A 72089-nucleotide genomic window follows, 5' to 3' on the forward strand; every position below is an offset into this window, starting at 1 on the left:
ATATAGTGTATCAATAAATAATAACAGAGACTGAGATATGATATGCAATGAAGGAATATGATTGAGTATGCAATTTCAATTTAAACACATAAACCAACAGCAATATGACCTTTGTGGGTCTCAATAATACTAGCATATAGCCTCAGCATGATTTTTTTAACATGATTCTCAGCTCAATTTCTTTAACACATAAAACTACATGTATAATGCCAAGATTATTTGACTACAAAATTCGACAGAACCAATAATGTCATAATTTCTATGGTGCACGCCCACATGCCTGCCACCGTTGTGCGTCTATGATGACCCAAAAGGTCATCTTATATTTTAGAACTCAAATCTGCACTCTTAAGCCTTAAATATCTCATTTTTATCTCATTTCCGGAAAGCTTTTACGTTGAAAACTAATGAAAATAAGAATTTTTGCCTTAAAAGTTAATTTTAGTTGACTTCGGTCAATATTTTTGGTAAACGGACCCGGATCCGTACTTTGATGGTCTCGGTAGCTCCATATTGAATTTTGGGACCTGGGTGTATGCCCGGAATCGAATTTGGAGGTCCCTAGCTTGAGTTATGAATTTTTGATGAAAATTAAAACTATGGAAATTATTTATTTATAAGAATTGATTAATATTTGGCATTGTTAGTATCGGGTCTGTATTTTGGTTTCGAAGCCCGGTACAGGTTCATTATGATTTTTAAGACATGTTTGTGGAATTTGGTGAGAAATGGAGTTGATTTGACGTGATTCGGACATCCAGTTGAGAAATTAGAAGTTTTTAAGTGATCTTGAGAATTTCATTTGAATTGGTCCTAAATTTAGAGTTCTAGGTGTTATTTTGGTAATTTGATCGCGCAAGCAAGTCTGTATGATATTTTTGGACTTATGTTCATGTTTGGTTTGGAGGCCCCAGGGCTCGGGTGAGTTTCGGAAAGGCCACGGGATGTTTTGGACTTTGGAAAATCTGGTTTTCTGCAGATTCTGGTGTCTGGCATAACCTTCTTCGCGTTCGCGAAGGTCCTCTCGCGAACGCGAAGAGTAAACTGGGCAGCTGAGGATTTCTTCTTCGTGAACGCGAAGGCTTGGTCGCGAACGCGAAGCGATGGGGGCGTTACTCTTTGCGAACGCGAGAAGCCCATCGCGAAAGCATAGTGTTAGGCACTGGGGAGGGGGAGTCAGCCTTTTCTTCATCGCGAACGCGAGCAATATCTCGTGAATGCGAAGGCCAAGGAAGGGTAGCCTATGCGAACGCGAGCACTGCCTCGCGAATGCGAAGGCTTGGCAGCCCATACACTTCGCGAACGCGATGAACACTGTCGCCCAGCACTTAACAGAACCCAAAAACAGGATTTTAGCCAAAAACTCATTTTTCTCAAAAACCAAACGGTGAGATGCGATTCTTCAAGAGTCATTCCTTTCCCAAATTGTTGGCAAGTGATTCTAAACCATTTTCTTTCAATTACCCATTACATTTCTTGAATTTGCAACCTAAAATCTAGAGTTTTCATGGTAGAATTGGGGGTTAGGGTAGAAAATAGGGATTTCGGGAATTTGGGGATTTAGACCTCAATTTGAGGTAGGATTCCAAAACTAATTACATATTCGGGCTCGGGGGTGAATGGGTAAAAAGATTTGGTTCGAACCTCGGGTTTTGACCAAGCGGGCCCGAGGTCGAATTTTTCGACTTTTTGGAGGAAAAACTGTAAAAGTTAATTTATGCAATATAATTGATTCCTTTAGCAATATTTGATATTATTTAGTCATTTTTGAATAGATATGAGTGGTTTGGAGGTGAATTCCAAAGGAAAAGCTGTGATTGAGAATTAAGTGGCCTTCGAAGCGAGGTAAGTGTTGTGTCTAACCCTGACTCGAGGGAATTAGGAACCTTAGATTATTTGTTAAGTGAAATTCATGTGAGCGGCATATATGTGAGGTGACGAGTACTTATGCTCCGCCAATTTATCTGTTTTTCCATGTTTTCTCTATTTTCTTATATTGTCTCTTCCTATGCCTAATTGCTACATGTTTATATTTGTGTTGTTAAATTGATCGTCATTATCATGTTTCTGGATTTTCTGTTGGTAATCGAATATTTAGTTAAAAGTTGAGATTTATATTGTGGAACCAAATGTGGACGTAAGGTTTGTACTTGTTATTCTATCTCCCTGTTGTTATTTATGCATTGCATTATGGTAAGGGAGAGTGTTAATGCATGAAGGGTGATGTCGTGCCTTGATATGAGAGTTAATGCACAAAGGGTGATGTCGTGCCATGTTGTGAGTGTTAATGCACTAAGGGTGATGCCGTGCCACATTGTGAGTGTAAAAGCACGAAGGGTGATGCCATGCCATATTGTGAGTGTTAATGCACGAAGGGTGATGTCGTGCCATGATATGAGAGTAAAAGCACGAAGGATGATGCCGTGCCATTTATATTAATTTTATGGTGAGATTGAGAGTAAAGGTATGAAGGGTGATTCCGTGCATTTTTCTTTACTATATTCACTATTCCTGTTGATTCATGGTATATTGACTGCTCCGGTGATCATTCTGTTGTAGTTCTTTATCTTGTATTCCCCCCAGTATGTCTCCCCTCCCGACATTTCCTGTTTAGTTCTTCATTCCTGTTATTTGCGTATACACTGTTAAATTGTACAGGTTGCTTGTAGGTGACTTGCCTTAGCCTCGTCACTACTTCGTCGAGGTTAGGCTCGACACTTTCCAGTACATGGGGTCGGTTGTACTGATGCTGCACTCTGCACTTTCTGTGCAGATTTTGATACCGGCTCAGGTTGATCGAGATTTGCTATTGGTCCGCTGTCCGGAGACTCAAGGTAGATATGTCGGCGTTCACAGACCTTGAAGTTCCCGTCTATCTTTTATGTCCTACTATTTTCTTTCATTCAGACAATTGTATTTCTTTCAGACTATTACTTGTAGTAAATTCTAGAATATTCGTGAATTGTGACTCCAGATCTGGGTGGTAGTAATTAATATCGTTTTATGATATTCCGCACTTATTATATTTCATTTAAGTTAATTATTGATATTTACTGAATTGAAATAAGGAAATGGTTTAATGATTCTCTAACGTTGGCTTGCTTGGCAAGTGAAATGTTAGGTGCCATCACGATCCCGTCGGGGGGAAATTTTGGGTCGTGACAGTTGGTATTAGAGCACTAGGTTACATAGGTCTCACGATTCACGAGAAAGCTTAGTAGAGTATGGAGGATCGATACGGAGATAGTTGTGCTTACCTTCCTGAGGCTGTGAAGTTTAGGAACAAGTTTCACTTCTATTCTTCCTTATCGTGCGATTTTGCTTTCTCAATACTGATTGAACTCTTCTACTCTTATTCTCTCGCAGATGGCGAGAACACGTACCGCTTCCTCATATGAGCAGCAGCCAGAGCCTCCAATGACAATTCCTACGTGGGGCAGAGGTCGAGGCCGAGGCCGTGCTAGAGGTCGAGGCAGGGGTAGGGCTCAGCCTAGGGCCTGAGCAGCAGCCCCAATAGTGGAGCCTCAGATAGAGATTGATGAGGAGGTTCCAGCCCAGACTATTCCTATTGGACCAGCTCAGGTTCCGGAGGGGTTCATTACTACCCCAGTACTTCAGGACGCTTTGGTCCGTTTGGTGGGCCTTATGGAGAGTGTGGCCCAGACTGGCGCATTTCCCATGGCACCAGCAGTCTCTCGGGCTGGAGAAGGAGCCCAAACTCCTACCACTCCCACTTCGGAGCAGATAGCTCCCCAGTATCAGGCTCCAGCAGCTCAGCCAATCGGATTAGTTCAGCGGGTTATTACGGTGCAAGTTGGAGATGGGTCAGCTATGCCTTCTGAGGTCTTATGGAGATTGGACAGGTTTACCAAGCTCTTTACTATTCACTTCAGTGGTGGTCCTTCAGAGGACCCCCATGAGTATCTTGACAGATGTCACGAGGTTCTACGGAACATGGGTATAGTAAAGACCAATGGGGTCAATTTTGCTGCATTTTAGATGACTGGTTCCGCCAAGAAATGGTGGAGAGATTACTTGTTGACCAGACCAGCTGGGTCGCCTGCTCTTACTTGGGACCAGTTCTCTCTGCTCTTCATAGAGAAGTTTCTTCCTATCATATTGAGAGAGCAGCATCGCCGTCAGTTTGAGCGTCTCCAACAGGGCGGTATGATGGTTACTCAGTATGAGACCCGTTTTGTAGATTCGGCCCGTCATGCTATTCTTCTGCTTCCCACCGAGAGAGAGAGGGTAAGGAGGTTTATTGATGGACTTGCTCAGCCTATCAGATTGCAAATGGCTAAGGAGACTGGGAGTGAGATTTCTTTTCAGGCGGCTGCTAATGTCGCCAGACGAGTCGAGATGTTTCTTACTTAGGGAGGTCAGGGGTCTGATAAGAGACCTCGTCAGTCTGGTGAGTTCAGCGGTGCCTAACCTAGAGGCAGGAGTACTTTTGGTAGAGGCCATCCTCCCAGGCCGTTTCATTCAGCACTCTAGACATCCCATGGTGCCTCTAGTGGTCGTGGGCCTCAGATGCATTATTCCGACCAGCTAGCCTACAGTGCACCACCAGCTCCTATTAGTGCACCTCCACTCCAGAGTTATCAGGGTAGTTATTCAGGTCGATAGGGTTAGTTTCAGGGTCAGCAGTCACAGCAGCTGAGGTTATGTTATACTTGTGGTGATCCGAGGCACATTGCTAGATTTTGCCCTCGGGCAACGGGCAGCTCACAACATCAGAGTTTTCGTGCCATGGTTCCGGCACCAGTTGCTGCACCACCTGCTCAGCCAGCCAGAGGCAGGGGTCAGGCAGCCAGAAGTAGAGGCTAGACTATTAGAGGTGGAGGTCAGGCCATTAGAGGTGGAGACCAGCCAGCTAGAGGTCGTCCTAGGGGCGTAGTTCATGGTGGTGAGGCCCAGCCCCAGTGTTATGCTTTTCCAGCCAGGCCTAAGGCTGAGTTATCTGTCGTTGATATCACAGGTACTGTTTCAGTTTGCAGTAGAGATGCTTCAGTCCTATTTGATCCAGTATCTACTTACTCTTATGTGTCATCCTATTTTGCTTCCTATTTGGTTGTGCCCCGTGATTCTTTGAGTGCTCTTGTGTATGTGTCCACACCAGTGGGAGATACTATTGTTGTAGATCGTGTTTATCATTCGTGTGTGGTCACCATTGAGAGTCTTGAGACTCGTGTAGATCTTCTACTTCTCGATATAATTGATTTTGATGTCATACTGGGTATGGATTGGCTGTCACCTTATCATGCTATATTAGATTGTCACGCTAAGACAGTGACCTTAGCCTTGCAGGGGTTGCCTCGATTAGAGTGGAGAGGGAATCTTGGCCATTCTGCCAGCAGGGTTATCTCTTATGTGAAGGCTCGGCATATGGTCGAGAAGGGGTGTCTAGCTTATTTGGCTTATATCCGCAATTCTAGTGCGGAGGTTCCTTCCATAGATTCAGTGCTGGTTGTTCGTGAGTTTCCAGAGGTGTTTCCTGTAGACCTGTCGGGGATGCCATCCAACAGGGATATTGATTTCTACATTGATTTGGTTCTGGGCACTCAGCCTATTTCCATTCTGCCATATCGCATGGCCCCGCCAGAGTTGAAAGAATTGAAGGAGCAGTTGCAAGATTTGCTTGATAAGGGCTTCATTAGACCTAGTGTCTCGCCCTGGGGTGCACCTGTGTTGTTTATGAAGAAGAAATATGGATCGATGAAGATGTGTATAGATTATCGGCAGTTGAATAAAGTCACCATCAAGAATAAATATCCATTGCCAAGGATTGATGATTTATTTGATCAGCTTCAGGGTGCCAAGGTGTTTTCAAAGATTGATTTGACATCTGGCTACCATCAGTTGAGGATTAGGGCATCCGATATTCCTAAGATAGCTTTTCGGACTCGGTTTGGGCATTATGAGTTTCTAGTGATGTCATTTGGGCTGACAAATGCCCCAGCAGCATTCATGGATTTGATGAATCGGGTGTTCAAACCCCACTTAGATTCCTTTGTGGTTGTGTTTATTGATAATATCTTGATCTACTCCCACAGTCGAGAGGAGCATGAGCAACATCTTCGGATCGTTCTTCAGACTCTGAAAGACAGCCAGTTATATGCTAAGTTCTCAAAATGCGAGTTTTGGTTGAGTTCAGTTACTTTCTTGGGTCATGTTGTATCAGCAGAGGGTATTCAGGTGGATCCTAAGAAGATTGAGGGAGTCCAGAATTGGCCTAGACCCACATCAGCTACAGAGAACCGTAGTTTCCTGGGTTTGGTGGGCTATTACCGTCGATTTGTGGAGGGGTTTTCATCCATAGCAGCCTCGTTGACCAGATTGACTGCCCCGTTTAGGTGGTCAGATGAGTGTGAAGCGAGCTTTCAGAAGCTCAAGACTGCTTTAACCACGGCACCGGTATTGGTGCTACCCACAGGTTCAGGATCTTATACAGTATATTGTGACACATCTCGTATTGGTCTGGGTGCAGTATTGATGCAGGGTGGCAAGGTTATTACATATGCTTCACGGCAGCTGAAGGTTCACGAGAAAAATTACCATGTTCATGATCTAGAGCTGGCAGCCATTGTTCACGCACTGAAGATTTGGAGGCACTATCTTTACGACGTGCCATGTGAGATATTCACTGATCATCGGAGCTTGCAGTATTTGTTCAAGCAGAAGGAACTCAATTTGAGGCAGAGGAGGTGGCTGGAACTATTGAAAGACTATGATATCACCATATTGTATCATCCCGGGAAGACCAATGTGGTGGCCGATGCTTTGAGTAGAAAATCAGTCAGTATGGGTAGCCTTGCATATATCCCAGTTGGTGAGAGACCTCTTGCATTGGATGTTTAGGCCTTGGCCAACCAGTTCGTGAGGTTAGATGTTTCTGAGTCCAGCCGTGTTCTAGCTTGTACAATTGCTCGGTCTTCTTTATTTGACGATCCTCATTTACTTGTCCTTAGAGACACATTTACTTGTCCTTAGAGACACAGTGCGACACAGTGGTGCCAAGCAGGTTACTGTTGGAGATGATGGAGTTTTGAGGATGCAGGGTCGTATTTGTGTGCCTAATATGGATGGACTTCGTGAGTTGATCCTTGATGAGTCCCACAGTTCCTGGTATTCTATTTATCCGGGCGCCGCCAAGATGTATCATGATTCGAGGCAGTATTATTGGTGGAGGCGAATAAAGAAGGACATAGTTTCCTATGTAGCTCGGTGCCTAAATTACCAGCAGGTAAAGTGTGAGCATCAGAGACCTGGTGGTTTACTTCAGATGTTAGATATTCCTGAGTGAAAGTGGGAGCATATCACTATGGACTTTGTTGTTGGACTCCCACGGACATAGAGGAAGTTCGATGCAGTTTGGGTCATTGTGGACAAGCTGACTAAGTCAGCGAATTTCATTCCTGTGGCAGTTGCCTATTCCTCAGATGAGAGTGGGGGAGGTAGCTTATCAACTTGCGTTGCCTCCAGGGTTATCCTCAGTTCATCCGGTATTCCATGTGTCTATGCTCCGGAAATATCATGGTGACCCGTCCCACATGTTAGATTTCAACTCTGTCCAGTTGGATAAGGAGTTGACTTACGAGGAGGAGCCGGTGGCCATTCTAGACCGGCAGGTTTGTCAGTTGAGGTCAAAGAGTTACCCTTTAGTTCGAGTGCAGTGGAGAGGTCAGCCTATTGAGGCAGCTACTTGGGAGTCCGAGTCCGATATGCGGAGAAGATATCCCCACTTTTTCACCAGCCCAGCTATATTTCTATGTCCGTTCGAGGACGAACGGTTGTTTTAGAGGTGGAGAATATGATGACCCAAAAGGTCATCTTATGTTTTAGAACTCGAATCTGCTCTCTTAAGCCTTAATAATCTCATTTTTACCCTCCTCGATTTGCGTACGCAGTCCGGGCAGGTTTCCAGAAAGCTTTTACGTTGAAAACTAATGAAAATAAGAATTTTTGCCTTAAAAGTTAATTTTAGTTGACTTGGGTCAATATATTTGGTAAACGGGCCCGGATCCATGCTTTGACGGACCCGGTAGGTTCGTATTGAATTATGGGACCTGGGCGTATGCCCAGACTCGAATTTGGAGGTCCCTAGCTTGAGTTATGAATTTTTGAAGAAAATTAAAAGTTTGGAAATTATTTGTTTTTAAGAATTGATTAATATTTGGCATTGTTAGTATCGGGTTTGTATTTTGGTTTCGGAGCCCGGTACAGGTTCATTATGATATTTAAGACATGTTTGTGGAATTTGGTGAAAAATGGAGTTGATTTGACGTGATTCGGACGTCCAGTTGAGAAATTAGAAGTTTTTAAGTGATCTTGAGAATATCATTTGAATTGGTGCTAAATTTAGAGTTCTAGGTGTTATTTTGGTGATTTGATCGTGCGAGCAAGTCTGTATGATATTTTTGGACTTGTGTGCATGTTTGGTTTGGAGGCCCGAGGACTCAGGTGAGTTTCGGATAGGCCATGGGATGTTTTGGAATTTGGAAAATCTGGTTTTCTACAGATTCTGGTGTCTGGCATAACCTTCTTCGCGTTCGCGAAGGTCCTCTCGCGAACGCGAAGAGTAAACTGGGCAGCTGAGGATTTTTTCTTCACGATCGCGAAGGCTTGGTCGCGAACGCAAAGCGATGGGGGCGTTACTCTTCGCGAATGCGACAAGTCCATCGCGAACGTGTAGTGTTAGGCACTGGGGAGGGGGAGTCAGCCTTTTCTTCATCGCGAACGCGAGCAATGTCTCGTGAACGCGAAGGCCAGTGAAGGGTAGCCTATACAAACGCGAGCACTTCCTAGCGAACGCGAAGTCTTGGAAGCCCATACACTTCGCGAACGTGACAGTGCTCTCGCGAACGCGATGAACACTGTCGCCCAGCACTTAACAGAACCCAAAAACGGGCTTTTAGCCAAAAACTCATTTTTCTCAAAAACCAAATGGTGAGAGGCAATTCTTCAAGAGTCATTCCTTCTCCAAATTGTTGGTAAGTGATTCTAAACCATTTTCTTTCAATTACCCATTACATTTTTTGATTTTTCAACCTAAAATCTAGAGTTTTCATGGTAGAATTAGGGGTTAGGGTAGAAAATAGGGATTTCGGGAATTTGGGGATTTAGACCTCAATTTGAGGTAGGATTCCAAAACTAATTACATATTCGGGCTCGGGAGTGAATGGGTAAAAAGATTTTGGTCCGAACCTCGGATTTTGACCATGCGGTCCCGGGGTCGATTTTTTCGACTTTTTGGAGAAAAAATTGGGAAATTTAATTTATGCAATATAATTGATTCCTTTAGCAATATTTGATATTATTAAGTCATTTTTGAATAGATACGAGTGGTTTGGAGATGAATTCCAAAGGAAAAGCTGTGATTGAGAATTAAGTGGCCTTCGGAGCGAGGTAAGTGTTGTGTCTAACCCTAACTTGAGGGAATTAGGAACCTTAGATTATTTGTTAAGTGAAATTCATGTGGGCGGCATATATGTGAGGTGAAGAGTACATATGTGCCGCCAATTTACCGATTTTTTCATGTTTCTTCCGTTTTCTTATATTGTCTCTTCCTATGCCTAATTGCTACATGTTTATATTAGTGTTGTTAAATTGATCGTCATTATCATGTTTATGGATTTTCTATTGGTAATCGAATATTTATTTAAAAGTTGAGATTTATATTGTGGAACCAAATGTTGACGTAAGGTTTGTACTTGTTATTCTATCTTCGTGTTGTTATTTATGCATTGCATTATGGTAAGGGAGAGTGTTAATGCACGAAGGGTGATGTCGTTCCTTGATATGAGAGTTAATGCACGAAGGGTGATGCCGTGTCATGTTGTGAGTGTTAATGCACGAAGGGTGATGCCTTGCCACATTGTGAGTGTAAAAGCACTAAGGGTGATGCCGTACGATATTGTGAGTGTTAATGCACGAAGGGTGATGCCATGCCATGATATGAGAGTAAAAGCACGAAGGGTGATGACGTGCCATTTATATTAATTTGATGGTGAGATTGAGAGTAAAAGTACGAAGGGTGATGCCGTGCATTTTTCTTTACTATATTCACTATTCCTGTTGATTCATGGTATATTGACTGCTCCGATGATCATTCTGTTGTAGTTCTTTATCTTGTATTCCCCTCAGTATGTCTCCCCTCCCAACATTTCCTATTTAGTTCTTCATTCCTGTTATTTGCGAATACACTGTTAAATTGTACAGGTTGATTGTTGGTGCCTTGCCTTAGCCTCGTCACTACTTCGTCGTGGTTAGGCTCGACACTTACCAGTATATGGGGTCGGTTATACTGATGCTGCACTCTGCACTTTCTGTGTAGATTTTGATACAGGCTCAGGTTGATCGAGATTTGCTATTAGTCCGTTGTCCGGAGACTCAAGGTAGATCTGTCGGCATTCACAAACCTTGAAGTCCCCGTCTATCTTTTATGTTCTACTATTTTCTTTCATTCAGACAGTTGTATTTCTTTAGACTATTACTTGTAGTAAATTCTAGAATGTTCGTGAATAGTGACTCCAGATCCGGGTGGTAGTAATTAATATCGTTTTATGATATTCTGCACTTATTATATTTTATTTGAGTTAATTATTGATATTTACTGAATCGAAATAAGGAAATGGTTTAATGATTCTCTAACGTTGGTTTGCCTGGCAAGTGAAATGTTAGGCGCCATCACGATCCCGTCGGGGGAATATTTCGGGTCGTGACAGTGTCACCTCCAAACAATTCACATAATACGTATAATCAGGGTTCATACCCTCAGCTCCAAGATTAGAGATGTTACTTACCTCGAACAAGCCAAATCCAATATCGAGCAAGCTGTACAATACTCCGTAAATTCCATTCCGTGCGTATCAACCTCCATATGCCTTCCTATCTCTTCAATTCAAGCCAAATGATTCGTATCTATTCAAACAACATGCAAATTAATCACAATTTACTCTAATGCTAACAATTTAACAATTAACAAAATTTCCCAATTTCGCTCGAAAAATCGACAGTGGGGCCCACATCTCAGAATCTGACGAAACACACAAAATCTGATAACCCATTAAATTACGAGTCCAACCATATAAAAATTATCGAATTCCGACATCGGAATGACATTCAAATCTTCATTTTACATTTTTGGAAGATTTTATAAAAATCTGATTTTTCTTCCATAAATTTACGGATTCATGATGTAAATGAATATGGAATCATAAAATATAATCAATATAGGATAAGGAACACTTACCCCAATGTTTACCCATAAAGATCGTCCAAAATCGCCTAAACTGAGCTCCCCAACTCTATTTTTGTCAAAAATGGTAGAAAACCTCCGTTTATAGGGCCTCAGCTGTTTCGGGCGCCACATGTGGCGTGGGGCGCTGCCTGTGGTACTGTTTCCAGTACCTTTAAACATCCCAGCACCAGGACTAACGCCCCACGCTACCCTGGGCATTAACAGCGACGGAAAATCATCTCCAACAAGGAAATGGACATAACTCTCTCATACGATGTCCGATTTCGACGATTATTTTTGCTATGGCTCCGTAATTTCAATATGGATCTAATGCTTCAATCATAACTGAGATCGGAGTTCATTTTCTTAATGTGATACCAAGTATTCCTGAAGAATCGACGTCGAACATTTTAGGAATATCCAACTTAAATTCCGTTAACCATCCGAAATCCACCCGAGGCCCTCAGGACCTCAACCAAATATACCAACAAGTCCTAAAATATTATAAGAACTTAATCGATGCCTTAAATCACATCAAATAATAATAAATCCACGAATTATACCCCAATTCAAGCTTAATGAACTTTAAATCTTTCAACTTTCAAACCTCGCGCCAAAACATATCAAATCAATCCGGAATGAAATTAAATTTTCCGTACAAGTCATAAATGACATAACAAAGCTATTCCAATTTTCAGAATATGATTCCGACCTCAATATCAGAAAGTCAACTCCCCGGTCAAACTTTCAAACTTTAAATTTTCTATTTTCGCCATTTCAAGCCAAATTTAAATATGGACTTCCAAATAATTATCCGGATACACACCTAAGTCCAAAATCACCATACTGAGTTATTGGAACCATCAAAACTCTATTTCGGAGTCGTTTGCACAAAAGTCAAACTCCAATCAACCTTTTTTGTTTTTCATTTAAGCATCCAGCATGAAATTCATTCTTTCGAATTAATCGCGAAATACCTAAAAATTAAAACCGACGATTCACACACGTCATAATTCATCATATGAACCTATTCAAGACTTCAAATAGTAGAAAGGGGAGTAATTACTCAAAACGACAAGTCGACTCATTACAGTAGCAAACAATGGCAATTAGTAGGGAAAATTCTCTCAACAAAGTTAGGCAAAATATTTATCTCAAACAAGCCGTATCCAATGCCGAGCAAGCTAAACAATACTCCAAAAATTTTATTCCGCACGTATCAACCTCCGAACGCCTTCCTATCTTCTCAATTCCAAGTCAAACAAACTGAAACTAATCAAACAACGTGCAAATTAATCAAAATACACTCCAATGCTTACAATTTAATAATTTATAAAAATTTCCAACTTCGCTTGAAAAGTCAACCAAACATCAACAACGGGGCCCACAGCTTGAAATCCGACAAAAATTATAAAATTCGAACCCCCATTCTACCACGAGTCCAACCATACCAAAATTAATCAAATCCGACTACAACTCGGCCTTCAAATCCTCAATTAAAATGTATGAAAATTTCTATCATTTTTAACCCAAACACACTAATTTATTGATAAAAATAATAATAGATTCATATAATTTAACCAAAACCGAGTTAGAATACCCACAAGGTGGAAGAAATACCAATAACAATAACAATAAAGTGGAAAATACAAAGGTAGCAATAACGAACAAGACAATATATATGGACAACGGTAAAAGACTAGGTGGAAGGCAGAGAAATCATGACAACAATTAGGAAAGAAGAATATAAATTTTACTAACTAGCATGGTAGAAGGCATAAATTCAAATATAACAAAGAAGAAGAAAATCATAATATTTGCAAGTTAAACAGAAAGAAGGCATGGATAGCACAACAACAATTGGGGTAGAGGACACAGACAAAACCACTATAAGTCACATAGAAAATATAGGTGCACAATAACAGCTCAAGATAAAGGCATGAATGTATATACAACGAAAAGATATCACAATATATTGTATGTCTCTCATCCTCGCCTGCACGAAAACACCCTTCGTGCCATGAACATATATAATATAAAACATGATAATGTAACTGAAATGACACGGCATCACCCTTTGTGCTTTTACTCTCATCCTCACATGATAATGTGCATGATGGCATAATAATATAATTGAAATGGCACGACATCACCCTTCATGCTTTACACTCTTTCTCACATAATAATGTATATACAAAATGGCACGGCATCACCCTTCGTGCTTTTACTCTCATCCTCACATGATAATATAAATGAAATGGAACGGTATTATCCTTCGTGCATAATAATATATATGAATGGCACGGTACCACCCTTCATGTTTTTACTCTTTTTCTCACATGATAATGTAAATGAAATGGCACGGTATTATCCTTCGTGCATAATAATATATATGAATGGCACGATATCACCCTTCATGCTTTTACTCCCATCCTCACATGATAATATAAATGAAATGGCACGGTATTATCCTTCGTGCATAATAATATATATAAATGGCACGATATCACCCTTCATGCTTTTACTCTCATCCTCACATGATAATATAAATGAAATGGCACGGTATTATCCTTCGTGCATAATAATATATCTGAATGGCACGGCATCACCCTTGGTGTTTTACACTCTTCCTTACCAAGTACATGTATATCATTAACAAGCAAGGTAGGAAGCATAAATTATATCAAGGAGAGTGTTTAAGCTAATGTTCCAATTGAGCATCAATCACGGCTTTCAAGCCAATAACAATTCAATAAACCGCAAGTACTTTATTATTCAAGTATTTTAACAAGTCTCAAAAATGATCTTCAACTAAAGTATAAAATTCAAAATCTCAAGAATAACGGGCGTAGCGATGTATTTGTGATTAAGTATAATAACGACCGGATTTAGCACATCAATAATTTCATAAAAAGTCTATTAATATTTTAATCAAATTATAATAATCCAAATCATGATTTCTAGCATTTAATTTCGTATCCATAGAAATCTAGAAGTCAAAAAAGACATGAAACAAGAATATCACATAATTCTACAAAGCACAATTAATCGTATAATTTACCCCCGAACATGTTTAGTCCTAGCACATGCATATATGCTCGTCACCTCATATATGTATCACCCCCGTATGTAGCAAACAATGGAAATTAGTAGGAAAATTCCTTCAATAAAGTTAGTCAAAACAAGCCGTATCCAATGCCGAGCAAGCTAAACAATACTCCGAAAATTCTATTCCGCGTGTATCGACCTCCGAACGCTTTCCTATCTTCTCAATTCCAAGCCAAACGATCTGAAACTAGTCAAACAATATGCAAATTAATCAAAATATACTTCAGTGCTTACAATTTAACAATTTATAAGAATTCTCAACTCCACTCGAAAAGTCAACCAAATGTCAACGGTGGGGCTCACAACTCGGAATCCGACAAAAATTATAAAATTCGAACTCTCATTCTACCACGAGTCCAACCATACCAAAATTACTCAAATACGACAACAACTCGTCCTTCAAATACTTAATTAAAGTCTATGAAATTTTCTACCATTTTCAACCCAAAACACTAATTTGTTGATTGCTTCAATCAGAACTCCATAGCTCGAAATGTGTTAAAAATAGCCCAGAAAAATAACAATCTTTTCCGACACAGAAATGGGCATAACTCTCTCATACGATGTCGGAATTTGACGATTTATTTTTATATGGCTCCATAATTTCAATAAGGATGTAATGTTTCAATCAAAATTGAATTTGGAGCTCATTTGCCTAATGTGGTACCACTTGTACTTGAACAAACGACGCCGAAACCTATCAAATAAATTGTGATTAATCTCAAATTTTGTACACAAGTCATAAATGACATAAAAAAGCTACTCAACACTTCAAATAGTTAAACGGAAGTGTAACTGCTCAAAACGAACGGTCGAATCGTTACATATATATTGAACAAGACATTTTAATTTCAGTACAAGCACTTGAAGTACAGTACAAAGCTTGCGATATTCTTTATTTAAAGTTCTTTCCATTACATATTTGGAAAGAACACACACTCAAAACATTATGATGGTATAATTATGTATCTCGTGAAATTAACCGAGCTGGACGCAAACTGACTCGGACACCATTTAGGCATAGACGGTAGGATTGGCAAGAAGGTAGTCTTCAACAGCCTTGAAAAGTTCCATGGCTTTATCTTTGCCTTCATTGTGTTCTTCTTCCTTAAATACATAATCACCCTTTGTGTGGTACTCAGTCGATGTCTTGCAAATACAACCTCCATTTGCAGAAGTTTCGAATTTGACATCATAGGTAATGGATTCCAATTTGTCTCCTAGAACATCTCCTTCGATTAGTGAATATTTGGTTACCAAGTTCTTGTCGTCAATCACATGAAGCTTGTGCTTCAAATACTTTATTGGACCATCTGTCATTTCACAAAATAAAGCAAATTTAGTTTGGACATAACAATTGTGAAATTCCAGAAAAAAGTGTAAAAAGGTTTCAAGTGATAATACAACAACCCAGTGAAATTTCACAAGTGGGGTATGTGGAGGATAGTATATACGCAGACCTTATCCTTATCCCGGAGGAGTAAAGAAACTATTTTCGATAGACCCTCGGCTCATGAAGACTAAGTGGAAATTAAAAATGTAATTTTTGAAACAACTAAAATGATTCTTCCCATAGTTTCCAAGTATCTAAATTTAAATTTTAAAGAATAAATTAATCTAGTTCGATTTAGCCCCTTAACTTAGTCGGATAATAAAAATTGCCAAATAAACAGAGACGGTTGAAAAAACAGTACCCTTTAAAGCAGAGTGCTGAATTCCCCCTTCGTCATCATTATCATCCATTGAGAGTTTGCCCGTAGAAGAAAGCCTAATTCCTATTTAATAGAAAATACCCACAAAATATAAAGACATAAAGATTGTATTTCAAGTGATAATAGTATTTAAAAATTAGAATTGTGTTTGGATATAAATACAATTTGCATATATTTTTGAATTTTTATGAGTGAGTTGGAGTAAAAATTTTGAAAACAGTTTTTTTGAGTTTTTTCAAAATTTCGAAATTCAACTTTAAGTGAAATTGAAATTTTCATGGTCAAACAATATTCCGAAAAAAGTATTAAAAAAAATCCAAAAAGGTGAAAAACTTCTTATGGAAAAATGGGCCCTTATTTTCTTGACAAATCTAAGAACAAGCTTTTGCCCAAAAAAAAAAAAGAATGCTTAATTATTAGTATTTCTTTGAAAATTTCATAGTCTTTCTGAGAGGATTTAAGTAATTTTCTTAAAGAGAGAAAGAATTGCACCAAAAGAACTTAATTAGCCGAACAAGTCAAACCAGTGTAAATTTCCTATGTTTCGCCATTCAAAAATGTATATAATGCACATTTTTGTAGGAAACAAAAATCTTTTTAGCTCTCGTCGTCGTCGTCCTCCTCCTCCTCCTTCTCCTTCTCCTCCTTCTTATTCTTTTTTCTTTTTAAGGTTTTACCAATTTTACTTCCTATATTTAGTTAACAGTTTATCTATTTAATTATTGTAATAAGGCAACTATTCTAATTTAAAATTTTACTTTAATTCCGGAACCATGCATGTTAGGCATAAAAATATACTGTAATGACCCAACCGGTCATTTTAACTTATAAAATACCGTTTCCTAAAATAAAACTTTTCGTAGGTGCTTGTAATGATTTATGACTTGCGGGGATGGTTGGTTCGGGATTTGGAAGTGTTTGAGGTGAAACGGGAATACTTGGTTCCTTAAGTTGGCCTTAAAGTGCTAAGTTTGACTTCAGTCAACATTTTGAGAAAACGACCCCGTAATAGAATTTTGATGATTTCAACAGCTCTGTATGGTGATTTTGGACTTAGGAGCGTGTTCGAAATTTTATTTGGAAGTCCGTAGTTAAATTTGGCTTGAAATGGCTAAAAACAAGAATTTAAGTTTGGAAGTTTGATCGATGAGTTGACTTTTTGATACCGGAGTCGGAATCCAGTTCCGAAAATTTTTATAGCTCCGTTATATAATTTATGACTTGTGTGTAAAATTTGAGGTCAATCGGAGTTGATTTGATAGGTTCCGACATCGAATGTAGAAGTTGAAAACTCTTAGTTTCATTAATCTTGAATTGGGGTATGATTCATGGTTTTAGCGTTGTTTGATGTGATTTAGAGATTCGACTAAGTTCGATATGATATTTTAGGACTTGTTGGTATATTTGGTTGAGGTCCCGAGGGCCTCGGGTGAGTTTCGGATGGTTAACGGATCAAAAATTGGACTTAAAAAGCTGCTGCAATTTTCTCTTCTGTTGGACATTCTGGGATTGTGATCGAGCCCAGATATCAAGCCAGATATCGAGCCCACGATCGAGCCCTGAGTCGAAGCCAAGGACGAGGCTCAGTATCGAAGCCTCGATCGAAGGCAAGGCTCGAGTGCGTGATCGAAGGTAAGGCTCGAGGGCTAGGATCGAGACCCAAACTCGATGCCCTGATCGAAGGCCCAACCTCGATGCCCTGATCGAGGCAATGACCGAGGTCCCGACTCGAGCCTGAGATCCAAGTTACGATCGAGGCCCAGTTCGAGGACCAGTTCCGAAGGCTGCTGGGCAGTTTTATAAAAAGAGGACATTCGTCCCATTTGCCCTTTTTGGCGAACTTGAGCTTGAGCAGAGGCGACTTTTGACAGATTTTCAAGGAAAAAACATTGGGGTAAGTGATTCTAACTCGGATTTGGTCTACATATACAAGTATATCATTGATTTTCCCAATTTAATTAGTGTTTTGAGATTTGAGATTTGGAAAAGTTTAGAAATCTCATAGAAAAGAAATTTTGAGATTTCGGTATCGATTCGGAGTCGGATTTGAGTGAAACTGGTATGGTTGGACTCGTAATTGAATGGGTTGTCAGATTTTATAACTTTCATCGGATTCCGAGATGTGGGCTCCATGGAAAATGTTTTAATTAATTTCGGGATTTTTATTAAAAATGCAGTATTTCCTTATAGAATTTATTTGCTATAAGTTTTAGTGATTGTATCGAATTATTTTGGTTAGATTCGAGCCAGACAGAGTTGGATACTCCTGGAAAAGGCAAAATTATGAATTAAATTGGAGCAAGACGAGGTAAGTCTCTTGTCTAACCTTGTGAGGGGGAAATTACCTCATAGGTGATTAAAATTAAATAATTGTTGCTAATTGTGGGGGGCTACGTATGCACGTGGTGACGAGAGTCCGTGCGTAGCTACTATTAATGCTAAAGTCCGGGTAGTTTAGGACTCAAATCATGCCTTACTTGTGTAAATTGTATTTTTGATTTATTTATATTTATTGATATATATATATGAATATAGTGTGAATAGTTAGATAAAGATATTAAAGGATGGAAATCTCATAGGCTTGATTGTCTGTTCAATCAATTAATTGTTAAAAGAAATTGTTCTCCTCCCAAATTTATCTTATAAGAAATATACTCACATTCCGGAGGCACATAAGAAAATCTCCTCCTTTCTTGTGGAGCGGGCCGAACGCCTCAGCAGGATAGATGCATCTATGGATCGCGCCGCACGTCCCTCGGCAGTGTACACGATACTCTGGATCGGGCCGTACGTCCTCGGCAGAAATTGTGCTTAATAATAATAATTACACGATACTTTAATAATTTATTTCAGCTTGAGAAGCTAATTAATTATTTGGAAAATTCTTGAAATTTAATGAATTATTATTCTTGCTTGTTTATGGAATTAATTGTTTCTCATGTAAATGAGATTTAATTGATAAATTGGAATTTATTTGAATTGAAGGAATTTAATTAATATATTGAGAATTGTTACATTTGAAGGAATTTGATTATTTTCGCTGATTAAATAAATTATTTGTAAATTCTGTAAATCATGCTGATTTGAATATCCTAATTTTATTTCAATTATTATTGACCCATAGTGAGTGTCAAAGTCAGCCATCTCGTCTCTACCACTTCGAGATTAGGCTTGATACTTACAGGGTACACGTTGTTTACGTACTCATACTACACTTGCTGTACTTTCTGTGCAGGATCTGAGACATGTACTAGTGGAGGACCTATCATCACATACCCACGTCATCCCGAGACATAGTGGTGAGCTGCCTTTCTGAGCCGTTCTGCAGCTACCAGTGTCTCTTCTTATATTTATATTCTGTCTATTTCATTTCAGACAGTATTTGGAGTTTTGTATAATCTACTAGATGCTCATGCACTTGTGACACCGGGTCTTGGCACACACATTGGTAGAAGTTGGTATTTTATTATTTTCTTGGAATAAAAGTTTAACCAATGTACGATTGACTTATTAGTTGGCTTGCCTAGCTGTAGTGTTGGGCGCCATCACGACCTATAGGTGAAATTGGGTCGTGAAAACATGGTATCAGAGCACTAGGTTCACGTAGGTCTCACAAGTTATGAGCAGACCTAATAGAGTCTTGCGGATCGGTACGGAGACGTCTATACTTATCTTCGAGAGGCTATATGGTGTTAGGAAACTACCTTTCTTCATATTCCATCGTGCAATTGATGTAGTACTAAATATCCTTCTCTTATCCTCTCACAGATGGTGAGAACATGCTCTAATAAGATTCCAGACCAGGGAAGAGCTACTCCCCCAGTTGCTAGAGGACGAGGCAGAGGCCGGGGGAGGGCTCCAGGCCGTGGTAGAGGGCGAGGACGTCCCAGGACTGTTCCAGTTATGCCGCCAGTGGATCCAGCAGAGAATCCCATTATTGAGGAGCAGGGTGAGGTGCCTGTGGCAGAGCCAGCTCCAGTGGACTTCACATCTGCACCGGGATTTCAGGATGTCATGGGTCGTATGCTGTGATTCATGGACAATATGACTCAAGCCGGTTTATTTTCGGCAGACCCATCCACATCTCAGGCGGGCGGGGGAGCATAGACCCCTACCGTGCAGGCTCATGGATAGGCAGTTGCTGTATATCAGACCCATGGTGCACTACCCATGGGTGGAGTCCAGCCAGTGGCAGCAGCTACACCTGAGCCCAGGCCAGCTGTAGCCGCCGATCCTCAGAAACTATTGGACAGATGGACTAGACTACATCCTCCTGTCTTCGGGGGTGAGCGACATGAGGATCCACAGGATTTCATTGATCGTTGTAAGGATAGACTATACAACATGAGGATATTAGAATCCCATGGGGTTGATTTCGCTACTTTTCAGCTAGAGGGTAGAGCCCGTAGATGGTGGCAGTCTTATGGTCTTGGCAGACCAGCAGATTCTCCTACCATGACTTGGGACAGGTTCACCCATATCTTCTTGGACAGGTATGTTCCACCCTCCCAGAGGGAAGAGTTGCGGTTTCAGTTTGAGCAGCTCCATCAGGGTCAGATGTCAGTGACTGATTATGAGGCGAGATTTTCTGAATTATCTCGCCATGCACTAGTGATACTCCCTACTGAGGCAGAGAGAGTGCAAAGGTTTGTAGCCGGTTTACATACTGGTATTCAGGCCACTAAGGCTCAGTATCGAAGCCTCGATCGAAGGCAAGGCTCGAGTGCATGATCGAAGGTAAGGCTCGAGGGCTAGGATTGAGACCCAACCTCGATGCCCTGATCGAAGGCCCAACTTTGATGTTTTGATCGAGGCCATGACCGAGGTCCAGGCTCGAGCCTGAGATCGAAGCCGCGATCGAGGCCCAGTTCGAGGACCAGTTCCGAAGGCTGCTGGGCAATTTTATAAAAAGAGGACATTCGTCTCGTTTGCCATTTTTGGCGAACTTGAGCTTGAGCAAAGGCGACTTTTGACAGATTTTCAAGGGAAAAACATTGGGGTAAGTGATTCTAACACGGATTTGGTCTACATATACAAGTGTATCATTATTTTTCACAATTTAATTAGTGTTTTGAGATTTGAGATTTGGAAAAATTTAGAAATCTCATAGAAATGAAATTTTGAGATTTCGGTATCGATTCGGAGTCGAATTTGAGTGAAACTGGTATGGTTGGACTCGTAATTGAATGGGTTGTCAGATTTCATAACTTTCGTCGGATTCCGAGATGTGGGCTCTGCGGGAAAATTTTTAATTAATTTCGGGATTTTTATTAAAAATGCAGTATTTCCTTATAGAATCTATTTGCTATAATTTTTAGTGATTGTATCAAATTATTTTGGCTAGATTCGAGCCAGACAGAGTTGGATAATCGTGGAAAAGGTAAAATTATGGATAAAATTGGAGCAAGACGAGGTAAGTCTCTTGTCTAACCTTGTGAGGGGGAAATTACCTCATAGGTGATTAAAATTAAATAATTGTTACTAATTATGGGGGGCTACGTACGCACGTGGTAACGAGAGTCCGTGCGTAGCTACTATTAATGCTAAAGTCCGGGTAGTTTAGGACTGAAAGCATGCCTTACTTGTATATATTGTATTCTTTGATTTATTTATATTTATTGATATCCATATGAATATCGTGTCAATTGTTAGATAAAGATATTAAAGGATAGAAATCTCATAGGCTTGATTGTCTGTTTAATCAATTAATTATTAAAAAAAATTATTCTCTTCCCAAATTTATCTTATAAGAAATATACTCACCTTCCGGAGGCACATAAGAAAATCTCCTCCTTTCTTGTGGAGCGGGCCGAACGCCTCGGCAGGATAGATGCATCTATGGATCGCGCCGTACGTCCCTCGGCAGTGTACACGACACTCTGGATCGGGCCGTACGTCCTCGACAGAAATCGTGCTTAATTATAATAATTTATTTCATCTTGAGAAGCTAATTAATTATTTGGAAAATTCTTGGAATTTAATGAATTATTATTCTTGCTTGTTTATGGAATTAATTGTTACTCCTGTAAATGAGATTTAATTGATAAATTAGAATTTATTTGAATTGAAGGAATTTAATTAATATATTGAGAATTGTTACATTTGAAGGAATTTGATTATTTTCGCTGATTAAATAAATTATTTGTAAATTCTGTAAATCATGCTGATTTAAATATCCTAGTTTTATTTCAATTATTATTGACCCATAGTGAGTGTCAAAGTCAGCCATCTCGTCTCTACCACTTCAAGATTAGGCTTGATACTTACTGGGTATACGTTGTTTACGTACTCATACTACACTTGCTGCACTTTTTGTGCAGGATCTGAGATATGTACTAGTGGAGGACCTATCATCACATACCCACGTCATCCCGAGGCATAGTGGTGAGCTGCCTTTCTGAGTCGTTCTGCAGCTATCAGTGTCTCTTCTTATATTTATATTCTGTCTATTTTATTTCAGACAGTATTTGGAGTTTTGTATAATCTACTAGATGCTCATGCACTTGTGACACCGGGTCTTGGCACACACTGGTAGAAGTTAGTATTTTATTATTTTCTTGGAATAAAAGTTTAACCAATGTACGATTGACTTATTAGTTGGCTTGCCTAGCTATAGTGTTGGGCGCCATCACGACCTATAGGTGAAATTGGGTCGTGACATATGGGTGCAACTTTTTCACGAACCATGCGTAAACACATGATACTTTTTGCACTAGGCTATCATATATATAGCCAAACCGCTCTATAACATCCTCATCTGTTCCGGATATTTTTGGTTGTTATAGTGAAATGTTGTTATAGAGAATGTATATTATAACATATAGCATTGAAATTGGTTCTATAAGAAATTTGACTTTTATAGTGAATGACTGTTATATAGCGATAATGTTATAGAGAGATATGACTATATATGTTGAAGTTTTTGTTATTTAAGATGAAATAGTCTTAAAATGAGGTTGAATGGGAAATGGAGGAAAAAATAAAATTTTTGAGTAAAATTTTAAGTTTTCCCCTCTTGACAATGAGACATTGTTCCATATTGGAAGAGGAAAAGATTTTTAGTGGGTATATATATAATTGCTCTTCTTGTAGCTCTTGAAGAGTTAAGAAGAAAGCAAGCCTCGCGCCGTCGTCGTCGTCGTCGCTCGCTCTGCTCGGCTCGGCTTCGGCTTCGGCTTCGGCTTCGGCTTCGGCTTCGGATTTGGATTTGGATTTGGTCAACTGATCGATTGATTGATTAATTTTTTGGACCAAATTTAGTTGTTAATAGTAAATATTAACGTAAGATTATCCGCATTTGTAATGGATATGTTCCAATCCGTGTATTGACCACCAGCTGTAATAGCAGCCGCCTAATGCTCTTCCCACCATGGCCAAGTGCTTGCTCCATAAACAAGCTAGTGCATGCTCCACCATGGAGGGTGGAGGGTCGTTCATCTTCAAAGCTGACTGCTATAAATATGTACAGCAGCTGTTGAAGAAAGACACACCAAACTGATAACGCTCAACTTTGGCTATACATTGCACTCCTTCCTCTCAGCATTTCCATACGATTTTCTGAGTTTTTACTCCTTTGTTCTGCATTGTTTTAACTTCAAACAAAGCAACTGTAAGTGTGATTTGCTACCGAACTTTGTGTTCGCTGAAACACTGGGGTTTGAAGTACCGCTACACCAGTGTGTGATTCGTTCTATCCTGGGAGGAAATAATCCATAACCTTGGGTATTAGGAGGGGATTAAATTCCTTAAGGAAACACTGTGAATTCAGTGCGCTCGAATTAATTACTATTTCATTACGATAACTTATATTTCCCAGAATTATTATTTAAAAATACAGCAATATTGGCGGGACTAACAATCTTAAGGAATTTAATATTTATTTCTGTATTTGTGTTATTCTTATTATTCTGCAAACTAAAACCTTTGTGGTTTTGTGTACTCCCGTTTTGGAGAGTAAAGCCTTCGTGGCGTTTTGTTGGAGATTAAAATCTACGTGATATTTAATGCAGTTTGAAAATATTTATTAAATATTTGTTTGTGTCATTCTTTTACAGATAAAATGACGACTGAAAGCGAAAACCAAGTTGTTCCGACGGTGACTGCCAATGCATCGACAAGCCGAACACCGGCAATGGCACCGGCAGAAAAACCCGGAAAATTTTCCGGGATTAATTTCAAGCGCTGGCAGCAGAAGATGTTCTTCTACTTAACTACGTTATGTCTACAGAAGTTCATCAAGGAAGATGTTTTTGATCTGCCAGATAAAACTCCAGAGAATGAACGCTTTGTCGTGATTGAAGCGTGGAAGCATTCTGAACTTTTATGCAAGAATTATATTCTTAGCGGACTGGATGATAATCTGTATAATGTATACAGTGGCGTGGAGACGTCAAAAGAATTGTGGAATGCGCTTGAAAAGAAATATAAAACTGAAGATGCCGGGATGAAGAAATTCGTTGCCACAAAATTTTTGGACTACAAAATGGTAGATAGCAAGTCTGTTATTACCCAAGTCCAGGAATTACAACTGATTATTCATGATCTACTTGCTGAAGGTCTTGTCATCAATGAAGCATTCCAAGTAGCAGCAATGATTGAGAAGTTGCCTCCATTGTGGAAGGACTTCAAAAATTATTTGAAACACAAACGAAAGGAAATGTCCCTTGAAGATCTCATTGTTCGGTTGAGAATCGAAGAGGACAATAAAGCTGCTGAAAGGAGAGGCCGTGGAAATTCAACAATAATGGGAGCAAATATTGTTGAAGATAACAAAAAGAGGAAGAAGGCTTCTGTTCCGAAATACAACCCAAGCAAGAAGCGGTTCAGTGGAAACTGCTACAACTGTGGGAAAATCGGACACAAATCTACGGAGTGTCGTGCTCCGAAGAAAGACAAGAAAAGGGGTCAAGCAAACATGGTAGTAAAGCATGATGATGTTGATAACTTGTGTGCCATGCTTTCTGAATGTAACTTGGTGGAAAATCCTAAACAGTGGTGGTTTGATTCTGGAGCCACTCGCCATGTTTGTGCAGTTAGAGAAGCTTTTGCTACTTATGCTCCTGCTGGACCCGGAGAGACAGTTTATATGGGAAATGTTTCAACAGTAAAAGTTGAAGGATATGGGAAGATATTTCTGAAAATGACTTCTGGCAAGGTCATGACTTTGAACAATGTCCTTCATGTTCCCGAAATGAGAAAGAATTTAGTCTTTACTGGACTTCTTGTTAAGCACGGTTTTAAGTGCATTTTTGTGTCCGACAAGGTTGTCATAAGTAAGAATGAAATATTTGTAGGAAAAGGTTACCTCACCGAGGGCCTTTTCAATATGAATGTAATGGTTGTGGAAAACAATAATAATATTTCAGCTTCTTCTTACTTACTTGAGTCAAATGATTTATGGAATGTATGTTTGGGTCATGTCAATTATAAAACCTTGCGGAAAATGATTAACTTGGAAGTACTGCCTAAGTTTGAATGCGAAAAATCAAAATGTCAAACATGTGTGGAATCTAAGTATGTTAAACATCCTTATAAGTCAGTTGAAAGGAATTCAAATCCTTTAGACTTAATTCACACAGATATTTGTGACATGAAGTCAATACCATCTCGCGGTGGAAAGAAGTATTTCATAACTTTTATTGACGATGGTACTCGATATTGCTATGTTTACTTACTGAATAGTAAAGATGAAGCAATAGACGCATTCAGGCAATACAAAAATGAAGTTGAAACGCAACTTAACAAGAAAGTAAAAATGATAAGAAGTGATAGGGGTGGTGAATATGAATCTCCTTTTGAAGAAATATGTTTAGAATATGGAATTATTCATCAAACAACAACCCCTTACACGCCCCAATCTAATGGGATTGCGGAAAGAAAGAATCGCACATTAAAGGAGATGATGAACGCGTTGTTGATAAGTTCTGGTTTGCCACAGAACTTGTGGGGGAAGCCATTCTTACGGCTAATCAAATATTAAATCGAGTGCCCCATAGCAAAACACAATCCATTCCAGGAAGCCCAACTTGAATTATTTTAAAGTGTGAGGGTGTTTGGCAAAAATGCAAGTTCCTAAACCCAAAAGGGTAAAGATAGGACCGAAAACCGTTGATTGTATTTTCATAGGATATGCGACAAATAGTAAAGCATATCGATTTCTGGTTCATAAATCAGAAAATCCCGACATTCATAATAAAACAGTTATAGAATCAGATAATGTTGAGCTCTTTAAAAATATATATCCGTATAAAAAGGAATATGAGTCGTTTGGTGAAGGATCTAAACGACCTCGGGAAGAAACAAAAGAAAGTATATGTAATCAGGAGGATCCAAGACGTAGTAAACGTCAAAGAATGTCTACTTCATTTGGACCAGATTTTGTGACTTTCTTATTGGAGAATGAGCCTCAAACATTTAAAGAAGCTATGACTTCTTCCGAATCATTATTTTGGAAAGAGGCAGTCAATAGTGAAATAGAATCCATATTGAACAACCATACATGAGAATTGGTTGATCTTCCTCCTGGAAATAAACCTTTGGGTTCTAAAGGGATTTTTAAGAGAAAAATCAAAGATGATGGCACTATTGATAAATTCATGGCAAGACTCGTAGTCAAAGGGTATAGACAACGAGAAGGTCTAGACTACTTTGATACATACTCTCCAGTTACAAGAATTACGTCCATACGGATGTTAGTAGCATTAGCTGCAGTGTATGGTCTTGAAATTCATCAAATGGATGTTAAGACGGCCTTCTTAAATGGAGAGTTGGAGGAAAAAATTTACATGGAACAACCTGAAGGGTTTGTGGTTCCAGGTAAAGAAAAGAAGGTATGTAGACTTGTTAAGTCTCTTTACGGACTAAAACAAGCACCCAAAAAATGGCATGCGAAATTTGACCAAACAATGTTGTCAAATGGTTTTAAGATAAATGAATGTGATAAATATGTGTACATTAAAAATGTTCCAAATCACATAGTCATTGTTTGCCTATATGTGGATGATATGCTGATAATGAGTAATGACATTGCCAACATAAATGCTACTAAGCGTATGCTCAATAGCAAGTTTGATATGAAAGACTTGGGAGTTGCTGATTTAATTCTGGGAATTAAGATCCATAAGACTCCTCAAGGTCTGGCATTGTCACAATCTCATTATATTAAGACAGTACTTGAAAAATTCAAGCACTTGAGCTTTAAAGTTGCAAAGACTCCAATTGACGTGAATCTTGCATTAGCAAAGAATAGAGGCCAAAGCATATCACAATTGGATTATGCTCGTGTGTTGGGATGCTTAATGTATATCATGAATTGTACACGACCATATATAGCTTGTGCTATAAGTAAACTGAGTCGATATACGAGCAATCCAGGCCAATCTCATTGGATGGCAATGAAACGAGCTTTGGGATATTTAGAACATACCCAGAACTTTGACTTGCACTACAGTAAATTCCCTGCGGTGATTGAGGGATACTGTGATGCAAATTGGATCACCGGTTCAATTGATTCTCACTATTGGTGGAGGAGCGGTATCTTGAAAGTCGTCCAAACAAACATGTATTGCCCGCTCTACAATGGAGACTGAATTCATAGCCTTAGATAAAGCCGGTGAAGAAGTTGAATGGCTCCGGAATTTCTTGGAAGACATTCCATTTTGGCCCAAACCGTTGGCACCGATATGCATAAATTGTGATAGTCAAGCGACAATTGGAAGGGCTGGGAGCGTTATGTATAACGGTAAATCTCGTCATATATGATGAAGACATAAAACCGTTAGGCAATTACTCTCTAGAGGAATTATCACGATTGACTATGTAAAGTCAAGTGATAATGTGTCAGATCCACTTACAAAAGGCCTAACTAGAGAGGTAGTTGAGAAATCATCAAGGGGAATGGGGCTATGGCCGAGAACAAGTCATTGTGGCGATAACTCTACCTAGAAGACTGGAGATCCCAAGATCTAGGTTCAAGGAGATCAAACAAAGTCATTAATGACGGTTCAACATTGTCAAATAAAATTTTAGTCCGTTCTCATGATGAGACAATGTTCAGTACCAAGGATAAAGCATTAAGGCTTTTTAATGATTTCTAAATTTGATACGGGGTATATCAAATAGTGTATCTACAGGATGACACGTTTAGGAATCACCTATGTAAGTGTGAAGTGTTAGCCGCTTCAAGGAGAACTTTGTAAGGCCAGTTCTCTACGCACTTATGAAACCAGGCGGTGTTCATGGCTGAAACGAATACAACAATGAGAACCAAAGACGGTTAAGGGTTGATTGTGTGACTTATGTTTGTCTAGGTATACACCAAAGATCGACGGTTCAAAGATATCAAATCTACCGATTGACCGAGTATATCCGACATAAGTTCACTACGAAAAGTTCAAAGGGAAACCTACTTATCCAGATACGATTAATCCTTGCTTGCAAATCACACAGTTTTTCCATGCATACTTCCGTGATATAGCCATTCCCCATTCATGTGGGGGATTATTGAGGTTTTTGTTATTTAAGATGAAATAGTATTAAAATAAGGGTGAATGGGAAATGGAGGGAAAAATAAAATTTTTGAGTAAAATTTTAAGTTCCCCCCTCTTGACAATGAGACATTGTCCCATATTGGAAGAGGAAAAGATTTTTGGTGGGTATATATATAATTGCTCTTCTTGTAGCTCTTAAAGAGTTAAGAAGAAAGCAAGCCTCGCGCCGTCGTCGTCGTCGTCGCTCGCTCTGCTCGGCTCGGCTTTGGCTTCGGCTTCGGCTTTGGATTTGGATTTGGATTTGGTCAAATAATCGATCGATTGATTAATTTTTTGGACCAAATTTATTTGTTAATAGTAAATATTAACGTAAGATTATCCGCATTTGTAACGGATATGTTTCAATCCGTGTATTGACCACCAGCTGTAATAGCAGCCGCCTAATGCTATTCCCACCATGGCCAAGTGCTTGCTCCACAAACAAGCTAGTGCATGCTCCACCATGGAGGGTGGAGGGTCGTTCATCTTCAAAGCTGACTGCTATAAATATGTGCAGCAGCTGTTGAAGAAAGACACACCAAACTGAAAATGCTCAACTTTGGCTAAACGCTCAACCTTCCTCTCAGCATTTCCATATGATTTTCTGAGTTTCTACTCCTTTGTTCTGCATTGTTTTAACTTCAAACAAAGCAACTGTAAGTGTGATTTGCTACCGAACTTTGTGTTCGCTGAAACACTGGGGTTTGAAGTACCGCTACACCAGTGTGTGATTCGTTCTATCCTGGGAGGAAATAATCTATAACCTTGGGTACTAGGAGGGGATTAAATTTCTTAAGGAAACACTGTGAATTCAGTGGGCTCGAATTAATTATTGTTTCATTACGATAACTTATATTTCCCAGAATTATTATTTACAAATACAGCAATATTGGCGGGACTAACAATCTTAAGAAATTTATATATGTAAAACTCACCTTCGACAAAGTTCATCCTCTTGATGCTTCCAACACCACCATCACCTTCAACAGTCTCAATGTTGTTAACAATTTGTGGCAACAACGTGGGAATAAGGTTGTCTACGTCAAGAACCAAAGCTTTGAATAACCTAGTTGGGGCAAATGTGGTTGATGCCTCATGAGTATAGGTAGTGACACCCATAATGTTAAGAGAAGCAAAAAATAAAAGAGGATAATTAAGATGAATTTGGAATAAGAAGTGAATAGAATGGTTTTTGATGTGTGGGATATAATGATGTTTTAGATGGTATTTATAGGAGATAAAAAAAAGAAGAGTGAACGAGTGTTTAGACTATTAGTCAATCAGCAACCTTAGTTTTATCTTAATTTCAACATTTCAACATTCAAAGGTGTCCCTTCTTGACATTTGTATCCATTTTTCTAGGTGTTATTTTCCTACATCCTCTTTAAAATTAATTCCGTTAGTTGTACCGTAAGAGAACTTCATGACATATGGCCTATGTAAGAGTGGATAATATTGAAAAGCCAATTCTTGGATTGGTGTATCACTCTATTGTATTGAATAAATAATTCTCTGCACAATGTAGCTGATATGTACAAATTATCCTATGTACTATACCTATATGTGTCTTCCAACAAATTCTACTCCACTAACAATATTTGTCCTATTACAAAATAAATTATATACAAAGAAATAATTGATTACAGCTGTAGTGATTCTAGAATATTCTATCCTCTTTTCCCTTTAGCAATCGAAGACCGGGAGCTTTTCTTCTCTTCGTCAACAACCTAACAATGAGGTTTTTGCTGACACATTAAAGCATCTTTTTATTTAAGCATCTAATATCCATTCAAAATTTACTGGCCGGATTAATTTCGATTTTTATTGTTGTGAGTCCATAAGAGGGAAACACTCCTTGCTAGAAGAAGATTGTCCGTTCTCACTATTCAAACCTGAAACCTTTGTTAAGAGGGGAGGATAAGGATATGGTTTCATTTCATATCTGCTGTTTTTTATTATGTATAAGTTAGACCCTTATGGGGCCATATATAGTTTGGCTTTACTTAGTCAAGATTTCATAAGACGGTGTTTGGCTTAGTTAAGATGTCGAAGTCTTGACTATGAGTGCAAGCCAAACCTCGTATTTTCTATGAAATATTTTAATGTGTCAACATCTAAGCCAAATATCGTCTTACGAATTTTTGACTAATTAAGTAAAGCAAATTGGTAATGTGAAAGCAGGAATTTTGTATGCTCTCATGAGTCACTTTCCCTACTAATAATATTACTACTAATGTCAGAGATGGACTCAGGATTTGAAAGTGGAGGGTAGGGGTGTACATAGGTCGGGTTGTTTCGAATTTTCAATTATCAAATCAAACCAATGGTATCGAGTTTTTAAATTTATAAACCAAACCAAACCAACAAAGTCCAATCTCGATTTTTCTCAGGTTTATCGAGTTTTTTCGGATGTTCGGGGTTTTTTTGGGGAAGTCTTCATAGCATAAAATATGTAACTTGTGCTCCAAATATTTCTTTAAGTCCTAGTTAAATACAACTATATAATGTATGTTTCAAAAAACTAACACAATAATATGAGATAAGTCATACCATTATACTAAAATATTTAATAGCAAAGATAAAATAATAAAATTACATAAAAATAAATATTGCTAATTAATAACCCATAATAAAAATTAATATAATCTAAAAATACTATATGGAGAGAAAATCGAACCAAACAAAACACTCAAAGTCCAGTTGTATCCCCTCAAATCGACCAATGTAACATTGAATCTTAGAGTGCCAATCAAAATATATACATGTTATTTAAGATATATGCACATATTTTTTTAAAAGTTATCAGACTACGATTACACCTCTACCCTAAGGGTACGTAAGTCCACCTTTGACTAAAGATCATGTTCGATAGCATAGAATATTATTAGAATAAGATAAACTAAGAGCATTGCTACAACTAGATATATAAAAGATTAGACCTTTTAACTAGGGATTATAAATTAATGTTGTATTATCTTAAATGTTATAAATAATTATCATAAATGACGCTCTATGAGTTGTCTATTTTAACTAACCAAACGTAACTCTAAAATTTACACATATCAGTAATCAACTAATAATCATATTATATTTTCTTTTATTAGGTTCTTTTTGTATTCGAATCCTAGGGAGGGTAGTGTGTACGCAGACCTTACCCCTACCCTTCAAAGTATTGGTTAGGTCATGTGTTCGAATCCTTTTTGTCACGACCCGAAATTTCCACCTTCGGGACCGTGATGAGGCCTAACATTTCACTTGCTAGGCAAGCCAATGTTAGAATAATTTTAGCCATTCTTAACAATTCTTTTTAATCAGTAATAAAGAAACCCAATAACTGGAATAAAGTCTGAATTAAAGTAAATAAACCAAAATAATAACGATGTCTAAATTTTATCCCAAAACTGGAGTTACAAGTGCACAAGCTTCTAGAATAATACAAATAAGGGTCTGAATAAAATAAAGTTGTCTGAAAGAAAGCACACAACTAAGATAAAGTGGAAGGGGACTTCAGAGCGGCGAACGCCGTGCAGCTATGCCTCAAGTCTCCTCTGAGTAGGTGAATCCGGGCAAGTCTACAATACGCCGTTGGGACCAACTCCGATATCAGCACAAGAAGTGCAGATTGTAGTATGAGTACAACCGACCCCATATACTCTGTAAGTGTCGAGCCTAACCTCGACGAAGTAGTGACGAGGCTAAGGCAGGTCGCTTACATTAATAATAATAATAATAATAATAATAATAATAATAATAATAATAATAATAATAATAATAATAATTATTATTATTATTATTATTATTATTATTATTATTATTATTATTATTGTCAAATATAATATAATAATAATAATAATAATAATAATAATAATAATAATAATAATAATAATAATAATAATAATAATAATAATAACAACAACAACAACAACAACAACAACAACAACAACAACAACAACAACAACAACAACAACAACAACAACAACAACAACAACAACAACAACAACAACAACAACAACAACAACAACAATAATAATAATAATAATAATAATAATAATAATAATAATAATAATAATAATAATAATAATAATAATAATAATAATAATAATAATAATAATAATAATCACATTTTTTAAAAAGCATGATCAATCACTCGACATGCTCAGTCAATATATATATATATATATATATATATATATATATATATATATATATATATATATATATATATATATATATATATATATATATATATATATATATATATATATATATATATATATATATATATATATATATATATATATATATATATATATATAGTCAGTGACTCAGTACCGTATAAGGCCAAATCTAGCCCAGGGGTAAATTTATCCCAAAATTATAATGATTCTGACAAGATCCATGTCCATATAAATTCATCACAAATATAAATAAGTAAGGTAAGTCCATTCCCTAGGAAGTCCACCCCGAATATAAATCATCTACGCTCACTGTGGGGGGTTCAGACTCCGCAGGGGCTCCTTCAGCCCAAGCGTGATATAAAGATGATGTGTCCTGTTGCAGGCGGGCAGCCCCGATCAATATAACAATAATATATATAAAGTCGATATGGTCTGCTGCAGCGCGCAACCCGATCCCATCAATATCCTCACAATGTATGAACATGACTGAGCATGAAATTTATATTTTTAAACAATTAAATTCAACAGCAACACGACCCTATGGGTCCCAAAATATCGGCATATAGCCTAAACATAATATTTACTACGAGTCTCAACTCAATTTATCTAGCACGTGGAGAATATGTCGATAATAACATGATTCTTTAATTTACATATTCACAGAAATTATTTAAGTCACAATTTCTACGGTGCACGCCTACACGCCCGTCGCCTAGAATGTGCGTCACCTTCATACAATTCACATAATACGAGATTTATACCCTCAGAACCAAGTTTAGAAGTATTACTTATCTCAAACCGTGTAATTCTTTACTCTGTTATGCTTTTTTCTCGTGAATTGGCCTCCGAAAGCCTTGTATCTTGTCACAATTAATTCGATTCAATCAATACAGATTATAGGAATTAATTCTATATAATAATGATAATTGAAGGCACAATCTGAATGTGAACTATTAAATTATCCTATATAGAGGAAATGCTTAAGGGGAAACATGGTGCAAGAAGCATTCCGCGTTTACGGAGGGTCCAGGAAAAGGTCGTATATCAAGGGGTATGATATAGGCAGCTTACCCTAATACAAACATCAGTGGCTGATTTCACGGCTCGAACCCATGACGTACAGGCCTTACAGAGATAACTTTATCGTTGCTACAAGGCTCCCGTCCAAAGGAGATACTTAATTAAATAAATAAAAATGGCAGAGATGAGCGCTAAAGAGATCTCTATTCAGAATTGGGAAATTTAATTTAAATGTGTGATTTTTAAATTATCAAGGGGTCAATAATTGCCTTATTTTGAAAATGGCAGATTCTCCTACCAAGTACTTGAAGCACAATATCCATGTTGTTGACAACAATAACTTGACAACCAAGTATTCACTGATCGAGGGAGATGTTTTAGGAGGCAAACTAGAGTTTATAAGACTGTTGAAGATTACTTCCTCGCAAATCCTTCTGTTTATGTTTGAACGATAAAATAGAATCTGCACGTGAGAGATGACAACGTGTTGAGATATAATCAAAATTAAATAACTATAAATGTGTGCAATTTAAAATTTAAGCTTTAGACGACTCTAAGTGATTATGGAGTTTTATCAATAAAGAATATCCCAAAAAATCTACTTATCAATTATCAAATGCTTGTTGCAAACCACTAAAGCCTTGTTCCATTTTATATGTCTAAGTTTACTTTTATTTTTATTTTTTACTTTGTTAAAAAATAATACTATCAACTTTCCCTATTTGGAAACACTTTATGTTTACCTTAATATCATACTTTTATAGATACAACAATGATTTGACATATTTAATAGCTTAATCGATCTCTTGCCTGGATCGATCCATTGTTTCTGAGGTCTCTAGCAATGTTAGTTGATTGGGTATATATCATCATGATCTTAATTTACTGAAATAAAATTCCTTTTTTTAATTTACTTGATTTATTTCAACTAATTTGTGATAATTAATCCTTCTTCCAAAGGGAAAAGGTATTCCGGTTTATTTGTTTTTTTAAAAAGATATTTTTATTTTGGCTGTTTCCTAATTTGGGCAGGATTAACCAACTCTCTACTTTATCAAATTCCAAATCAAAGTTGGTCTAGGATTTGGTTCTAGTTTATTTATTTATAAAATACTAGGTTGAGACCAATTCCTAGGTTTCCAAATCTCAAGTACTCTTTGAATATGGAGGCTGTAGTTTTATATTACCACAATCCCTCCTCAGATGCAGACCTCATAATTCGACAAATAATATCACCGATCAATACTGGTAGTAGTAATATTATTTCTCCTCCTCCTTTTAAATCTTCACTTTCAACGCCGTAGTTATGAAAAATATTGGTATAAACCAGTACCCAATGATCAATATCCTGCACAATTCCAAGGACAAAGAACTCTTATTTTACTTCGTGATCTCGAACTCCCGCCTTTTTTATACATGTCATATGACATGTTCTACCATGCCATGCAAGGAAATCTCGAGAATTGGGGTGAGGAGTTTGATCGAAATTATCGTGACAAAATTATCCATGATCTGATAGTCATAGTACGTAAACTTGTTGATGATGAGTCTAACAAGCATCGCCAAAACTTGAAGGTGTTCGTTGGTGTAAGTTTAATCGTTAATCATTTTCTTGATAGGAGGATTTCGTTAGAAAAACATCACCATCGGCAGAGAGAATAATGAAGATTGATGAAGATAAACGTACGAATGATGACTGTGTGATTTGTCTTGAACAACTTGGGAAGGAGAGGAAGATTTTGTGCATGCCTTGTTCACATATGTTTCGCTTAATTATACTTATGCTTATTAGTTCCGGTTGATGAGAAAAATAAATGAGGGTGAAGAATTGTTGAAGTTAGATTATTTAATTTGATTTAGTGAAAAGTTTTTTTTTTTTGGGTATAACTAATTGGTAACCGGTAGTCCGCTACTCATTGGTCCGTTAGTGGGGAAGGGCAAGGATGACCCCAATTGGCGACGACCAACTTTAAACGGTAAAATGATAACTAGAGCAAAGTAAAATGATTTTTGTGTAACAAAAAAAATATAATGATTTTTATGTAATAAAAGAAAGAAAAGTAAAATGAATACAAAGTTAAATGACTACCATTACAAATTTACTCATTTTATTATTTTTCTGTGAATTATGACCACCCACAGTGAGATAGTTAGTAAGATTAGAATATTGAATGTCTTATTCCTTACTCCTCCTACTAACTTATAACTTTGAAAATTGAAATCATTCATTAGGATTTTCACATACAAAGAAAGTTTTCTTTCTAAAGTTGAAATTTAATTCCTCTTTTCTTAGGAATAGAAATTCAGTTCCTTTCTCCTAACAGTATGGTCACGATTTCTATAATAAAAATATCAAATTTTTGAGATGGATCTTCCCTAGGAATTTACATTTGGGATGGATCTTCCCTAAGCATTTATATTTGAGATGGATCTTCCCTAAGCATTTATATTTGGTATGGATCTTCCCTAAGCATCTATATTTGGAGATGGATCTTCCCCTGGCATGGAGTTGCCCTAGATATTGATATTTGGGATGGATCTTCCCTAGGCTGGATTTGCCCTATACAGTACTGAGTGACTGACTATCAATTTCTATTTATATTTAGGGATGGATGTTCTCTAGGCTGGATTTCCCCCACACAGTACTGAGAGTGTGAGTACGCGAGGCTTTCAGTGTATTGCATCAGATACAGCATGTACATTGACATGCAGATATAGAGATGTCGCATTCCGCATATCATTCAGATTTGGTCTATTTTAACTGTATTAAGATTAAATGTTGAACTTGAAAGCATGCCTATATTTCTATATTGTTATTTCTATGATTGGACTGTACATGTTGAGCTCGTGACTACTTTCAGCCCAAAGGTTAGTCTTGTTATATATTGAGTACATTGGGTCGGTGGTACTCATACTATACTCTGCACTTCCTGTGCAGATCCAGGTGCTTCTAGATACGGAGGCTGCTAGATTTTGGAGATTTATTTGTCGGAGACTATCGAGGTAGTTTCCTTGGCATCCGCAGACCTTGACTCTCTTTTCTTTTAGTTATTTGTATTGTTCTATATTTCTAGACAGTATTTTTATCAATCAGACTATATTATTATTTAGATGCTCATGTACTCAGTGATACCGAGTTTTGGGAACGTTCTATTTTATATCAGAATTTGTGGGATTTTCCTCTTAAAAATATTTATTATGTTTTCAAACTTAAAGAATTTCTTGATTTATTTGGTTTGCCGGCTTGCCTAGTATTGAGATAGGCGCCATAATGACATGTGAGTTTTGGGTCGTGACAAAACTGCTTCTACTTCTCTTTAAAAGCACTTTTTTTTTCTTCCAAAAGCTTAGCCAAACACTTCAACTTTGAAAATAAAAAGTACTTTTTTGATAAAAAAGTGTTTCTTGGATTAGAGAATCTTGGTCAAACAGGCTATTAGATTCTAATTTTGAATTTTTAGGATTTAATTATATGTTAAATGCATTATCAAATAAAGATTATAAAAATACACTAACTATCTTGAATTTTCGCATTTTAGATTCAAAATTAGTTACTTTCCTTTTATTAATTAGTTAGTTAATTAATCAATTAGGAAATTGAGTAGTTAGGTTAATTATGCAAAATTAATTCTAGTTAGAGTGTTTAGTTGGAAATTAAAACAAGGAAGAAGATGGGTTGCCTGGTCTTTCAACAGAACTGGGCCAAAATAATTTCAAGTGGCCCAATTTTGCTCAAAATCCGCCCAAACCCACTCCCACATCCGATCCAGTCCACATACTCCCTAGAAACATCCCAAACGACAACGTTTAGGGCGTGAATCCATTTTCACCGTTCATCAAATTTCATCTAATGGTAGAAAACCGATCTTTATATTTATATAAAAGTGTCCTAAAGACCTCTCACCCTTGTAAGCACCTAATTTTTTATTATATTTGAATTTTATTATTTTTGTATTTAATATTTTTTAGGTTTAATCTTGATATTTTAACTTTTATGTTATTTTTATTAGTATGCTTTACTAGAGAATATGTAATATTTTTAACAAAATCTATTACATAGAGGATGGAAGAATTTATTTTAATCACGGATCAAATCTAATAAAATTACTTCCTACCTTTGCTACACTATTTCCTTATACATCACCCACCTACTACGCTATTCACGTGTCACATCTTACTCCCCTTTCACTATTGCCTTGCCCATTCATTCATTTTCAACACTCTTCCTCTCTTCTTTTTTATTACTTATACACCCACAAACCCCACTAAAAAATCTAGCCAAAAAACACTTTCTTCTTCCTCCAAAACATCATTGTTTTTAGCACAAAAAACTCTATTTTCAGCTATGAAAGTCAGTTCCTAAAGCTCCTTTAATCCATCGAAAATCAGCTGCAACATGTGCAGAACACAGCAGCAGTTCGACTGTAAAAACAGCCCAAATTCCAGCCCAAAATTACCCCCCGAAACAGTCCAAATACGAGCTGGAAAACAGTCGCAAATGCAGCAACAATGAGCTAAAAAACAGCCCCCAGACCCAGCAAAAAGCTATCTGTAAATTCACCCCAAAAGCACCCCCAAAGACCATCTTCTAAACATCACAAACCTGCCTAACAAAAACGGAAAAAATGAGGCAAAAACCCAGTGAAACACCCCCCTTCGCACAACAAACAGCAGCTCCAAAGTTCATTGAAGCGAGTTCGCCGATTAGGTTCCGATCAACGTCCAGTTGTAACCCCGATCTGATAACCTTGTTGATTCGAACAAAGCTCGATAATTAATTATTCAGCAATAAAGGTCTTTTCTTTGTCTAAATATTTCAAATGCAATGTTATATTTGTTTTAAATTGGTTTTTTTAAATTGAATACTTCGTTTGTTCTCTTTAGTTAGCATCTTTGATGTTTCCTTGTCTTAAATCATTTGTTTCATTTACAATCTGTTTTGAATGCCTAAGATATGAATTATCACCTAATTTTTTATTAAATATAATTTATTTAGATAAGTTTTGGTTCAATGAATAAAAATGAGCTATTGGGTGGGTTTAGATGGAAACCGGTTTTGTAATGCTAATATGGGTTTCTTAAGACTAATGTAACGACCCGATCGGTCGTTTTAAATATTATAACACTGTTCCCCCATTTACTGCTCAAATTATGCCTTACAGTTGTTTTATGATTTATCGAGTTAGTTGGTTTGGGTCCGGAAGGAATTCGGGGTGAAATGAGACACTTAGTCTCATAATTAAAAATTTAAGTTAGAAAAGATGACCGGATATGGACCTATATGTAAACGACCTCCGATTCGAATTATGATAATTCCAACAGCTCCGTATGGTAATTTTGGACTTAGGAGCGTGTCCGAAAAATATTTTTGGAGGTCCGTAGTGGAATTAGGCTTGAAATGCAGAAAGTTAATTTTTGGGAAGTTTGACCGGGAGGTTGACTTTTTGATATCAGTGTCAAAATCTGATTCTGAAAATTGAAATACCTCTGTTATATCATTTATGACTTGTGTGCAAAATTTGAGGTCAATCGGATGTGAATTGATAAGTTCTGGAGTCGTTTGTAGAAATTAGAACTTTCAAAGTTCATTAGGCTTGAATTGGGGTGTAATTCATGGTTTTAGCATTGTTTGAGGTGATTTGAGGGTTTGACTAAGCCTGTAGGATGTTTTAGGACTTGTAGGTATATTTGGTTGAGGTCCCGGGGGCCTCGGGTGAGTTTCGGATGGTTAACGGATCAAATTCGGAATTAAAACCATTGCTGGAAACTTTGCTTCTAGTATTTTCGCACCTGCGGAGGTTAGATCGCAGGTGCGAAGCCGCATGTGCGCACCAGCCATCGCAAAAGCGGAGCTAGCCTCGCAAATGCGAGCCCGCATAAGCGGCTCCTAGCTCGCAGAAGCGGCTCCAGTGGAGGCTTGGCGAAACCGCAGAAGCGGTTGAATTCTCACACCTGCGAAGACCGTAGAAGCGGCTAAGTGAGTCGCAGGTGCGGAACCCCTGGCTAGTATACATCTCAAAGGGGTTCCGAGTTTCGCCATTTTTGTACCTTCAAGCACGATTGTTGGGGCGCTTTTGAGGGAGAATTCGAGGAAAACTTGAAGTAAATCTCTTGTGATCATTTCTACTCCATAATATTAAATTATCATCGAATAATCCGACTAGATTACATATTTTTGAGGTGTAAATTGGGGGTTTGAACTTAGGGATTTGGAAATAAGATTTGATGATTTGGAGGTCGAGTTGATGTCGGATATTGGTAAAATTAGTATGGTTAGACTCGTGGTTGAATGTGCTTTTAGATTTTATAACTTTTGTCAGGTTCCGAGACGTGGGCTCCACGGGCTATGTTTGTGCTAAATTTCGGATTTTTATGGTAAAGTAGTAGTTTCTTATGGAATTAATTCAAATTAAATTTCTTGACTGAAATGAATTATTTATGACTAGATACGAGGCATTCGGAGGCCGAATTGCGAGACAAAGGCATAGCAGAGTAAAAACTTTTACGCTCTCAGGTAAGTAACAGTTATAAATCTGGTTTGAGGGTATGAAATCCCAGATTTTGTGTCATGTGATTATTTTGGAGGTGACACACATGCTAGGTGATGGGCGTGTGGGCGTGCACCGAGGGGATTGTGACTTGATATGTCCCGTGAAACTATAAAGTTGAATAACTTTTTGTTAGCTATATGCTCTCTATGTGTTAAAGAAATTTGACTATAAATCATGTTAGAAATCATGCTTAGGCTATGTGATAGTACTGTTGGGACCCACAGAGGTCACATACTTATTGAATTATTTGCTAATTGCTATCTTGTGCTCAGTCATGATTTTACTTACGTATCATTCCTCATTCTTTCTTGATATTTGTTGATGCATTATGTTATCTTTATTTGGGATGATCTTTGTGATTTCTGAGAGCCTGAGAGACTAGAGAGGTTGAGAAATGAGTAAGGCCGAGGGCCTGTCGGTGAGGTAAGGATATTATGGCACGTGAGTTGTCCGTGCAGGATATTATAGCACGTGAGCTGTCTGTGCGGCACGTGGGTTGTCCGTGCAGATTATGGTGCTTGGTCTGTAGGAGCCCCTCTGGAGTCTGTACACACCCCCAGTAAGTGCGGGTACCCATTGAGTGTGAGTACTGGGGGCTGAGAACCGAGTGGTTGAGCAGTTGTGATGAGCTGAGTGACTGTTGCCTGAGAGGCTGTACTTGCTTTGCATTTGTGGTTGCACTTGGTTGCTATCTGTCATTTTTGTGAAATCTCTAAAAGATTTTATATCCGGATTACATAAAATTGAACTGTATAAAATTAATTTTACTTAAACTGCCGGATTTGAAAGTATGTCTATTCTTTACTGGAATTAGTGAAAGTGAACTATAATTGTGTAGCTCATCATTATCTTTTGTTTCTTAGTTATTATTGTTACTTGTTGAGTTGGTTGTACTCATACTACACCCTGCACTTCGTGTGCAGATCCATATGTTCCCGGACATAGCGGGTGTTGATCCTTTCACGCAGTTTAATTTTTGGAGATTCTAAGGTAGCTGACGTGTTTCGCAGACCTTGCCTCTTCTTCCCTATCTTCTTATTTACTTTATTTGGTCTCAAACTTGTATTCATAATTAGTTTCTCATGTACTTAGGGACACTAGATTTTGGGAGTGTTGTATCGGAATTTGCTAAATTTTTGGTATTGCATTAAACATTATGTTTTCAAACTTAAAGGAAATCGTGAGTTATTGATGTTGTCGGCATGCCTAGTACTGAGATAGGCGCCATCACGATAGATTAGGATTTTGGGTCGTGACAAGTTGGTATCATAGCCTAGGTTACATAGGTCTCACGAGTCATGAGCAAGTTTAGTAGAATCTTGCGGATCGGTACAGAGATGTCTGCACTTATCTTCGAGAGGCTGCATAACCCTTAGGAAAAATTTCACTTTCTTGTATTCTGTCGTGCGAATTTGTTGATTCCGGAAACTAAATTTCTATTAATCTATTCTCTCACAGAGGTCGGGGCCGTGGTAGAGGTCGGGGTCGAGGTAGAGATCGAGGTGTAGCTCGTACCACAGTTGGACCAGCACCTGTAGTACCACCAGTTGCTCCAGCTCAGGAGCAGATTTCGGATATAGCTGAGCCGACAGGATCAGCTCAGGCACCAGTTGTGCCCATTGAGATTCCAGGCCTTGAGGAGACGTTAGCCCAGATATTGGCAGCTTGCACTGATCTTGCTCAGGTGGTTTCGGCTCAGGCCGCACCTGCCACTTCTTAGGCCGGGGGAAGTACTCATACCCCTGTAGCCCGTACTCCAGACTAGGTAGTACAGGGACTTCAGATACCGGGGGCACTACCAGCCCAGCCGGCTACAGCTTCTCAGGCCCCGGTAGTTCCTGTTATGGCAGATGATGAATAGAGGAGACTTGAGAGATTTGAGAGGCTTCGACCTCCACCTTTTAGCGGTGTTGAGTGAGAGGATGCTCCGGGATTTCTGGATAAGTGTCAGGGGATGCTTCGGACAACGGGTATTCTGGAGACCATTGTGGTGTCATTCACTACTTTTTAGTTTTTTGGGGCTGCCTTCAAATGGTGGGATTCTTACGAGAGGTGTAGGCCGGTCGGTGAAGCACCCCTTACATGGCAGTAGTTCTCCGGTCTATTCCTTGAGAAGTTCGTGCCTCAGTCCCGCAGAGAGGAGCTGCGCATGCAGTTTGAGCAGCTTTGTCAGGGTGATATGTCCGTGACACAATATGAGATGAGATTTTCAGAATTGGCCCATCATGCTATCTGGTTGATTCCCACATACAAGGAAAGGACCAGGAGGTTCATAGATGGCCGCACTTTTCAGCTGCGATTACTCATGACTAGAGAGAGAGTGTCTGGTGCTACTTTCGATGAGGTTGTCGACATTGCTCGTCAGATTGAGATGGTTCACAACCAGGAGCGGGTTGAGAGGGAGGCTAAGAGGCCTCGCGGTGCAGGTGATTTCAGCGGTGTTCCTTCAGGGGGTCAGTTTTACCACGGTAGGGGTCGTTCATACAGACACGCTCAGACGGGTCGTCCAGCTTATCGTGGTGCATCAACTAGCCACGGTTCTTACAGTGCTCACTCAGGCCAGTCTTTATTCAGTGCACTACCAGCTCAGAGTGCTCATCATACCTCGTCTGCTCAGGCTTCTACATGTAATTCTTTGGGTTATTAGGAGTATCAATTCCGTCAGAGGAGGGGTTATTTCGAGTGCGGAAAATTGGGTCATTTCAAGAGAGATTGTCCTAGGCTGTTGAGTGGGGCTCCATAACAGAGTTCTCGACTAACGGCACCAGCACCAGCAGTTACACCACCCGCCCAACCAGTTCGGGGTAGGGGTCAGGTAGCTAGGGGTCGCCCAAGAGGAGGAGGCCGATCAGGTGGTGGGCAGGCTCGATTCTATACTTTTCCTACCAGGGTAGATGCTATTGCCTCAGACGCAGTGATCACAGGTATTGTTTCAGTGTGCCACAGGGATGCTTCTATATTATTTGACCTTGGTTCCACTTATTCATATGTATCATCATATTTTGCTCATTATCTAGATATGCCATGTGAGTCCTTAGTTTCACCTGTTTGTGTATCTACACCGGTGGGCGATATTATTACTGTGGACCGTGTATATCAGTCATGTGTGGTAAGTATTGGGGAACTGGAGACTAGAGTTGATCTCTTATTATTCGGTATGGTTGATTTTGATGTAATCCTGGGTATAGATTGGTTGTCTCCATGTCATGCTATTCTGGACTATCACGCAACAATCGTGATCTTGACGATGCCGGGGTTGCCAAAGGTTGAATGGAGAGGTTCTCTAGATTTTGTTGCTAGCAGGGTAATTTCTTATTTGTAGTCCCAACATATGGTTGGAAAGGGATGTCTGTCATATTTGTCCTTTGTAAGAGATGTTGATGCTGATACTCCTATTATGGATTCAGTACTGGTCGTGCAAGACTTTTCGGATGTATTTCCTGCAGACGTGCCGGGTATGCCACTCGATAGGGATATTGATTTCGGTATTGACTTGGTGCAGGGCACTTAGCTCATTTCTACTCCTCTGTATCGTATGGCACCAGCCGAGTTAAAAGAATTGAAAGAGCAACTTCAGGATCTCCTTGAAAAGGGGTTTATTAGGCCTAGTGTGTCACCTTGGGGTGCACCGGTTCTGTTTGTGAAAAAGAAAGATGGTACTATATAGATGGGCATTGATTATAGGCAGTTGAACAAAGTGACAATCAAGAATAAATATCCATTGTCGCGTATTGATGACTTATTTGACCAGCTTCAGGGAGCGAGGGTGTTCTCCAAAATTGATTTGTGATCTGGGTATCACCACTTGAATATTCAAGATTCGGATATTCTAAAGATGACACTCAGAACCCGTTATGGCCACTATGCATTTCTTGTAATGTCGTTTTGGCTAACCAATGCCCCAGCATCATTTATGCATTTGATGAATAGTGTGTTCCAGCCATATCTTGATTTATTTATTGTAGTATTTATTTATGATATTCTGGTGTACTCACGTAGCCAGGAGGAACATGCACAACACTTGGGTATTGTATTACAGAGGCTGGGAGAGGAGAGACTTTATGCAAAATTCTCTAAGTGCGAGTTCTGGCTTAGTTCGATGGCATTCTTGGGACATATAGTGTCCAGTGAAGGAATTAAGGTGGATCCAAAGAAAATAGAGGCATTTCAGAGTTGGCCCAGGCCATCTTCAGTTACTGAGATTTGGAGTTTTCTCGGTTTAGCCATTTATTATGTCGTTTTGTGGAGGGATTCTCGTCTATTGCATCGCCTATGACTAAATTGACCCAGAAAGGTGCTCCGTTCAGGTGGTCGGATGAATGTGAAGAGAGATTTTAGAAGCTCAAAACAACTTTGACAGCAGCGCCAGTATGATGATCCACATCTGCTTGTCCTTAAGGACACGGTTCAGCACGGTGATGTCAAGGAAGTCACTATTGGAGATGACAGTGTATTACGGATGTAGGGCAGACTATGTGTGCTTAATGTAGATGGTTTGCGTGAGCTGATTCTCCAGGAAGCTCACAGTTCACGGTACTCTATTCATCCAAGTGCCGCAAAGATGTATCAGGATTTGAGGTAGCACTATTGGTGGAGGCGAATGAAGAAAGATATAGTTGGGTTTGTAGCTCGGTGTCTAAATTTTCAACAGGTAAAGTATGAACATCATAGGCCAGGAGGATTGCTACAGAAACTTTAAATTCCGGAGTGGAAGTGGGAGCGTATTACCATGGACTTCGTAGTTGGGATCCCACAGATCTTGAGAAATTTTGATGATGTTTGGGTGATTGTAGATCGGCTAACCAAGTCCGCACATTTTATTCCAGTTGGTACTAATTATTCTTCGGAGTGGTTGGCTGGGATTTATATTCGCGAGATTGTTCGCCTATAGGCGTGCCAGTATCCATTATTTCAGATCGGACTACACAGTTTACCTCACAATTTTGAAGGGCAGTCCAGCGAGAATTGGGCACACAGGTTTAGTTGAGTATAATATTTCACCCTCAGACGGATGGACAGTCCGAGCGCACTATTCAGATATTGGAGGATATGCTACGCGCTTGTGTCATTGATTTTGGGGGTTCTTGGGATCAATTTCTGCCACTCACGGAGTTTGCTTACAATAATAGCTACCAGTCAAGCATTCAGATGGCTCCATATGAAGCTTTATATGGGAGACGTTGTCAGTCTTCGGTGGGTTGGTTTGAGCCTGGTGAGGTTAGCCTATTAGGTACTGACTTAGTTCAGGATGCTTTAGAGAAGGTCAAAGTAATTCAGGAACGGCTTCACACGGCACAGTCTAGACAGAAGAGTTATGCCGACATGAAGGTTCGTGATGTTGTTCACATGGTTGGGGAGAAGGTTCTGCTCAAGATTTCACCCATGAAGGGTGTGTTGAGGTTCGGGAAGAAGGGCAAGTTGAGCCCTCGGTATATTGGGCCTTTTGAGATACTTAAGAAAATTAGGTAGGTGGCTTATGAACTTGCTTTGCCACCTAGTCTATCAGGTGTTCATCCAGTGTTCCATGTATCCATACTCCGAAAGTATGTCGGGGATCCGTCTCATATTCTGGATTTCAGTACAGTACAGCTGGGCAGTAATTTGACTTATGATGTGGAGCCGGTGGCTATTTTAAACCGACAAGATCGAAAGTTGAGGTCAAAGAGCATAGCATCAGTGAGGGTGCAGTGGAAAGGCCAACCAACTGGAGAAGCTACTTGGGAGATTGAGAAGGAGATGCGGAGCAAATATCCACACTTATTTGAGACTCCAGGTATTATTCTAATCTCGTTTGAGGACGAACGTTTGTTTAAGAGGGGGAGAATGTAACGACCCGACCGGTCATTTTGAATATTATAATCCCGTTCCTCCATTTACTGCTCAAATTATGCCTTACAGTTGTTTTATGACTTATCGGGTTAGTTGGTTCGGGTCCGGAAGGAATTCGGGGTAAAATGAGACACTTAGTCTCATAATTAAAAATTTAAGTTAGAACAGTTGACCGGATATGGACCTATATTTAAACGACCTCGGATTCGAATTCTAATAAATCCAACAGCTCTATATGGTGATTTTGGACTTAAGAGCGTGTACGAAAACTTTTTTTGGAGGTCCGTAGTGGAATTAGGCTTGAAATGCCGAAAGTTAATTTTTGGGAAGTTTGATCGGGGGTTGACTTTTTGATATCGGGTCGGAATCCGATTCCGAAAATTAGAATACCTCTGTTATGGCATTTATGACTTGTGTGCAAAATTTGAGGTCAATTGGATGTGAATTGATATGTTCTGAAGTCGTTTGTAGAAATTAGAAATTTCAAAGTTCATTAGGCTTGAATTGGGGTGTAATTCATGGTTTTAGCGTTGTTTGAGGTGATTTGAGGGTTTGACTAAGCTCGTAGGATATTTTAGGACTTGTTGGTATATTTGGTTGAGGTCCCGGGGGCCTCGGGTGAGTTTCGGATGGTTAAAGGATCAAATCCGGACTTAAAACCATTGCTGGAAATTTTGCTTATGGTATTTTCGCACCTGCGGAGGTTTGATCGCTGGTGCGAAGTTGCATGTCCGCACCAGCCATCGTAGAAGCGAGCTATCCGCAGAAGCGGAGCTAGACTCGCAAATGCGAGCCCACATAAGCGACTCCTAGCTCGCAGAAGCGGCTCTAGTGGAGGCTTGGCAAAACCGTAGAAGCGGTTGAATTCTCGCACCTGCGAGACCGCAGAAGCGGCTAAGTGAGTCACAGCTGCGGAACCCCTGGTCAGTATACATTTCAAAGGGGTTCCGAGTTTTGCCATTTTTATACCTTCAAGCACGGTTTTTGGGGCGATTTTGAGAGAGAATTAAAGGAAAACTTGAGGTAAGTCCCTTGTGATCATTTATACTCCATAATATTGAATTATCATCGAATAATCCGACTAGATTACATGTTTTTGAGGTGTAAATCGGGGGTTTGAACTTACGGATTTGGAAATAAGATTTGATGATTTGGAGGTCGAGTAGTTTCTTATGGAATTAATTTCAATTAATTTTATTGACTGAAATGAATTATTTGTGACTAGATTCGAGGCATTCAGAGGCCGAATTGTGAGGCAAAGGCATAGCAGAGTAAAGAATTTTACGCTCTGAGGTAAGTAACAATTATAAATCTGGTCGTGAGGGTATGAAACCCCAGATTTTGTGTCATGTGATTATTTTGGAGGTGGCGCACATGCTAGGTGACGGGCGTGTGGGCGTGCACCGAGGGGATTGTGACTTGATCTGTCCCGTGAAACTATAAAGCTAAATAACTTGTTGTTAGCTATATGCTCTCTGTGTTGAAGAAATTTGACTATAAATCATGTTAGAAATCATGCTTAGGCTATGTGATAGTACTATTGGGACCCACATAGGTCACGTATTTATTAAATTATTTGCTAATCGCTATCTTGTGCTCAGTCATGAATCAGTCTTTCTTGATATTTGTTGATGCATTATGTTATCTTTGTTTGGGCTGATTTTTGTGATTTCTGAGAGCCCTAGAGATTAGAGAGGTTAAGGACTGAGTAAGGCCGAGGGCCGGTTGGTGAGGTAAGGATATTATGGCACGTGAGTTGTCCGTGCATGATATTATAGCACGTGAGTTGTCCGTGCAAATTATGGCGCTTGGTCTGTAGGAGCCCCTCCGGAGTCTATACACACCCCCAGTGAGCGCGGGTACCCATTGAGTGTGAGTACTGAGGGATGAGAGCCGAGTGGTTGAGTTGTTGTGATGAGCTGAGTGACTGTTGCCTGAGAGGCTGTATTTGCTTTGTATTTATTGTTGCACTTGGTTGCTATCTGTTATTGTAGTGAAATTTCTGAAAGATTTTATATCCGGATTATATGAAATTGAACTGCATAAAATTGATTTGACTTAAACTGCCAGATTTGAAAATATGTCTATTCTTTGCTGGAATTACTGAAAGTGAACTATAACTGTGTAGCTCATCATTATCTTCGGTTCCTTAGTTATTATTGTTACTTGCTGAGTTGGTTGTACACATACTACACCCTGCACTTCGTGTGCAGATCCAGGTATTCCCGGATATAGCGGGTATTGATCCTTTCGCGCAGTTGATTTTCTGGAGATTCTGAGGTAGCTGCCGTGTTTCGCAGACCTTGCCTCTCCTTCCCTATCGTCTTATTTACTTTATTTGGTCTCAAACTTTTATTCACAATTAGTTGCTCATGTACTCAATGACACCAGGTTTTGGGAGTGTTGTATCAAAATTTTCTTGATTTTTGGTATTGCATTAAACATTATGTTTTCAAACTTAAAAAAAATCATGGGTTATTGATGTTGTCGGCTTTCCTGGTACTGAGATAGGCACCATCACGACAGGTTAGGATTTTGGGTCATGACAACTAATGAGTCAGAAAATAATTTTTGTTAAGTCAATATAGGACGTGAGTTGATTATTAAATATTGTTGGATTTGGGTCTTGGGTGTTTGGATCAATATTGTAGGGGCAAAAATTTTAGCACGTAAAGAAGCTTTGGGCCACATTAATTTCTGTCAAGGCCCAATTTAATAAGAACAAAAGCTTACTTATTTTACTTATTTTCCTCAATTGTTCTATAACTCCATGACCTCACAACAAATCTCGAAGTAGTTTAGGAAAATAACTTTTGGATATCTTTAGATGTTGTAGGCGCAAATTAATAAATAATCGTCACAGTTATTGGCATGGTTCCTATGGCATAACTATGATACGCTAACTTCAATACAAGTTCGTGTTCACGCGACTTGACCAATTAAATTCAAATAATAATAAATATGTTATTGATTGAGTAAACATACACGTGACATGATTCTTGACACGCCAAGTAAAATGAGTACACGTACGCATGACTTACTTCAAGATAATTTTCATAAATCTAATATCAAGCAATAAATGTGGACATAGGTAAAACATGAGAACCAATAAAACATAATTTATCCAAAACTAATATACGCCAAATGTATTCAATAAAGCGACCGTGCTAGAACCGCAGGACTCGAGGAATGCCTTACACCTTCTCCCCGGTTAATAGAATTCTTTACCCGTACTTTATTTTCACAGACCAATAATAATAGAGTCAAACCTTACTTTGATTAGGAATTCAAATAAAAGGTGATTTGGAATACCCAAAAAATCAATTCCAAGTGGTGACTCTGTAAGTAAAATAATCCCTACTCAAGTTTGTCACTTAAATTGAAAAAACTCTTTAATCCGCAATAATCCATAATACATATCTTTTTGGCGTAAAAATGGGTGTGACAACTCTGGTGACTCTGCTGGGGACATGCAAGAATTCGAGCTTGTACATTGACCTTTATTTGGCTTTATTAATTTTTGTAAATACCCTGATTTATTATGGCCTAATGTGCTAATTGTCTGTTTTTAGTGCTTTTATATTGTTGAACTGTTCATATAAACTATCTTTTCACGTACCCCCTTTGAGTCTTCTTGAAATTAAAATTGGGCATTTGCTTGACATAGCCCGCTTTCTTTGAGATAGCCGAGGTGCTTGCCATCCGGTGAAGGATTTTGGTCACACATGTTTTAGGTGGGGAGCACCACTAGCTAAGACGGAAAGCAATGCTACCGGTACGCTGAACCTCCTCGGCTCGAGTTGTCCGCTTGATTAAGCCAGTCTAGATATCTTCTCAACCAGAAATTAAACCTAGAAAAATAAAACATCATGCCTGATATCCCTAGTAGATTTACTTTATTTTCATCATGTGCATTTGACTTAGCAGTGCTCGGCATAGGGGTCGGGTTTTGTTTTAGGACAGGTACATTGTTGATCATTATGTTCATGTGAAGTGATACCTTTTACATTATTTGGGAGGCTTGCATGTTGACCGGCTTTAGGGTAGATCAATTGAATGAACGGGGAGAAATAAAGAATGTGCTTCCGATTTTGTTCAAATTTCAGTTCTAAAAAATGATGTGATCTAGTGCGTATGATTTTAAAGATTAATTTTCATAAAAAATAAAAAAGATTAAAATAGTTGGTTACACCGAACTACGCAAGTCTGATTCTCACCGGATGTGAGATACGTAGGCAACCCTTTTCAGGTCCGACCCCAATTTTCAAAAAAAAAAAAAATAATTTCTTTAAATCTATCTTTGAGACATCAAATATAAAAATTTTAAAAAAAAACAAAAAACAAAAAAAATTGAATTCCAAAATATTGTTATTCTTATTGAGAAGTTTTTCTTTCGAAAATTAAAAAGAAAACTCAGAATCTAAAAATATTTTCGGAAATTCAAATATAAAAATTTAAAATTCAAAAATATTTTCTTTCTTCTTTAGAAGTCTTTCTTTCAACCAAGGGAATACACATCGCTATTGTTTATCCAACTAAGGTCACAAAAAGGCAAGTACACAGGTTGGTGGTGAAAAATATAGGCAAAATGTTGGTTGACTCTTACTAGGTTTGATTAACATGACATGTTTGGCGTGAGATGATCTGTGATGATAGGGAGACATGAGAATTCTTCCAAGCCTTTTGAAAAATTGATTTCTATGAAATTTCTCATGCCGCCGGTCCTGATATCCGATAGCCATTATTGGGAACGGTTTGATCAAAAAGTCAAAATTTGAATGTTGATTCCAAAGCAATTAAAATTATTGAATGTCATAGAATGTTGATGTGCAAGTCCATGGCTAAGATGTCACTTAGTAACTGAAAAGTCACTCTTTTTTCAACCGAGTAGTAGTCATGGTAGCTTATTTTGTCATTTTTTCTTCTTCTTTTTGTGTTATCGGACCCTTCCATTCTTTATTCAATAAAATACAGTCAGTCATGTTGTGTCCATTTTGTGCATAATTCTTTTTTCGCTAGTTCTAGTGACATGACATGCATGCGGAATTTGTGGCCAGATTTTAGAAAATTGATCTAGTCTTGAATTTGATAACTAAAAGAAAGAGACACTTTTGAAGATAAATAAAGAGTTGAAACACTTCAAAAATGAGTATAAGCCAAGTATACGTGGAACCAAAGAAATCATACCCATTGAGGTTAAGGATCTCTACCTATAAATTGTTGTGAACATCGGGCTTAAGGATAATCAGATGGGTTGAAGTATGTTTAGCACTAAAAGATAGAAAGTGTTTTTCCAAAGAAGGTGTAATACAGATAATTTCAAACGAATCAATCAGTATCGAAATGCACACTTCCATATCAAGAAAGAAAGGTCACCCAAATTGACAAGGGTCATTCCCTTCGAGGAAATTATTGCTCATATAGTTTTATGTTGGACAAGACCCAGAAGACAACATGCTTATCAATGTCATGATTTTGAAGAGATAATATGTTTGGCGTTCTCGAGGCTAGGAGGCCCTTTTTCTGCTACCCAAACACTTTATACCTCGTGTTACTCCTTTTGAACCTATGTTATAATCTTTGACCCCCTCTCTTGGAATCAAGTCTAGAGTCAAAAGTCCAAAAGAATAGTATAAGATCCATTCCCCTAGAACATAAGAGTTGGGGAATTTGGCAAAAAAAAATAAAAATTGTTAGGTTTGATGTTTGAACTACCTTTGACTTGATTCCTTTAAAGGATACGTAAGCAGCTCTATACTAGGGTTCAGTCTAACCAAAAACAAAATTCCAATATCTAAAATTGGGGCATAAGTTTGTTTTAGTTTTTTTTAAAGAGTCGATTCCAAGAGTTGTAAGTGTACAACCCCATCATATTGAGTCTATTTTGAGCCTTCATATTGTTCTTTCTTTCTAATCATAACCAAAAGCCTTCCAAATAAAGACATCCTGATAAACCTCAAGAATGCCAAGAGAAGCATTCAATGAGCAATAATTGTCACACGACATAGAACACTATCAAGTTGCTCACACAAGAAAGCAAAAAATAAAGAAGAGCAATTGGCATAAAGATGCTCGGTTTCAAATCTCGAAGGAATGACAAGAGGAAAGGTTATATTGGTTTGAAACATCATGTCGTTAAGTCCAAAATGCATGCCATGATCACTAAGGTTGGTTACCACACTCACATGAGCCCCTTCTTTCCTTCCTTTCCAATAAAAGTTGCGTCGCTTGTTAAAAATTGCTTCCTTCTATTTGTGCACAATTTTGTCTTTTTGCTTTTCAGTTAGTCCTCATCAAAACGAGAAAGAAAGGATTTCAAAATTTACTAACAACTTTTCAGTTGCACAGAGCAAATTCTGGCTAGAACATTCAAGATAACACTGTCCAGGGAGAACCATGCAGTCAGTTGTTACAATCGACATATCTTGCGGATTTGTGTAATACAAAGGTTCCTCCCAAAAATACTCATATTGGCCTACTTATCAAAACCAAGAAAAGAAAAGATTGCAAGATTAATCATGAATTTCCTGTAGTATCGAACAAAGACTATGGTATATGCACATTATGCAAAGGGCACATATCCAGTTATGATTCTCTATGATAGACAAATTGCTTTAAAATAAAAGTCATGCAAGATATCAAAAAAATTATTTAAAAAATGTGTGTTCCTTTTTGGATATGGTGGATTGAGCTACAAACACAATCAAGGTTGGTAAAGAGAGAAAAAGTCTCTTGAAAGCAACAACAAAGTATACCAGCAGTGGAGCCAACTACCAATACAGTTGGTCTTCCAGAAGCGAATAGGCACAAAGCCAAGCTGCCAAAGACATCATGGCCACAAACCGACCACCACTTTTAAAACTCACAATTTTTCTTTGTTTGAAGCAAGAACAAAGAAGTGCAGAATGACGATTCTTAAAGGAAGATTGTCACCAAAGGTAATTTTCCGCAAAATCTCTGTTTTCTTTTATTTTTAGCATGCATCACTATTGTTCATATAGATCACTTTCGTAGCTTAACCCAGGTATAACCTTTTCGCCTAGATCCAACTCATATTTCCGGGTAGAAGTACTCTACGCTCAGGCTCTTTTTCATAGCTTAACCCAGGTAGAACCTTTTTTTCTAGGGGGATCCAGCTCATATTTCCAGGTAGAAGTAATCTTTGCTCAGGCTATTTTATGTAGCTTAACCCTGGTAGAACCTTTTCGCTAAGAGGGATTCAATTTATATTTTCGAGTAGAAGTACTCTTCGCTCAGGCTGTTTTACGTAGCTTAATCCAGGTAGAACATTTTCGCCTAGGGAGATCCAGCTCATATTTCTGGGTAGAAGTACTCTTCACTCATACTGTTTTACGTAGCTTAACCCAGGTAGAATATTTTTGCCTAGGGGGATCCAACTCATATTTTCGGGTAGAAGTACTCCTTGCTTAGGCTCTTTTACGTACCTTAACTTAGGTAGAACCTTTTCACCTAGGGGATTCAGCTTATATTTTCGGTAGAAGTACTCTTTGCTCGGGTTGTTTTACATAGCTTAAGCCAGGTAGAACCTTTTTGCCTAGGGAGATCCAACTCATATTTTCGGGTAGAAGCACTATTCGCTCAGGCTATTTTACATAGCTTAACCCAGTTAGAACCTTTTCGCCTAGGGGGATTCAGCTCATATTTTTGAGTAGAAGTAATCTTCACTCAGGTTGTTTTAAGTAGCTTAACCTATGTATAACCTTTTTTACCTAGGGGGATCCAACTCATATTTTCGGGTAGAAGTACTCTTCACCCATACTTATTTTTTGTAGCTTAACTCCTGTAGAACCTTTTCGCCTAGGGGGGTTCATCATTTTATCAGTAATACAGGGAGTCAACCCCTGGTTACATTTATATTTTAGTAATACAGGGTACCAAACCTTGGTTATATTACTTTTTAGTAATACAGGTACCAACCCCTGGTTACATTTCCTTTTGGTAACGCAGGGTACTAGCACGTGGTTGCATATCCTCACATAGCTACTTTATACTGTTATCTTTGTTTTCCTTTCAATCAATTAGATATTTATAGCTTTCTCTTATAACTCACAAAATTTTTCTAGTGCCATACATGGGCAGAAAATTGTTGTTCGTTTTGTTCGTCTATGATGGTTTTGCAGGACTCCTCCGTAAAGCACAGATTGTGACGATTAAAGCTTGTAGTTTATTTCTCGTCAGAAAAAGAGGTCTTTCGATCACAAGATAGTCAGAGACAGCTTTAATAATGTGTCAGCAACCTGACTTTCTAAGAATCAAGTTCCAAAGTCTAATCGAAAAAGAAGGTTGTTCAAGGGCAAAGACTGTTGGGGTCAAGTTTTGATGTGATGCACTAATCGACCATCATCTCAAAATCCATATTCTCAGCTTCTAATTAATAAGTGAGCTTTGAAGAGTCAATCCAAGTCTCAACTCAAGCTCGAGCATCAAGAATCAATCTTCAATCTCAAGGCATCAATGCGGGTTTACAAGATTTCAAGTGAAGATGCAAGACTCAAGAAAAGAAGAGTAGATAGGATATTATATTTTCCTTTTATTTAAAGTAATTTCCTTTTTATTTTGATGTAATAAATAAGTCCGCGGACCGTATCCTCGACGGAACCTCACTTGACTCTCGAACTCATCATTCCATCACCCTCCTTGAACTACACGTGACATGATTTTCTTATAACCCGGGATTTGTAGGCTATTCAAAACCAGGTCTCGGTTGCACTCTTTTCATCTTTTATTTCTTCCCTTTTGAATAATGGTTTGGTAAAAAATCAGCCACATAGCTCACCTCTTCTTTGCCTGAAAATGCTTCATCTTTCCAAGCAAAGAGGGGCATGCTCTGAGCACCTAATTTTTTGACTATATTTGAATTTTTATCACTTTTATATTTAATATTTTATAGGTTTAATCTTGATATTTTAACTTTTATCTTATTTTTATTAGTAGGCTTTATTAGAGAATATGTAATATTTTTAACAACGCCTATTACATAGAGGACAGAAAAATTTATTTTAATCACGGACCAAATCGAATAAAGTTACTTTCTACCTTCGCTACACTATTTTCTTGTCCCATTGCCCACCTACTATACTATTCACGTGTCACATGTCACTCCCCTTTCACTATTCTCTTGACCCATCATCCATTTTCAATACTCTTCCTCTCTTATTTTTTATTACTTATACACCCAAAAACCCTACTAAAATGCCAGCCAAAAAACACTTTCTTCCTCCTCCAAAACACCATTGTTTTCAGCCCCAAAAACTCTGTTTTCAGCCATGAAAGTCAGTCCCTAAAGCTCCTTTAATCCATCAAAAATCAGCGGCAACATGTGCAGAAACGCAGTAGCAGTTTGACTGTAAAATCAGTCCAAATTCCAGCCCGAAATTAAATTACCCCCGAAACATTCCAAAACGAGCTGAAAAACAGTCCCAAACGCATAGTCAGCTGTAAATTCACCCCAAAAGCACCCCTAAAGTCCAGCTTTAAAATAGCTCAAACCATTCCAAAAAACACGGCAAAAATGACCCAAAAACCCAGTGAAACAGTCCCGCTTCGCACAAAAAACAGCAACTCCAAAGTTTGTTGAAGCGAGGTCGCCAATGAGGTTCCTACCAACGTCCAGTTGTAACTCCAATTTGAGATCCTTGTTGATTCGAACAAAGCTCGGCACTTAAATATTCAGCAATAAAGGTTTTTTCTTCATTTAAATATTTCAAATGCAATGTTCTATTTGTTTTAGTTGGTTTGTTTAAATTGAATACTTCGTTTGTTCTCTTTAGTTAGCATCTTTGATGTATCCTTGTTTTAAATTATTTGTTTCATTTGCAATCTGTTTTGAATGCCTAAGATATGAATTTCCCCCTAATTTTTCATTAAATATGATTTATTTAGATAAGTTTTGGTTCAATGAATAAAAATGAGTTATTGGGTGAGTTTAGAAGGAACCCGTTTTTGTAATGCTAATATGGCTTTCTTAAGACTAGTGAGTCAGAGAATTATTTTTGTTAAGTCAATATAGAACGTAAGTTGATTATTGAGCATTGTTGGATTTGGGCCTTGGAGGTTTGTATCAATATTGTATTTGTATAGGCTGAAATTTTAGCGCCTAAAGAAGCTTTGGGCCACAATAATTTCTGTCATGGCCCAATTTAATAAGAACAAAAGCTGACTCATTTTTCTTAATTGTTCCATAATTCCATGATCTCACAACAAATCTCGAAGTAGTTTAGGAAAATAACTTTTGGATATCTTTAGATGCTTTAGGCGCGAACTAATAAATAATCGTCATAGTTATGGGTACGATTCTCGTGGCATAACTATGATACGCTAACCTCAATACAAGTGCGCGTTCACGCAACTTGACCAATCAATTTCGAATAATAATAAATATGTTATTGATTGAGTAAACGTATGTGTGACATGATTCCTTACGCGCCAAATAAAATAAGTACATGTACGCGTGACTTACTTCAAGATAATTTTCATAAATCTAATATCAAGCAATAATAACGAACATAGGTTAAACACGAAAACCAATAAAATACAGTTTATCCAAAATAATATAAGCCAAATGGAGTCAATAAATTGACCGTGCTAGAACCACGGGACTCGAAAAATGCCTTACACCTTCTTCCCGGTCAACAAAATTTCCTACCTGGACTTTGTTTTCGTAGACCAATAATAATAGAGTCAAACCTTCCTTTGACTAGGGATTCAAATAAAAAGTAACTTGGAGCACATAAAAAATCAATTCCAAGTGGCGACTCTGTAAATAAATTAATCCCTACTCAAGTTTGTCACTTTAATTGGAAAAACTCTTTAACCCGCAATAATCCATAATACATATCTCTTCGGGGTAAAAAGGGGTGTTACAAGCTCTACCCCAAAGATACCTCACAAACCTCGCCCAAACCCTCTCTCCTCTCTAATCTACTGAGGTCGACCAGATATCGCTATGTCGTCCTCTCCATCGTCCTCCACCCGTTAACCACTGTTGACCACCGGCCGAAAATCGTCTCTGCCGGCCAGATTCAACCAATTGACCCCAAACCGGCACTAATTGATTCCTTTTCTCCTTCTCTGTACCATCCTACCAAAATGGAACCTCCATTTCTGCCCCATCGAAAACCTAACCCATTTGGCCCCTTTCCTTAACCATTGATGCGCGATATATATATATATATATATATATATATATATATATATATATATATATATATATATATATATATATTATATTTGAATACCAGTAAAGAGATCTATTCAATGATATAAGTATTAGGGCATTTCGAAGTCATCTAAATCCGGTCAACGACGTTCTTATCGAAATATGCTGCTCTGTTAGTTGTTCTCTCATATGTTTTAGATCAATTAGGATTTAATAGCAATTGACATTGCGTTGCATGATTATTAACAGTTATTGGCATGCCTAAAATAGTTCATTAGGTTTTAATTAATTTCTCTTAGTATGTTTTGTTGGTTCAATTTGACTTTAGTATTTGTTAAGGTATGGTTATGGTTTGGTTTAGGGGCTTGTCATGCCTAACTGTAATGATCTGGCCGGTCGTTATGAGAATTTAAGTCTCGTTTGGCTATATAAGGTCCTGAACAACTTCGTATTATGTGTATTGACTTACGTGCGTGGTCGAATTCATTTACCGGATGATTCAGAGTGATTTGGGATACTCAGTCCCTAAAACGGAAGCTTAAGTCTTAGAGTTTTGATCGTAGTCGGAACTGTGTGAATACGACTTAGAAATGGAGTTCTGTCGGTTCTGTTATCTCCATTGGGTAATTTTGGACTTAGGAGTATGTCCGGAATGTGAATTTGAGGTTTATAGTTGATTTAGGCTTGAAATGGCGAAAGTCAAATATTTGGAGATTTTGATCGGAAGTGGACTTTTTGATGTCGTTGTCAGATTCTGATTCCGGAAGTTGGAGTTGGTATGTAATGTTGAATATGACTTGCCTGCAAAATTTGACGTCATTCCGGGTTGATTTGATAGGTTTTGGCGCGGGCTTAAAAAGTTAGAAGATTTGAAAGTTCATAAGTTCAATTCATGGTGTGATTCGTAATTTCGTCGTTGTTTGATGTGATTTGAGACCTCGAGAGAGTCCGTGCTAGGTTATGGAAATTGGTTGTATGCTTGGGCGGGGTCTCGGGGGCCCGAGGTGCGTTTCGAACGAGTTTCAGATGGTTTTTGAGGTTGTGAAGAGATCTGAGTTCTGGTGTAATCGCTCCTGCGGACCTTGGGCATTGGTGTGATGGTCGCAGGTGCGAAGATGGAGGCGTAGGTGCGAGAAGAGCTGGACTTGGCAACCTCCGTAAATGCAAAGAATCTATACGCATCAGCGCCTCCGCAGAAGCGGATTCTGGGGCGTAGAAGCAAGAGGAAGCGCATGTGCGGTTTGGACATGCGCACCTGCGGTTGCGCAGAAGCGGCTAATTATGTCGCAGTTGCGGTCACGCCTGGGCAAAAGGGTTATAATCGAGGGTTTGGCCATTTTCCCTATATTTTGAGTTTTAGACCTCAGTTTTGGAAGCTTCTTTGAGGGTTTTTCAAGCAAATCGATTGGGTAAGTGTTCTTCACCTAGAATTTATTATATTCCATGAATTTATCTTTATTTTTATCATTTAATTTGTGTTTTGGGTTGAGGAAAATGGGAAATTTTAAGAAAACTTAAAAAAATAAAAAATCATGATTTGAGAGACGGATTGGTATCAAAAATTGATAATTTTACTATGGTTGAACTCGTATCGGAATGAGTGTTCGGGTTTTATGAAATTTGTCGGGTTCTGAGGTGCGGGCCCGGGAGTCGACTTTTGGGTCGATTTTTAGATTTTGATAAAGATTGAGGTATTATGATCCGAAATAATTTCTTATGAGTTTTATTGTGCTTTGAAGTTATTTTGGTTAGATTTGAGCCGCCCGGAGCTCATTTCACCCGAGAAGTTTATTTTTGAGTATCGATCTGTCTTCTTGAGGTAAGTATCTTGCCTAACTTCATATGGGGGAATTACTCCTTTGGATTTAAGTCTTCTATTATAGTTGTTCTCCGTATACGCGAGGTGACGAGTACGTGCTCAGACTTATTTGTGGAAACTTGGCCTTTTGGGGTTCTTAGGTCCTTGTATTCACTGATTATGCAGTTGTTATATTATGAATATGTCTCTTAATTACTAGTTTCACCTCTACCCGCTTTAATTAGAATTAATTTCTTCATGATCCGCCCTTGTTGCTTATTTGAGTCATCTGTGCCTTAACTGAAATTGTTATCTCTTCTATTGCCATGTCATCTTCCCCTAACTGTTTATCCCATTAGTAATCGTTCATCCTTAATTGAGGCTATGATTATCTTTTTGTGGCTTATTCCTAATTGAATTTGTTGTATCTCCTTCTTAATTTTCCAACCTTAAAAGAAGTTAGATATCTTATATTTTAGTTGACTTGTCCTTATTTGGTATTATTCGCCTTGTGTTAGCTCCCTCGTTAACGAACTGTGCATTGTGAACCGTTGTTACATAATATTTCCTTTCTTGTTGAGTTGTTCTTATTATGACTAGAATTCTCTATTGTGGCTACTCCTTGTGCATTAGTTCCTCCGTTCCTTTGAGTTCTGAAAATTCTGAGTTGATTTATTTATCGTACCTTTGTATTAGTGTTATTGTTGTTGTTGTACTTGTTGATGTGATGCACGAGGTTTCTTTTGTGCGGTTGTTATTGTGATGCACAATGTTTATGCCGTGTGGTTGTTGTTATGGGGTTGCACAAGGTTTCTGCCGTGCCATTGTTACTATTGATATTTGCACATGCGGCGTGACAAGGCGGGATATATATATATATATATATATATATATATATATATATATATATATATATATATATATGTGGGTTGCGCATATGGCGAGACAAGGTGGGAACATTACTATGCACACGTGGCGAGACAAGGAGGGCACTTACTTTATTATTGCACACATGGCGAGACAAGGTGGGCTATGTCAGGGATTGATTTGTGATGACTTGTGATGGCATGGGGGCATTTTGTTGTTGTTTGTTGCATATTTACTTTGGGACTGCGAGGCGGTACCTCGGGAAATCCCCTGCTCTTGCATACACACACACACACACACACACACACACACACACACACGCACACACAGATATATATATATATATATATATATATATATATATCTGTGTGTGTGTGGGTTGCGCATGTGGCGAGATAAGGTGGGAATATTACTATGCACGTGTGGCGAGACAAGGAGGGCACTTACTTTATTATTACACACGTGGCGAGAGAATGTGGGCTATGTCAGGGATTGATTTGTGATGACTTGTGATGGCATGGGGGCATTTTGTTGTTGTTTGTTGTATATTTACTTTGGAACTGCGAGACGGTACCTCGGAAGATCCCCCATCTTGCATATTTACTTTTGGGACTACGAGGCGGTACCTCGGAAGATCCCCTATTGAGTATTTACTTTTGGGACTACGAGACGGTATCTCGGGAGTGCCCTTTGTTGACATCTCTCTATGGTTGCACTTGTCTTTGATTATTTTGTATTTTCTTGTTATATTGTGTTGGCTTGGGCTTTTTAGTACGAGACTCTAAAGATTTATATTTCTGATTTTTACCGATTATTGATGACTGAGTTATTTTAAATAAAAGAAGTTACTATTATATTTTAAATTAATAAGTTTTATATCCGAAGTAATAGATTATCTGATGTTTTATTTAAATTGAAATATCATTTTTCTTTACTCAAACTATTTTTAAAATAAACTCATTTTTTGTTGTTGAATTCTTACTTGGTTTAAAAATTGTAACCTTACTTTATTGAAAAATAAATTAATCGTACGGATCTTATGTATTGAAATAATTAGCACGAGAGTTGTCAGTGCGGTTATAAAGTGTAATTAGGGCACAGGAGGCCAAGTGTTAGGGTTCAAGTATTGGGACCCGTGAGTTGTGAATAGTATGAGGTTCGGTACCTCGTGGAGTTTATTGACTAAAACCTGGTGTGAAAGCGGTCGTTTTGTTGAGTTGTTACTTGTCCTTTCTTTATCTGTGATTATCGGATTTAGGTTGTGTTCCCGTTTATTCTTCTATAATATTATTATGGTGTTCCGCTGATAGTTGTTATTTTTTTTTCTTCCTTATTGTAATTACCGTATTATTTGTCACTTCGCGTAGTCTTTATGTAGATATCATACTATGTTGTTCCTATACTTATACTTGTTCAGGTTGTTTAGTCCAGTAGGTGTCTTGATTATTCCTTGTCACTACTCCACCGAGGTTAGTCTTGATACTTACAGGGTACCGTCGTGGTGTACTCATACTACTCTTCTGTATATTTTTGTGCAGATCCAGGTATTTCGAAGTCAGTTGATCATTAGCTAGTTGTGCGGATCGTTGTTGTGGAGACTCAAGGTAAACCTGCTGCAGCGTTCGCAAGCTTCAGAGTCACCATTCCTATTTTGTATTCACACTGTTTTACCTATTTTCAAACAATTATATTTAGAAATTTGTAGCAAACTTTGTAGAGCTTATGACTTGTACTACCAGTTTTGGGAATTGTAGATTTTATAGAGATTTCGATTTCATAAATTGTTACATGCTATTTAATTATTGTTGTTATGCAGTAAATGTTAGACTTACCTAGTCCCTGATACTAGGTGACATTACGATACCCAACGGATGAAAAATTGGGTCGTGACACTAACAGGCAAACCCATTAAATGTGAAGGTCCAGGAGAGTTGTCTTGGGTATGGGCCTGTTGGCCGCAAGCCCAAGCAGGGTCTTATAGTTAAAGGTAAATACATGGATCCTACAGGGTAGTTTAGGAATTAAACTTGAGGGAATAGTTTTTGTAACTATTTAAGAAGGTTCTAGAAGATATGAAAGAGACTAATTAGCAGTAAGAGAAAAAAGCAGGTTGGATGTAACTTGTAAGGGATTTGATAAGTAAAAAACATAATTTAAAGGAGAAAAAGAAATAAAAAAAACAACAATTGTGAAGTCAGTTATAAAATAGGGCACTCCCTCACACTCCTCTAATGCATCCTGACCTTCACTCATACATTCACACGCGCATCTAGAAACACACAGAAACAAGCTGAAAGCTCTGGAATTCAAAATTCGATATCTAAAAAATTCAAAAGCTCCAAAGTAAAAAAGAAATGGCAGAATAACCGGATAAACACCTATACTTATTCCGTTTTGACATCCAGGTCCCCATACTCCACCAAGTTTCAACCAAAAATCTGATCTTGTACAAATTAATTTTTCCAAACCCTTCTGACCGTTGACAAAACTGGTGTGGCATATGTTTTGCTGGATCAGACAAAGTGCGTGATTACACGCTCCCAAAAGCAAGTGATTGAGTAATTTAGATTAAAAAATATTAAATAAAACAGATATATACGTGATTCGATTCAAAGATAATTCCATAGTTTAATCAAGTAATTTAAAGAGGTAAAAAGGCAAAATATGCATAGGTTTTAAAATACGTAATAATCAGATAATCAAGCCAAGTATAATTGTAAAGCGTCTGTGTTAAAATTACGGAATCGGGGAGTGCCGCACACCTTCTTGCGGGTTAACAAAATTCCTTACCCGATCTTCTGTGTTTCGCAGACTTAAATAAAGTCAAATTTTCTTGAATCGGGATTTAAAAATAAATGATGACTTGGGACACCATAATAAAAATTTCAAGCGGAAACTCTTAAATTAAAATAAATAATCTCATTTTAATAATGTGTGAAAAATTTCCTTTCCACGAAAAAGTAGGTATGGCAACAGTTTAACCAATTTTTTTACGAGTTTATCATTAATATTTCTTCTAATTCTCAAAATACATTTCTCAAAACAAAACCCTAGATTTCTCTCCATTCTACATATGTGGACCTCCTTTACCTTACAAATATACTTTTAAATTTATTTTAGTTATTTTATCAAAAGAATGATTTATAAGTACTTTTTTATCAAACGCATCAACTGCTTACCATCAGTTTCACTATTTATCCAAACATAAATTCTTTATTTATAAAATCAGTTTCAGCACTTAAAAATGCTTATCAATATTTAATGCTTATCAAATTTTTACTTTCAACTAAGCCAAACGAGCTCTTAATAAACAAGTCATAACTCAATTTGTCCGAAATTTGCTTGATTCAAAATGAGTTGGATCAAGAATGGTCAAATAACAAGTTAAATTTTATATTTTGCCTTTTAAAAATGTAAAAGTTGAAGTATTTTTCTAAAATATTTGCTTAAATTCTCCCAAATTTACATATTTTGAGTTTCCAAATTCGATTATTTACGTTTGGGTTTTGCGTTGCATTTTTACCCTTCAGGTTATAATATTTTAACTTATTTTGACCCAATAGTTTAATGAATTATTTAAGTTCAACTAATTGAGTCAAGTAAAAATATTCATGTTTCAATCCGTCTAAAGTTGAAACAATTGAGCGATTTGCTAAAACAATTCATGTGCTAAATTTAATCTATTGTTTAGTATTTTCAGGACGAATTGTTCTTGCTTGGACCCTGCGTGAATACGAAATGATTAATGCGGGGAACTCGCACGTGCGTTTATTGCGGGGAGAGCTAGTAGGAGCCATCCCATCCCAATAGCATATATTTGGAGCTCAATATAAAATTCTACTTTGACCCGTTCCGATAAGAAAAAACTCCAGAGATTACTTCGAAATAAGATCATTGTGTTGATCCTTTCTATCTAGTATCTAGTAGAGCCACTACTGGGCGTGGCTTCCTCGATCAGTGGTTTGTGCTCCGAGTTACCCTTTTTACTAGAAACTTCCTTCATATCAAGAGGAATGATAAGCTACATTCGTCAGCGAGATGACTATCACCAAGAACTCATAAATATCCCTTTTTTTGCTAAGGAAATGGAATACTTCATTAGTAAAAGAAAAGGAGTATTTAGTTATTACAAACTAGGGGTAGTGATTTGTCCTTATTGAAAGCATTTAAAACAAATGGGGAGGTGTGTCCCAGAACATTGTATTATCCACTTCTAGAGTTGGGGACGTCAATTTTCGTCCATATTTTACCACTGCATCTGCTACAGTATTGCCCTCTCAAAATATGTGGCATATCGTGTCGAGTTCCACAACATCAAGAAGAAAACTGCAATCAGAAAAAATCTGTGAGTAGCGATGATTATAAGTGATAAATAAATTGCATAATATCTGAGAATTTATTTTCACTATTACAAGGAAAAGATTTTTGGTGAAAGCTAATTCCAATCCTGCTAATAGGGCAAGTAGTTCAACATGTAGGGCAATCGTGGCAATGGTGCTCTTGACGTAGCCCACGACCCATGAGCTCATGTGATCTCAGATCAGGGCCCCCCAAGCCACTGATGTAGCTGTTGGCATCAAAAGAACTATCTATGTTAAGCTTATAGTGCGTTGACGGTGGCAGAAGCCATTTGGTAGGGATAGAGTGCTTGAAATTTGAAGGGCTTGGGGTAGTGAGAGTGATATATTCCGTATTTGCAAGATGATTTTTTTGGACAAGTAAGGGTGGAGGTATGATTGAATAGGTTAGAATTTTTGTTTATTCAGATATTTAAAGAATGATTGGTAGGAGAGTAGAGTACGAGGTGGGGATAACGGCGTGCGGGGTAGTGATAGTGGAGGCATTGTTACAAGTTTCTTGAGCCAAGTGGCAAGGTTATCTTGTTGTGGTAAGGAGATATTAAAGAAGGACCGTAGGTGGCTGGCCTGGGGAAGTGGAAGAATATTTGGGAAATGTCTTTCGTAGAGGCGTGGCAGAAATAACAAGAATTTGATTACAATATGTCTCGTTTGGCTAGAAAATTCCTAGTAGAGAGTATGTGTTGGATCTTGAGCTAGAGAAAAAATTGAGCTTATTTAAACAATGGAGGTTCCAAATCCAAGAGTAATTGGTGTGGTTGATCTGTAGGAGTTGTTGAGAGAGTTGTAGTTGTAGTAGTATGCTTATTTGGTGGGAACAATGTGATCCGCTGTTTGACTCCAAAAGGAGGAATCGACGTGGGGTGGTGTAAGGGATGTAGGTATGGTGGATCTGGGGTGTGGATTCCCATAGAATGTTACGTTGAATGTGATCTATATGGTTTCTAGTAGAAACGAGAAGGAGGTTGGTTAGAAACGAGAAAGAATACTAAATTCTTTTTGCTCATCTTACTTTATTGAATCTCATTCAATTGTCATCCCTATTAACAATGGTGGATGGAGCACAGAACCAACGTATTTTAAACTCAACGCTTTCAACACAGAACATATTTCAAAAACTAAATCAAATTAAAATTCTGAATCCGCCTATGCATATATAACATAGTATGATATACAAAAAAATCGAAAATAGATTGAAAAATACTATCCTTAAGATTGAAAAATACTAAATTTGTCGCTTGATTACCACTAATAGTGCAGCTCTCTATGGTTGATCAACCAGGTTATCCTTAGCGGATGCATATCCATCTTCTATCTCGTGACTATGAGACATGTTTTTTATTAAGTCACCAAATCCCTGTAGTTCTTTCTTACTTCTCACGTTTTGTTGACTTGCATAGTGCTTGTTGAAGGCTTTGATTTGTTGGTTTTTTTCACCGTACGCCATTTTCAAAACCATGACACACAGTATTGATGGTTGGATTTAAGCAAAAAATGGGAGTTTGCATATTAACCCCTGCAATAACTTCGGCCATACTGTTGTAGTATTTAACTGATTACAATCAATAGTTATTGACAATAAACTTGTTATTTTGGAGCCAGTAAGCGTGGCTGTGTATAAGAGAACGAACCCTGTAATAGGTATGTAGATTAGCTTCATCTTCATTGTTGTTTGTGAGCTACATCACACGAGTTCGGCTGATAATGATACCACGCCTTTTTGGCTATGTCGTCTCTCCACATTACCTAAATGGACAAAGCAGAGTAAATAAGGGACAGAAAGTCCTGGTGATTCTCATTAACATGACAAATGATACCGTTGCGTAGTTTTCCAGTGCAAGAGATGTATACTTCTGCTATTCAAATAAATAAGCTTCATGCACATAATCAACATATAGGTTTGACCTTTAGCATCAATGAATAGCCAAACTTTCTTGCTATTATGGCTCCTTTATCAGTTGAAATTGTTGGTTAGTCCTCATTAATTGGAACTTAAACTTGTTTGAGGACTTTATCTTTTTGAGTCTTGAGCTTAATGTTATGTTTGTTGTACCTTTTTTAGACCAAATATTCAGTGTCAGTTTAGACTTTTTCCCCATATCATAATGCCTTTTGCACCATAAACATAAGCATAATTGAATTATGTATAAGGCAGGATACAACCACTTACTCAGTTGTTGCACCTAAGAACTTAATGTTCATATCCTGCATACTGTAATGCATTTTGCTTTCCATATAACAAAACATCATTGAAACTCCGTCTGTGGGAGCTTGCTTACACTGCCAATCCCAAGCTCGGATAAAGGAGCTGTGTAACAACTATTATAAAATTTACCATTTCATGATGAATTTGTATAGATCCAAACATCGTATTTATGATATTGAGAATTCATACAGCCGACCTAAACTAGTTTGGGATTGAGACATAGTTGTACAACAAAGCATCATTGAGCAGGGGCTGTAAAGTCAAGAATACTAAAACTTGTAAAGGTATATTATGAAGCTCCAATTATGAAGAGGAACATTATTAAAAGCTCCTCCGGGCCATGACAATTGACAAACTTAGAAAGAAAACACACACTGTAACAGAAAAACGCCTTAAAGCTCTTTTAAGAGCTTCATAAATTCCATTTAATCATTTAGGCGTAGACAATAGGGTTGGCGAGAAGGTAGTCTTCAACAATCTTGAAAAGTTCCATGGCTTGATTTTTGCCTTCATTGTGTTCTTCTTCCTTTAATACATAGCTTGGTTAATTTTTTTATAACTCACTATCATAAATTGTTACACATGTTATAACCATCACTTATATTTTAAACAAAGACAAGATGCATTAAAGGATGCATATTGTTGGCTGAAAGCTTAAAGAACACAAGATTCAATCTGTGAGGGGTTGCTATGCATGTCGTGAGGTTTTTTCCTATGATGCAGAGTGGTATGCCACAGCAGGGTACTCGTGCTATATTTCCGGCACCAGTTTCTACATCACCCGCCTAGCCAACTAGGGATAGGGGTCATCCAGCTAGAGGTGGAGGTCACCCATGTAGAGGTCGTCCTAGAGGAGGATGACAAGCTGGTGGGGCTCAGCCCCGTTGTTATGCATTCTCGGGTAGGCATGAGGTAGAGTCATTTGATGTAGTCATCACAGGTATTATCTCTGTCTATCATAGAGATGCTTCGATGTTGTTTGATTCGCGTTCTACTTATTCATATGTATCTTCATATTTTGCATCACACTTGAGTTTTGCAAATGTTTTAAATCGTCCTCTTCTCGTAGTGACTTAACCAACATATCGTCAATGTAAACTTCCATTGATTTTTCTATTTGTTCCTCGAACATCCAGTTTACTAGGCGTTGGTAAGTGGCATCGGCATTTTTTAATCCTAACGGCATCATGTTATAGCAGTATGTGTCGTATTTAGTGATGAAGGAGGTTTTTTCCTAATCACCCGGGTCCATCCATATTTGGTTATACCCGGAGTAGGCATCGAGAAAACTGAGGATCTCGTGGGGGGTCGTGGCATCGATCATAAGATCAATGTTGGGCAAAGGGAATGAGTCTTTGTGACAGGCCTTATGAAAATCCTTATAGTCTACACACATTCTTAATTTATTCCCTTTTTTAGGGACTACCATTACGTTCGCTAACCAATCCAGGTATTTAACCTCCCGAATGGATCCTATTTTAAGGAGTTTAGATACCTCGTCCTTGATGAAAGCATGTTTGACCTCAGATGAGGTCTCCTCTTCTTCTTGACCGAATGGAACTTCGTATCCAGGCTTAGCTTATGAATGGTTATCTCCGGTGGGATCCATGTCATGTCAAGGTGGGACCAAGCGAAAAAAAATTTGTTAGCTATAAGAAATTGAATGAGTTTTTTTCGGAGCTCGGGGCTTAACCCCGTGCCCAGGTATACCTTTCGATCGGGTAAGTGTTCACTCAATACGACTAGTTCCAGCTCCTCGACAATCGATTTTGTAGCATCGGAATCATCGATGGCTATAAAAGATCTGGGGACCCCGTAATCATCTTCCTCGTCTACCTCTCGTTCCTCCGATTATGCCGAGGATGGTATCAGTGATTGCTATCTGGCCCCGTCTTTGACAAACTAGTTCAGATATAACTCAGTTGAGATTGTGGATACCGGTATCTGTAATGATGTAACCGGTAATTTTGAGAGTAACAGCCTCGATCCCCTATTTATTGCTTTTCCTATATCGTTTTCTGCTTATGTAACTTGCATGGAAGTTTTGTTTGTGATTTCGGAGTGTTTTGGGATACTTAGTCCCTAAAACGGAAGCTAAAGTTCTAAAATTTTGACCGTAGTTGGAACTATGCAAAGGCAACTCCGGAATGGAGTTTCGTCGATTCGGTTAGCTCCGTTGGGTGATTTTGGACTTAGGAGCGTATCCGAATTATGTTTTGGAGGTCTGTAGCTAAATTAAGCATGAAATGGAGGAAGTTGAAATTTTGGGAAGTTTGACCGGTAGTGGACTTTTTGATATCGGGGTCGGATTCTGATTTTGGAAATTGGAGTAGTCTCGTAATGCCGATTATGACTTGTGTGAAAAATTTGAGGTCAATCGGACGTGGTTTGATAGGTTTCGGCATCAGTTGTAGAAGTTTTAAGTTCATTAAGTTTGAATCGGAGGATGATTTGTGTTTGTACCATTGTTTGATGTGATTTTAGGGTTCGAGTAAGTTCGTATGGTGTTTTAGGACTTTTTGGTATGTTTGGTTGAGGTCCCGAGGACTCGAGTGTGTTTTTGATGCTTAACGGATTGAATTTGGACTTATGCAAATTGCTGAAGCTTTTTGGTTTCTGGTATTTTCGCACCTGCGGTGGGGAAACTGTGGGTGCAGACTCTCATGTGCGGAAGGTGGAGCGTAGGTGCAGTTTGGTCAAGCTTGGTCTGTGGGCGCATGTGCGAGATTAGCCCGCATCTGCGGAAGATAGAGCGCAGAAGCGGACGGGGCGTGGAGCGTGAGGATTTGCAGAAGCGGAAGATATCCGCAAGAGTGGGCGCGCAGGTGCGGCCCCTTGCTCGCAGATGCAGACCCATCCCCTTAAGTCATTTCCGTACATGCGAGGGAATATTTGCAGGTGCAGTGTCACAGGTGCGTCATCGCAGGTGCACCTGATGGTCCGCAGATACGGAATCGCTCGGCAGAAAAAATCAATTTCGAAGGCTTGATCTCATTTTCATTTTGGGTTTTTGAGAGCTCAGATTGAGTCGATAATTCAAGGATTTTTCAGAGATAACTTTGGGGTAATGATTCTTAACTCGTTTATGGTTATATACCACTAATCTATAGTTGATTTCATCATTTAATTAAGGAATTTGGTTGAGAAATTTGGGAAAAGGTTGGAAGGTTCTTCAAATAAATCCTTGAGTTTTGATTCGTATTTTGATATCAGATTTGGATAATTTTGGTACGAGTGAACTCGTGAGTGAATGGTTGTTCATAATTTATGACTTTTATCCGATTCTGAGACGTGGGCCCGGGGTGGCTTTTTGGGGTGATTTTCTAATTTCTTGCTTTAGCTTTTATTTCATTAATTATATTAATTTCTTATAGTTGTATTTATGGTATGTAATTAATTTTGGCTAGATTTGGGCCATTCAGAGTCGGATATTCGTGGAAAAGGCATTGTTACCGATCGATTGAGCTTTGTTCGAGGTAAGTGCCTAACCTTGTGTGGAGGAAATCCCCTTAGGATTTGGTACTATTGTGATATGTGAGCGACGTGTACGTACATGGGATATTTGTTGTAAAACCCGATTTATTTTACTGAGTAGCAATCTGTTTTTCCTTTAATTTGAGTTATACTGTTTAAATGGGTATTAGTCTGTTTTTATTCTTAATTGAGCTATCCCAATATGTGTAGTTATCCTGTTTAGTCTAATATCACATGTCTACGTGCTTTAACTACTCATTTGGAACTCTATGAAGTATGCCTAGTTGATCTCTTGCTTTTTCTTGTTGTTTATCAGTATAACTGTAAACTTCTTGTTGTTAACTATTGTATTTATCCGTTGGAGCTGTGTGTTTACTTTTGAGACTACGAGGCGGTTCCTCGGGAGTTCTCCCTGCACATTTATTTTGAGACTACGAGGCGGTTCCTCGGGAGTTCTCCCTGCACATTTAGTTTTGAGACTATGAGGCGGTACCTCGGTAGTGCTCCCTATATATTTATTTTGGTGCTACGAGACGGTATCTCGGGAGATCCCCTGTTGTTTACCCTGGTGTGTTATACTGTTGCCTTGCTGTGTTTCCTTTTGTTAAATTCTAGCCTCTTATTATACTGTATATTCTCCTGTCTTATTTAATATTTACCAGTGGGCCTGACCTGACCTCGTCACTACTTGATCGAGGTTAGGCTTGGAACTTACTAGGTACCATTATGGCGTACTCATGCTACTCTTTTGCACATGTTTTATGTGCAGATCCAGGTGCTTCTTATCAGCCCCGCTATTAGCTAAGAGTGTTTGCTGTTGTACGGAGACTTCAAGGTACATCTGATGCGTACGCAGACCTCGGAATCACCCTCTATTCCCTCCTATGTCATTTACCTTCCATATTTCTTTTATTAGACTCTGATGTATAGGGATTCTAGTTTCCTTTTTGTAGCTTGTGACTTATGATGTTTCAGATTTTGGGAATACTGTGTATTACTGGAGTGATGGCTATTGTACATGCCAAGCGGCATTGTTACCAGTTATTTAGTTACCTGTTATAGTTAGTTGTTAAGTTTTACTTCCATTTTGTTAGGGTTACCTAGTCGTAGAGACTAGGCACCGTCACGACGTCTTACGGAGGGAGAATTGGGTCATGACAGGTTGGTATCAGAGCTCTAGGTTCACATGTGTCGTGAGTTACAAGCAAGTTTAGTAGAGTCTAGCGGATCGGTACAGACAAGTCTGTATTTATCTTAGGGAGGTTGTGAACCTAGAGCTCAACCCAGACTCTCGTCGCCGGTTCTCCAGAGTAGCCGGTAGCTCCAGCTCAACCCGAGGTTAGGGTAGAATTTTCTGAGGCGGAGCAGCTCAGACTTGAGAGGTATAAGAAGTACCACCCTCCTACCTTCAGTGGGATTGGCGTCAGAGGATGCCCAAGGTTTTCTGGAAGATTGTCACCATATTCTTCGTACTATGGGCGTAGCAGAGTCGAGTGGGGTTTCTTTTACTACATTCCAGCTTAGAGGAGCAGCCTATCAGTGGTGGCGTGCTTATGAGTTGGGTAGTCCAGCTGAGGCAGCTTCACTTACATGGACTCAGCTCTTTGACATGTTTTTAAGAGAGTATGTCCCTCAAAGCCTCAGGGACGCATGGCGCGCGGAGTTTGAGCAGTTGCGCCAGGGTGCTATGATTGTGTTAGAGTATGCATTCTACTTTAGTGGTTTGGCCCGACATGCACCAGCATAGGTTGCCACAGTTCGAGAGAGGGTTCGTCGGTTTATTGAGGGACTACACCCCAGTATCAGACTTAGCATGGCCCGGGAGTTGGAGATGGATATTTCTTACCAGCAGGTTGTGAGTATTGCCAGGAGATTGGAGGGTATGCTTGCTCGGGAGAGAGAGGAGAGGGAGGCCAAGAGGTCTCGAGAGTCTAGGACTTATAGTGGTACTCGTGCCCCAGCTACAGTTCGCCATGGTAGGGGCTATGGGAGTCGCCCCATTCATTCAGCTCTTCCAGATGCTAGTGGTATTTCGGTCCCTTC

The 72089-nt window shown here is 38.4% G+C and overlaps 1 protein-coding gene across 1 annotated transcript; it reads right to left on the reverse strand.

Annotated features, from left to right (window-relative positions):
- Positions 1 to 15101: 15101 nt before the first annotated feature.
- LOC107770507 (pathogenesis-related protein STH-2-like) lies at positions 15102 to 29774 on the reverse strand. Its single transcript, XM_016589825.2, has 2 exons — positions 29522 to 29774; positions 15102 to 15660 (listed from the first exon to the last, which is right to left on the reverse strand). The coding sequence occupies exons 1-2, from the start codon at positions 29703 to 29705 to the stop codon at positions 15362 to 15364; spliced, it is 483 nt and encodes a 160-aa protein (XP_016445311.1). The 5' UTR covers positions 29706 to 29774; the 3' UTR covers positions 15102 to 15361.
- Positions 29775 to 72089: the final 42315 nt, after the last annotated feature.

The sequence above is a fragment of the Nicotiana tabacum genome, chromosome 14 (assembly GCF_000715075.1).
Source record: "Nicotiana tabacum cultivar K326 chromosome 14, ASM71507v2, whole genome shotgun sequence".
Classification (NCBI taxonomy): Eukaryota; Viridiplantae; Streptophyta; class Magnoliopsida; order Solanales; family Solanaceae; genus Nicotiana; species Nicotiana tabacum.

Bases quoted from the DNA above. Each gene is read 5' to 3' on its own strand.
- LOC107770507 (XM_016589825.2), bottom strand. From the start codon at position 29,705: ATGGGTGTCACTACCTATACTCATGAGGCATCAACCACATTTGCCCCA. The intron at 15,661-29,521 runs GTGAGTTTTACA...GTGAAATGACAG, and splicing joins GAGGATGAACTTTGTCGAAG to ATGGTCCAATAAAGTATTTG.